Below are 72,089 nucleotides of genomic sequence, written 5' to 3' on the forward strand. Positions count from 1 at the left end.
CCACCAAATCATCTCATAATAAAGTCCAGTTAAAAGATTGTTGTGTCTGGTGCAGCATTAACCAACAGTATGTGAACCAAGGGAAGCTGGGAGCAGCCGGACTGGGAAGCCACACAACGAAAGAGGTGAGGTGGGAGCTTTGCTACACCGTCACTTGTTTGACATTAACTTTTGATTTATATGAATAATGCATCTCTTCTTTTCTTCAGTACAAACTGCTTCTGTATCTGAGCCATCAGAAACAAGTGACCGCTGCCAAGGTCCACCCAGGCTTTATGTTAACGGTGAGCACAAACCCAAAAAATTTTTTTTTGGTGTTTTTTTTTTTTTTTTTTGACACTTTATTAATAAACATTTTAGTTTTACAAAACAAGAACATGAAATTGAGGTCTAGATATGGTGATTATAACATCAAACATGCATACAACATCAAATGCTTTTATTAACTAGTACTGTCACTGTTTGTAAAGTCTGTCCATTTTCTCCAGCGCCTTTTTCAGGGCTCCTCCTGGAGCCGCAGGGTAAAAGTCAGGTGTTCCATCAGTCAAATGTTTTCTGCGATAGAAATAAAAAAGCCTGTTGCGGATGGCTCTTTCTGTTGCCAACATTTTGTTGTGACTCTTTTAGCTGATGTCAACAGAATCTTTAGGAGATAAACATTGTCTGAATCCAGGTTGTCTGGGAAGCAACCAAGATACAGTACAGTAGAGTAACTGATGTGAAACTGATGTTTTGCTGGTTTTGAAATGTACAGACAGATTAGAAACAGCCAGATGAACAAATAGAATAGAATAGAATAGAATAGAATAGAATAGAATAGCCTTTATTGTCATTGTGTGTACAGTGAAATTAGAAAAATTAATATCGTTAGACACTTATGGACTTCCTTTTTTGTTACTAGAAAAAAATGAAAATCAATCTGTTTTTTAAAATTTGGTTTATCTGTTTTGACACTGAAAAAGAAAAACACCTTGAAATTCAATTTTAATTTGTCTATTTTAAAATGAAAATCAATTACCCACTAGTTTTTCTTTTGTTTCTGAAAAGAAAATCCAATTACCAAAAGATACACTGACTTGTTTTTAACAAGCACATCAGAATTTCATTGTGTACAGGGTGGGGAAGCAAAATTTACAATATTTTGAGGCAGGGATTGAAAGACAGTGTATGACCAATGAGTTTATTGAAAGTCATGAGAATTTATTTGCCACAAGAAAATTGACATAATAGAAAATGTTTTTATTCTATGTGTCCTCCTTCTTTCTCAATAACTACCTTCACACGCTTCCTGAAACTTGCGCAAGTGTTCCTCAAATATTCGGGTGACAACTTCTCCCATTCTTCTTTAATAGTATCTTCCAGACTTTCTCATAATAGTTTTGCTCATAGTCATTCTCTTCTTTCCATTATAAACAGTCTTTATGGACACTCCAACTATTTTTGAAATCTCCTTTGGTGTGACGAGCGCATTCAGCAAATCACACACTCTTTGACGTTTACTTTCCTGATTACTCATATGGGCAAAAGTTTCTGAAAAGGTATGGATAATAGTGTTAGGTATGATTATGACATCAATATATGTTTGGTTTCAAAACAATTGATGTAGTGCCTGCTGAGAAAAAACAACTAAATGTTCATTGTAAATTTTGCTTCCCCACCCTGTATGCTCTGTGTATACAGTGACAATAAAAGGAATGTTGAATCTTCTCCCTCCGCTCTGTTCTCTGCATGTGTAACGAACTGCCTTTCTAACCCCCCCTCCTTCGCTTCATGTCTCTGTCTTTGTCGTCCCTTCTTCTTTTACTGTTCTCTCAGTCTGACTGGGGGAATGGGTGAGGAAAATGGAGAGGGGCCATTTTTCCAGACCACAACTCCTGCCAAATCCCCTGCGCCAGCCAGCGAGTACAAAGAGAAGGAGGAATTGGTCAGAAACCATCTTTAGAGTCCAGTGGGAAACACCGCTTCAAACCCCGACCCTTGCCTTGTGTTCCATCTTATGTGTTCAGTCAGACAGCGTTGTACCAGATCTTTCCTCATACATCACTCATATTTGATTTCTTTTTTCTCTCTTGTTTGTGTTCAAAGCTTGAAGGGGCATATTCCACCTGCCCTGCTGGTCAGTGACAACGACGAAGACGATGATCTGGACTGGCTAAACTGACATGACATGCAACCACAATAGTGTCTGTTTTTTTTAATGGTCAATACTGTAGTAAGTAAGTAAGTAAAGCTTTATTTATATAGCTCTTTTTAAAACAACATGTTACAAAGTGCTTCACATAAAGGAGACACAGATAAGAACATATAGGAAAGACAAGAATAAGAAAACAGTTTCAACATGCAGATACAGACTTTCTGGCACAAGCAACATGCACTGAACGAACACCATGGCCACATATGTCACAAACAACCCCTAAGACAGACCCATAACCAACACTTAATACACCAACACAGACACAATATAGATGTAAACAAACCTCCATACGCAAATATATGCACACGCACACACACTACACTGTCCTGATTTAATGAAATGCTTGTTTATAAAAGTGAGTTTTTAAGAGTCCCTCGAAGGTGTATAAAGAAGAATATGGTGCTTTCCCATCTGTCTGCGAGGAGAAGCTCATGCTGATGAACTGAAGGAAAAGTCAAACAGATGAACAACTTCTCTGCGGTTTCACATTGACTGAACTGCTGCCACAGCTTCACGGAGGACAAAACTACAATCCCTGGCTTTTATTCTGGTCAAAATAACAAGCCTGTAATTCACAGAAACTGCTTTTCTTTAATTGTGTCATATCTTTTGGTGATACAATTTAATATCCAACTTTTTACACAGCACTATAGCAGATTATTTAGTTGGATCAGCAGTTACCCTGTTGACGTCTGTGGTTTTAGACTGTATCGTGAAATGGTTTTTAATTATTAGCTCGCTGCTTTAAGAATAACTTTTACACAATTTTGCTAAGTTTTGCTTATATTCATTCCTGAATATAAATGAGATGAAATTGTGGCCTTCATGGCCCATCATAATGTTTTCATTCATTCATTTTCTGAACCTGCTTTATCCTCACTAGGGTCGCTGGAGTCTATCCCAGCTACATAGGAGCGAAGGCGGGGTACACCCTGGACAAGTCTCCAGTTCATTGCAGGGCTGAACATATAGAGACAAACAATCACTCTCACATTCACACCTATGGGCAATTTAGATGAACCAATTAACCTATCGGTGCATGTCTTTGGATGGTGGGAGGAAGCCGGAGTACCCGGAGAGAACCCACACAGACACGAGGAGAACAGGTAAACTCCACACAGAAAGGTCCCACCCCCCCATCGACGGTGTTGGAATCGAACCCAGGACCTTCTTGCTGTGAGGCACGAGTGCTAACCACTGCACCACCCATCACCACCGCCCATCATAATGTTTTGTTCATGTTAAATCTGTTTTTGTCTGCCATATTTTTGTTAAGTCCTCTGAAGATGTTATTTTCTCTCCTCCATTCGCTTGTTAATTTATTTCTCTGAATATCCACTGCACATATATTCATGAAACCTGGATGAAGCGTAGAGCGTCAGCCATGGATGAACCCTGTAGTTTCTAGAGCAGACATGTACAAATTGGATACTGCTTTTTTTTTTTTTTTTTTCTCATTGCAAGATTTTGATTGAATTAAATGACTTTCTGCAGAGGTATGCCCTACTTTTTTGGTTGTTCACATTGTTTACATCTATTCTATATTTATTGTATAGTTAATTACTTTGGAATCAATGAGCCTGGTGCTTGTGGATCAAATATTTGCCACCAGATACCACTGATTTAATTATTGCCTTAAGCCTTGGGAAGTTTTTGTTGAAATAGTAAACTAATTATGTTGGAGTTCAGTCTCATGTTAAACTTCAAAATATGGAAATGAACAATCATACCATTAGATTTAAGAGTCAAAACATGAATGCAAACCCAATCAGATGTTTGTTGTTTTTTTTTTTTTAAAGATGCAATAGTATTTCTAATTTGGACTTAAATCTAATGCTGTTAATTATAATGTACATAAAAGCCTGAATTATTTAGTTCAAGGCTGCTGGAAATTAGTTTTTCCATTATTATTATTTTTTTTATACTGAAAATGTTGAGTTGATGTTGTGACTCCTTTGAGCCAGCAGAGAGAGTTTAAGGCCCTCGTAAACTGTCACTGTAGCCAAACAGAAGCACCGTACCGGTCATGAACTTGGATCAAAGCCCAAACTAATATGAAATATTCGGTTACAGTCATGTAAAAGGTAGGTTTATTCCAGTGGTGTTGGGTTTGGTGTAGGTTTATTAGTTAATTGTTGACCTCAAAATGAAAGACACTTTTGTATGATTTTTTTTTTTTAATTTTTCTCCTTTTTTTCATACTTTACTTACAAAATACCGTATACACATAGACCAGAACATGGCATGGAGGAAAAAAAACAATGCTCGAGGTAAGGCAGGAAGAAATTAAATACAATTACATAAATAGGTAAGTAAATTAAATAAAATAAAAGTAAAGGAATCAACAAGAAGAGAAAAAAAATAAAATGAAAATAAATAAATTACAACTTAAATTCTTCACATAAGGCTTTAGTCTTCACAGCTTTAGGGTTAGTGCAAAAGTTAAGTGTGTCTAGATAGGATTTCAAATTGGATTTAAAGACCACAAAGCTGGGTTTCTGATTGGCAAATTTGCTTGTATGTATATGAAATTTAGCTAATAAGGAAATAAGATTAAGAATAAACAATTTCCAAACAGGCAAATCAGTAATAAAGAAACCAAATAAAATATCTTCAATTTTGAAGTTAAAAGAAATATGCAGCTTTCTATTTAAAAAAAAAAAGATTGATATCACATCAAAAAATTTGACAAAAGGCACATTCCCAAAACAAATGAGTTAATGTTTCATCCGAATGATGACAAAATGAGCAAAAAGGGTCGACACTGATCTTATACTTAATCAGAGCTGAATTAGTTGGATAACACCGATGGAACAGTTTTAAAGATACCTGCGCAATTTGAGGGGTAATGGTTGTTGAAGGACTTATAGTAGAAGATAGCAAAGTTTTTAAACCTTAAGGGATGGCATCAAACACAATTGCATATTCTCTAGGGAGTACTGGAATTTTATATTGTAACAAAAATTCACTCTAAGTAAATAACTGACCTTCCTTGTTAAACAACTGACAGACAAGCAGTGTTCCGTAATCAACCCAATTCTTTAAAAACAATGACTTTCGTTTGAAACATATATTCTGGTTATTCCATATCTAACATTTGTGAGGGGAAAAGTTCTGCTTATATACCAAGGACCACCATAGAAGTAAGTGTTGATGAAAATGAGAAAGTTTCTTTTGTCTAAATCTGGTATTTCCTCCCGTTCTGCAAAGACATGAATTTGCACGTACTGCCTTTCTTGCCTCTGATTGGCTAGAAAGGCTCTTCCGCGATTGGCTACTTCAATCATTATTTTTTTTATTTATTATTATCTTTATTTGACTTGATCTGGGGCATTTACTCATTTCCAAGACAGGCTGTCAATAGTTTTTTTTTGTTTGTTTTTTTTTTTTTTTTTTTTCAGAACGTTCAGTTGGAACTTTGGGGTGGGAGGGGTGGGAGACGTAATTTGACGTAATGACGTAATTTTCATAAGAGTTAAATACAATACCTCGCCCATTCTAAGCGGGGCAGCACGTTGGTTAAGTGGTCTAAGCTCATTGCTCACTGAGCGGATGTCGTGGGTTCGCGCCCAGGGTGAGGAAGTGTGTGAATGTGAATGGGAACCCCTATGGTTCCCCTATGGTCCCATAACCACTACTGGTGGCGTAGTGGTGGGAAAGCCCACTGCGTCACCTGGTCAGCATGGTACCCAGGGTGCGTAATGGAAGTGCATGGGACCAACGGCTCTATCGAGGTTGGTTGGTAGGGTGATAGAGTTGCCCATGTGCGGAAGTACGTATCCATCCCTGGATCCAGTGCTGTGCAGGCCGGGCTGCGTAGCGTGGCCGGTATGTGGGTTGCGTGCCAGTACGTCGGCGCCGGGGGCACATGTCAAAGGGGGTGGGGCCAATGAGCTCATGTTGAGGCTGGTTGGTAGGGAGACAGGGGTTCACCCGCCCCTGGAGGCGTGTCGACTCCAAGTAGGGGTTAGTGCGTGCGTGCGTGGGTGGGTGAGCATGGGTGAGGGTCACTGCGCTGGCGTGCTGTCCTTTTGGGTGTGTCATCCACATTCTATATAGAATCCACATTCTATATAGAATGTGCACGGTGAGAAGGCTTTTTTTTTTTTTTCTGCTGTGCAGACGCCTTAATAGGGGTGAATGGATGAATGCATCCTTTTTTGTATGTTCAAACCAAATAAATAATATTATATTAAATTTATAATTATATTATATTTATAATTATATTATGTTAAATTTATAATGATATTATATTTATAATGATATTATATTAAATTTATAATGATATTATATTTATAATTATATTATGTTAAATTTATAATGATATTATATTTATAATTATATTATATTAAATTTATAATTATATTAAATTCATAATTATATTAAATAATTATGTTCTATCTTTTCCTTTTTTTTAATAGACATGTAACAATATCATAACACATTTATAGCTTGTAGAACTTGACATTTCATGTTATTTGACATTATGACTGACATAAATGCCAAGTTGTCAATAATTTTTAGGATAAATATCAAAGCAGTATTTCTTGTAGGTTTAAGTTTGATTAATTGTGCAGCTCTAGTTTTAGCTCAATCCAAAGCAACATTTGCAAAACGGAGGGATACCTTTATTTCATGGATGCACCACCACAGGGATTCACATATTCAGTCATTTTTACACTGTTTTGTAGAGGGATCCTCTGTTTGTTTTCTTCATGGAGTGGGCCCTGCAGGTGCCAGCTTATTGAACCGTTGGCAGTGTGCCCAAGGCCACGGACAGTATGCCCGGCAGGTGTCCGCACAGCTGTTAGCCGTTGGTCCGCTGTTAGCCCCTGGTCCGCTGTTAGCCATTGGTCCGCTGTTAGCCCCTGGTTCGATGTTAGCCGTTGGTCCGCTGTTAGTCCCTGGTTCGCTGTTCGCCCCTGGTTCGCTGTTAGCCCCTGGTTCGATGTTAGCCGTTGGTCCGCTGTTAGTCCCTGGTTCGCTGTTAGCCCCTGGTGCGCTGTTAGCCCCTGGTTCGCTGCTAGCCGTAGGTCCGCTGTTAGCTGCACTACCTAATTGAGAAGAAACAAAAGAAGTGATAAGAAGACCGAAAATGACCTAGTGTGTGTATGTAGCAAGTAGGGTAAACAACACAGATGTGCCTGACCAAAGATAATTTGAATAAGAAAACAAGAGCTTCTGAAGGTGATAGAAATCATTAGATAATTTCTGCCAGTGGAAAAACACCCCGAAGCTTCTAGAAGGATGGGAAAAAGGGTGTAAAAGCTTGTCGGCTCTTCTCCGGAGAACCGACCCATGTGTTTACTTCATGAAGAAACCCATGGAAAAGGCTGCTGAAGACGGGCTGACTCAACTCTTCTTTTTTGACTCCAAGTGTGAGTTTTTTTTTTAACTTCTATTAGGAATAGGACTTAGTATTAAGTTACAGTGAATTAGTATTAGAATATAGTGATTTGGTCTGATCTTGATGGACGGGTTTTCCACGTCAGTTGAACCTCCAGAAGGAAGGAAACAGAAACAAATGTAAACACACTGAAAAAAGGGGAAAGGGAGGGTTGTTCACTTTTCGAATATGTACTTGGCATATACAGCACAATTGAATTCATAACATATACAACACAATTTAATTCTATTCTTCCTCCTAACATATGTCAGTCATGTTGACTTCTTAGAAACACTCCTGGGCTCCTGCTTTAGGAGGAAAACCTCATCTGCAGTCGGACATTTTTAGGCTGGGACTCTAAGAATAATGCTGCTTTGGACCACTCTTTACAAGGTAAGGATGAATTCAATCTTATGCAACGTTATTCAGAATTACTTTATGCACTGTTTTCACAGAGCCAAGCTGTTATATGCTATTAGCACCGAGCAACATGAGTATGTCAGTGTCAATGCTAAGGTTAGCTTAAGTTACCACTTACGTTAGCTACACGACTGTTGGCGAGTATTATTTTATATGCGGTCATATTTATTGAAATGTACACACAGCGTATGTTTTGTGTCGACTTCAGTCTAAAGTGTGTGCTTTCAAGAGGGCTATTGACAACTGAGCTTAGTTTAGTGGGGCAGAGGCAGTTGTAAGCGGTGCAGTGGCTTGGCCTGGCAGAGGAGAGCTAACATTATGGTTCTCGGTAAACATCATTCTTTACGTTTACATTACGGCTGAAATTTACTTAGGGGGTCAAATGAGTGGCCATTTTGGTCAAAAGAAAGTTGTAAGAAATGCATAGAACTGTGTTGAAATAATGCTAATCCATTTATGCACAGACTACTGATATTATTTGACAGTGGAATCTATATTTTCATAAATATTGGATTGTAATAGCAGGTGTATGTTAAAACTTTTGCTGGTGGACGGACGTGACATTACCCATGATGATCTGGTCAGTACCAGTACTTCATTAGTAATAAACTTACAGACTTACTATAGCTAATTCTCCTCTTATTCATACATGTTAGTATTGTGGATCTAAAACAATAACAGCTGACACAAACACACTAAATGTGTCTAAAAGAATAGAATTTTTTTTTTCAGGTATATTCAGTTAAAATATAACTTGGCCATTTGTGACATGAAAATATAGCATTAATTGTGATTGAACTGGACATTTTTGAGCTGAAAACATAGTTCATATGACCATCAACATGTTGAACAGAACTGAAATCCTGTACATTTGCAGAACTTGCATTTACCAACACAAAGTTCCTTTGGGGATTCACTTATATTGATTTCTTATGCACAAAGACAGAAATAAGACCTCCAAGCAAATTTTAGCCGTTTACTGTTAAGCAGGCGGGTCAGTTCTCCGTTTTTTCTGGAGGTTAGGTTGCTGTGCCATGACCTAGACCAGGGGTCAGCAACCCTGGTCCTAGAGAGCCACTATCCTGCATGTGTGTCCCTCTTCCAACACAGCTGATTCAAATGATAAGCCTATTATCAAGCTCTGCAGAAGCCTGATAATGACCGTCAGGTGTGCTGGAAGAGGGAACCATCTAAAACATGCAGGATAGTGGCTCTGTAGGACCAGGGTTGCTGACCCCTGGCATAGACCGTTTACTGACAGTGAGAGGATGGACCAGCTGACTGTTAGCATGGAGGAGGAACACTGGGCCCTCTGGATTTTTAACCCTTTCATGCATGAATTATGATAATTTTAATCAAGATTTTTTTTTTTCCAGAGTGTTTTTATTCTTCTTTAGGCATAAATTAAAAAAAACAAAACTATATGATTGAATTTTTTTTTTAATGAACCTACTTTTCATGGAGTTACAAAAATGTCCACTCAGCTGGACACCATGCATTTTATTTTTTGCCTTGTGTTCTGCCCCTGCCTTGGCCCTCCCTGATCCAACCAAACCTTTCACTCAGACTGTGGATGAAAAGCGAGGTTTCATGTCTTCTGTTCTGTTGCAGGCTCACGGTGACCGCTTGCGTCTGGTGGCGTATTTCTCCACTAAACTTGACTCCGTGGCTGCTGGTCTTCCTTCTTGTCTCCGTGCCGTCGCTGCATGTGAAAAGGCTGTGGCTGCGTCACGTGACATTGTTGGGTATAACATTTTGACTGTGTTGGTTCCACATTCTGTCTCTGTCATTCTTTTAGAGCAAAAGACCTTGCACCTGTCCACGGCCCGGTGGCGTAGGTACACCACCGTTCTTCTAGACATGCCAAACGTCACCGTGAAGCGCTGTACCACGCTCAACCCCACCACACTTCTTCCCACTGCTGAGGATGGACACCCTCATTGTTGTGAGACCACTTTGGAACAGACATGTTCCCCCCGCCCTGATATCACTGATGTGCCTTTTTCAGACCCTGACTTTGTTTTCTTCACAGATGGTTCCTCTTTTAAGGACACTTCGGGAACAAATAGGGTTGGTTTTGCAGTGTGCACGTCTGTTGACACGGTCTCCTCAGGCCCCCTGCCCTCACATTATTCAGCACAGGCAGCTGAGCTCGTTGCTTTGACTGAGGCCTGTAAGCTGGCTGAGGGCTGTTCTGTCACTATCTATACTGATTCCAGGTATGCCTTTGGCGTGGTTCATGACTTTGGGGCCCTGTGGAAACACCGCAAATTCTTGAAGTCAGACGGTAAGCCGATCCTTAATGCATCTCTTGTGGCAAATTTGTTGGATGCTGTTCTTCTTCCCTCTGCTATTGCAGTTGTGAAATGTCAGGCACATCAGAAGGATGACTCTGAGGTCACACAGGGGAACTCCCGAGCGGATGCAGCTGCCAGGGCTGCTGCTTCTATGGAGCCTGCCTCCTCCTTTTTGTCTCAGCCGTTGTCTGGGGCTCCTCCCGCCTCCCTTCCAGACACGCAGTCATTTGCCACTCCTGACGAAAGGCGCGTCTGGGCTTCTTGTGGCTGTGCAGTGGATTCTTCTGCGTGGCGGGCAGCTGATGGACGACCTTGTCTGCCCAAACATTTCTTCCCCTGGTTTGCTAAGCTGACACATGGCGTACAGGGGTTGGACAAAATAATGGAAACACCTAACATTTTGGCATCATAATCTTTGAACATAATTTAAACAATCAAAACTTGGCATATGTTATTATTTTTTGTATAACAATTTTGTTATTTGATATGTTGATGTAAAGTAAATGTTTTTTTTTCCTTTTTCAGATATTGAAAACATTAATCATACCCCATAATGGCAGACCTCTCAGATTTTAAAAGAGGCCAAATTGTTGGTGCTCGTATGGTAGGCGCTAGTGTAACAAAAACTGCCCAAATGTTCGGTGTTTCAAGAGGTACTGTCTCAAAAGTAATGACTGCCTTTGAAACAGATGGAAAAACGTCCTCAGCAAAGCACAAGTCTGGCCGAAAGTTGAAGTTGTCTGAGAGAGACCGTCGGACTCTAAATCGAATTGTTAGAAAGGATCGTAAGACCACGGCTCTTAAAATCACTACAGAGCTCAATGAACACTTGCAGAACCCAGTTTCCACAAAAACTGTTCGTCGAGAGCTGCACAAGGTTGGATTCCACGGAAGGTGTTTCCATTATTTTGTCCAACCCCTGTAGATCATGTGTCTAAGGGAGGAATGTTAGAGGCTATTGCACAACACTGGTTTACAAAGGGGTTTACAGTGGTTGCAGAGAAATTTTGCAAGAAATGTCTTATCTGTGCCGCTCATAACACGGCAAAGTCTTTCCCTTGTCGCTCAACAGGTGATGACCAACCAAACCTCCCGTTTGACCATCTAATGATGGACTTCGTGGAACTGTCTCCAGCCGAGGGTAAAAAGTATTGTCTGGTGATGGTAGATATGTTGTCAAAATGGGTTGAATGTGTTCCTGCTAAACATGCAGACAGCTCCACAGTGGCTAAGACTTTGGTAACTGAAATCTTGCCTTGTTGGGGGATCCCAAAAAGGATCTTATCAGACAATGGGTCCCACTTTGTGAACACAGCACTAACTGAGTTAGGCAATATGCTAGGTTTTGACCTCAAAACACACTGTGCATACCATCCACAATCAGGGGGGCCTGTTGAAAGAGAAAATAGCACCCTAAAATCAAAACTGGCTAAGTGCGCCGAGGAAACAGGGCTTAACTGGGTCAAGGCCCTACCTCTGGTTCTCATGCAAATGAGAATGAGACGTAGGAGTCGAAGTGGGCTGAGTCCATTTGAGATTATGTTTGGGAGACCCCTATATACAGGTCTCCAGGCCCCTCAACCGAGCACCAACTTGACATCGTTGTTGGAGCATGACATGTTGTCTTATTGCAAAAAACTCTCCTCTGAACTATCTCAAGTGCAGGTATTGGTGAGATCAGCGTTACCGGTTCTTGCAGAGGGGCCGCTTCACCCATTATAGCCGGGGGATTGGATCTTGGTCCGGGACTTCAGACGGAAGCACTTGAAGCAGCGCAGGCGGCGAGGCCCCTTCCAGGTGTTCCTGACGACGCACACAGCAGCCAAGGTTGCCGAACGTGCCACGTGGCTCCACGCGACCCACTGTAAGCGGTTTCTGGGAGAACCGCCGACTGCTGCAGCCGAGGACGGGCCGGACCATCGATCGACAGCATAGACCCCGGAGCTGGAGACCCTGCATCACGCACCCACACTCACAAGACTCACTGGTTGAAACCTAGCGGTGATAACGACCCCAGTGACGTCTCATACACACTATCCTTTGCCTGGTTGCTGGCGAGTGACTGAAGACCCCTGCCCCACACATACACTGATTCGACGACGATGGAGGTGATCAAAGGGTCAGCGGTCATCTTCATGTGTCTGTACATATGGTACCATGGCACATTCTGTCAGGTATCTGATCATTCTTCAACGCATCACACTCCAGTTGCACCCTGGTCTGTCGGAAGACAGCAAGGGACAGAAGAACCTTGGAGATGTCATGGATGTGACCTCCACATCATTGATCACCACGAATATAATGATAATACGTGGTGGCGGGTGACACGTGATTTGACACGGCGTGTCACTAACCAGTTATGCTATGTGTGCAGTTTGATGCCACACAGCTCACACAAAGGTACTCTGTTTGTTCCTTATCCGCTCCCAATCAATCACACTTTATTGACACTGATAAAGTGGACAGTGGGAGACTGGCCAAACATCACATCAATATACCCCTGGCTGGGGTGGAAACCCAACATGATCTTCAGAGACCCAAGAAATTTTTCCAGAGACACTAATACTTCTATGGTACAGAAAAATATTGTTTTTAGGCTCAGAAATCTCTCTAATCCTGTTTTCATTCCACAGCTGTGCTTCCATTCCCCAGTCACAGAACACACACGGTATCATGTGGGACACACATCAGGGTGTAACATTACTCTTAAGGTAGCCTGTGGGTTAGCAAATTGCAAAAATAGGACTGATAAATTTACCTTTTCTACGACAGGGACATTCTCCCCTTCTCCATTTTTGGTCCTCTATAACATCACTGCATTGCTAGGTACACCATCCCCATTGACACTTTGATGCTAAAACTAATGTTACTACCACATATAATGCCACCGTAGCTCTCACCCCTTCTGATTATGAGTATGGCTGTCCCACAGATATGGTGTGGATGTGTGGTCAACACTCATATCTGTACCTCCCGGCACGGTGGGCAGGTACGTGTCATCTCTCTTATCTGATTCCTGCTGTTTCCAAATTGACCATTAGTCCATTAATGTCACCACCTCACACCCGTGTTAAACAGGACTGGATTTCAGGAGGCCATAAGTTTGCGATCAGTATCATTCCCCTGTACGGCCCTGCCCGTTTAGCTTGGTATATAGAAGAACTTTCTGTTGAGTTGGAAAATCTCACTTCTTCAGTTGAACAAGGGTTTGATACTCTTACGAGTGAGATGAAGGCCCTCCGCACAATCTCTTTACAGAATAGGGCAGCCTTAGATCTCCTGTTGGCCGAAAAGGGAGGTGTCTGTCACCTAATTGGAGACCAGTGCTGTACTTATGTACCTAATATTACTGCCAACATGTCGGATGTCCACAACCAACTTGATCATCTTAGACGAGTCCTACATGAGGAAAACACTGCATATAGTACAACAGGCTGGGATTTTTGGGGTTGGTTGCTGTCTGGGGGATGGAGGGCTCTGTTGGTGAAAACTCAAACATCCACATTTTGGACACACCACCCATGTACATATTCCAAATGTCCATGCACATTTAAGACATGGAATGCTTTAATTGTACATCAAAGTAGAATGCATTCCACACAGGTTAGTCACTTTCAAAAAGAATTGACTTCTTTCAGCTGTCACGTATGTGCATGCAAGAATTTAGCTAATGAAAGGGAGTACTTTGTTCATATCAACACACATCTGAGGAGAAATGAAAATATTTCTTGCATGTTTGTTGGCTGTAGTTTTCAAACCAATGTTTATGGAACGTTTAAGTCTCATAAGAGTCGCAGACATACACCTCACACCCTAAGTGATTTTAGTCAAAGTCAAGTCAAAGTCATCTTTATTGTCAGTTCTGCCATGTACATTGTATACAGAGAGAACTGAAATTACTGGACTCTAAGGCCCCACAGTGCTAGTAAACATAAAGTGCAAATAACATAGAAGAGTCTAAAAGGTAAACATAAAAGAGTGCAGTAGAGAGTAACAAAAGAACAACAATACCAAGTATTGTGAAAACAACTAAATTAGCATCACCACCATTGCATGATTCTTTTTCTGATTGCCAGGACGAGGAGTGCGTGGAAGAGGAAGTTTCTGATGCATCACTAGATTCACTCCACTGGCTACCTATTTTATATCGTTTTCATTTCAAAATTCTGGTGCTAACTTTCTGAGCTCTACTTAATCATTTCTTGTTCGAGTTTAATATCGTTTTGTAGATAGTTAAATCAATCAAACTGTCAACTCGGTCGGAGTGAAAGGAGCATCTCTTGTTTACAAAGGCTGAAGTCTTACACCCACAACACACTGGGCCAAGGCAATCTAAGCAGAGAGGACACTGGTCCAGTCCCTGGAAAAGATGCCTACTTGGTACAATAAGGTCACTGAGCATTTTCTTAAAAAGAAACGGAGGGCCGAATGTATGTTTAAATAACTTGACCTTTTTTTTTTTGTTTTGTTTTGTTTTGTTTTGATGTAAGCCGACAATGAGCTTCCCCTGTCTGAAAGACGAGCAGCCGCCACAGATCTTAAATGATGTTTTCCATCAGTACTTGATCGACCTGTACATTTCCACATTGATAAAAATGACACTTTTGGCTTTTTTTTTTTTTTTTCTTTTTAACTGATAAGTCTGCTATCAAAACACTGCACAAAGCATCCAAGACTAACAGATCAGTAAAGCAAAGACAACACTCTACTTCTATTTTAAAACACAAGGACAAGAAATACTCAGATCCTTCACCAGAGTGTAGGAGGCACAGCATCCGAGCTGTTTCAAACATCGCCTCGGCAAAATTAATGTAAAATCAATGTGGGGAGCATTATTTCTAGCCTATTTAGATCACTTCCCCAGATCTAATGTTTCTTGTGAGCCTCCTGGGGATTAATAGCATTTTCAGTGTTGCTTATTTATTATCTGTTAGAGCTTTTTTAAATACACCACAGGACCAAAAATGGTTTTCACCTAGATTAAGTGAACAAATGGGTAAAAGTCTTCTATTGAATAATTACAGCAGTTGTCAATATGTTTAAGCTGCAGCATGTTCTTTAACCTTAACTGATGCAGTGAGTCACTTATAACAACCTTCAGACTGTGTAGCTGTCACAGTGATATGTGTCTTTGTTTAAATATTTGATCTGTATGTATTTTTGTTTGTTTGGTAATTAATGACCCCTGCTGGTAGAGAAAAAGTACATGTCAAGGTAGTCATGTGATGCATTTGGTTAGTCATGTGATGCTTCAGTCAGTCATGTGATGTTATATAGCAGGGACAAAGTTTAGGGTTTTTTTTTTTTTGAAATTATGGGGAAAACACACCTTTTAAGAAGAGCTACTCTTTACTTTTGGTTAGAGGGCGCACACAGTGTGGATTACTTGTAATTATTATTTCTATTGATTTGTATGTGACATTTATGTTAAATTGTGTGTTAAATATGCTTCTTTATGCCAACATTTTGATTTTATATGTTATGGTTTATATCAGGGGTGTCAAACTCATTTTAGTTCAGGGGCCATATTCAGCTAAATTTGATCTGCAGTGGACCGGACCAGAAAAATAATAACATAATAGCCTATAAACTATGACAACTCCAAATTTTTGTCTTTGTTTTAGTGTAAAAAAAGCCCATTAAATTATGAAAATGCTTAATTTTATAAACTATCAAAAAAAAAAGAAAAAAAAACCCCTGAAAACACTGAAATTTAAATTAAAAAATGTAAGAAAATTTAGTGCAATTTTAACAATATTATTCCTCAACTTTTCATTTCTCCATGTGCATTATGGATCAGATCTACAAAGACACTAAACACTGAGGACCAGGCAGAAAATAGTTCAAATTGTGCTGAATTTTCTTTAGACATTTCAGGTTCTTCATATTTGTTCAGGTTATTCACATTTTAATGTTACAGGATAGTTTGTAAATGTAAATATTTTCATAATTTAATGGGTTTTTTTTGCACTAAAACAACGAAAGAAAATGTAAGTTAATTCTAGATTTTTTTTTTTTTTTTTTTTTTTTTTTGCTTAATTCAAGATTTTTTTTACTTAATTGAAGATTCTTTTTTGCCTTAATTCAATATTTTTTTTACTTAATTGAAGATTTAAAAAAAAATTTTTTTTTGCTTAATTCAAGATTTTTACTTAATTGCAGATTTTTTTTTTTTTAGCTTAATTCAAGATTTTTTGCTAAATTTGAGGGTTTTTTTGTGCTTGATTGAAAATTTTTTTTTTTTACTTAATTGAAGATTTTTTATTTTTTTTTTTGCTAAATTTGAGATTTTTTTTTTGGCTTTATTGAAGATTTTTTTTTTTTTTTTTTTTTTTTTTTGGCTTAATTCAACATTTTTTCTTTAATTCAAGCTAATTTTTTTTTTCTTTACTTAATTCAATTCAAGACTATGGAATTTTTGCACTTGGCAAAAACATCCCAGGGGCTGAACTGGACCCTTTGGCCCAGAGCCTCATGTTTGACATGCCTGGTTTTTATTATTTCAGTTTTTCATGGTGGTTTGGTGTCTGAGATGAAAAAATAAACCAACCATTCATCAACCGTCAGTCGGAGCGTGGTTCTCTTCTCTAGCTGGAAGATAAAAAAGTTTAGGAGCAACTACGGACTGTGTTTCAATGGATAAAGGTCATGTGGTCTGATGGGTCCAAATTGACCCTGCTCTAGAGTGATGGGTGCATTAGGGTGAGAAGAGGTGGATGAAGTGATTACCCATCATGCCTAGTGCCTGCAGTACAAGCATGTGGGGGCAGTGTTATGATCTGGGGTTAGTTCAGTTGGTTAGGTCTAGGTTCAGCAACACTATGAGTCTGAATCTAAATATAGAGAATAACCAGATTTATTTTTTCCATTAATGGATTCTTTTTGCTCCCTAATGACACAGGCGTATTCCAAAATGACAATACTAGGATTCATCAGGCTTTAATTGTGAGAGTGATTCAGGGAGTATTGACATCATTTGTACACATGGGTTAGACACTGCAGAGTCCAGAGCAGATCATTTATACAAAATCCTGAATAAAATGAATGCAACTCTGAATGGAAATACATGTTGTAACCTTTATTGTGTCATTGCATAAGCTCTGTGTGGTATAAGCAATGTCACAGAAACTATGTTGTATAATCAAAGCTAAGGGTGGTCCAACCAAATATGGCCAACAGTTTGACCACCATGCATTTGGTGGTTTTATTTTTACTTATTTTATTTGACCAGGAAATGTATTTGTACACCAATATAATAATAATGATTGACAAAGAGGTGACATTTTGTGTTTCTTTTTGAAAAACATGCTGTGCCCACTGCACTGTAAAACACTGCAGGACTCTGTAATTATGTGGAAAAAAATGCACAGTTTTTGGTCAAATAACTTCAGATTCTTGGGAAACCCTCCAAATCCCACCACCGCAGCACTAAAGCCCTCAGAAAGACGGGGAAAACCCTGTTTATTACAGCACAGAAACACGATATTACCAGAAAATGTTTCTTCACTAAAAGTACAGAATTTTTTCTTATTTTAAAAAGTATTTGTCACAAAAAATACATGTAAGAGCATATTAATGGTGTAGTTTGGTTTAGACTTTGTATATTTGCTTATAGTACTGCATCAAAACATATAAGCATGTGATTTTTGCATTCAACTATGCTTAGGTTACATTCTTTATATTATATTGCATTAAGAAAATGGATATCTATGTCATTTTATATATGTTTTTTATGTACCTGTTAATTTTGCCACCCGATAAAAAAGATTCCATGACCCACTTTAGAGTTTCAAGACTACATTTAGAAAGTCAGCCATAAATCAAAGGAAAACTGATTCTTATTGATCCATGTTAACTGTCCACAAAGCCCCTGAGTCAGTAAAACAACTTTCCTCCATTTCTGTTAACTCCAGCAGCTCATAAACCTTTTAAGAACTTTTTATACTTTCAGATAGAAATAAATGGAAATATCTTGTACTATCTTTTTTCTGTTTTTTTTTTTTTTTAGCCTGTTACTTTTTGTACAAATGAATATACATTTTTAATAACTGCACAATGTGTTGAAATGGAAATATTATTTTTATCTAATGAATACACACAATTACACTATTCCTTAAACTTGATGTGATGAGCCAAGCAGTCCTACTAGCAAAATGAACAGGCGATAACAAAAAGAGATGACACATTCTATATTATGCATCAGTCAGGTATTTCACAATAGATAATTAGAAAGGAAATGAGAAAATAATTATGCCCAGATAAAAAAAAAAAGAAGAAAAAGAAGTGGAAACGGATTACACCCAGCATATCTGATAAATTGCATTTACCCATAAAGACCCAGCGCTACCTTGGTGGCAGTTCCAATACATATTTTTCTCTATATTTAACTTTTCTCAAATGATTTATCACCATGCATTGTAATTTTAACCTCTACATTTTGTATTTTGTCAGGAAAAATCAGGTATTTTCCTGTATTTCATTTACTGATCATGTTGATGATCATTAAACCTCAGATTAAAGTTGAGGGTTATTATATCAGAAACAGAGAAAACTGAATAAAAAAAGTGACTTTTTCAGTGAAGATGTCAAGAACTGAACACAAAAACAAGCGTCTCCATCTACTGTCATTTATCAAACTCGACTGGTTTTACTGGTGAAGAAGATGACAGTGTTTCCACATTCACTATGGAACCTCTGAACGTCCAAATCGGTCATATCTAATGATGATGACAAGACAAAAAAACACATTTTACATCAATTATTTCAATGTATTGATGGATTTAGTGGTTCAGAAGTTACTAAACATTTTAGATCAGTAGATGGCTTTGGTTGCCAGTGGCTGTTTGGGTCTTTATGGGTTAATGTTGGATGCAGATTTTAGTTTCAGCAAAAACACTTTCCTCTACCCGCCACTAGAGGGAAATAAAGATGCATTGAACACAGCTCTTAAATGAGAAGAGGTTTGACTAAACATTCTGTGATATATGACAGCTCTGTTTGGTTTGTGACTGCATGCACACACATTATTTGTTTTGCGGGCAAAGACCATGCTGTAATATATCACCTTATGCCAACCCAAACACTGTTTGATTGTTTCTTTTTGCATGACCCAAGACACCTAAAAAGAGATTAATAGTGTCCCGGTGACCGTTCCACTTTCGGGGTTACTGAGAAGTATTTCCAAGCTCTCTTTTTACAGGTCTCATAATGCTTCAGTCCTGATGTCCTTTATGACCAAATAACCTTGAGGGGAGGTCATTCATGTCTGAAGAGGTACAAACATACAGTAAAGTAGGTCTGAAGTATGTCTGAAGCCTTAAAAAAAAAGACAGATTGTGTGTGTGAGCTGTGAGGCCCCTCAAAAGGAAATAATAAAATGATGTTTAGTGGGTATAGTATGTGCAAGTTCTTCATCGCCTTTACAGCTTTAAAGTGTTAAAGCTGCAAACTTGATGAAGCACTGTAGTTTTTGTAATGAAATAGCAGGGCCGGAGTCACTGAGAGTTTCAGGACACGTGTTAGCTATTTTAGCTCCCATAGGACGTTTATAAAGTGGCCAAAGTCAACACTAATTTATCTGTAATACTTTCAGACCCTTCCTAACATTTGACAAACTCTTCTCTTAGAGTGAAACAGATTCATCACGAGTAATGCAGATTTACTGGACTGAAGCTTAAGCCATGTGACTCCTATATGTCTGTGTGTGTGTGTGTGTGTGTGTGTGTGTTTAACCCTTTCATGCATAGGCCATTCCAGTGGACAGCTATTCTCCAGCTGTTCTCTTGTATATTCATGGGTTTTGTTGTTTTAGTTCCATATCAGCCAACACGGTGAACACTTACGCACCATCCCATACACTGACATTCATACCATTACTGTAACTTTGCTGTTCTTGATAAACCTGATCTGCAGTAACATGTTTAAGTGTAAATCAATTGTTATTTGTTAGACAAGAAGTTTTTTTTGCATATTATCTCCTTGAAGTGAGTAATTACTAGCATTAAAATATGTTAAAATGTGAGAAGACATCAGATTAGCAGCATAAAAATGTTTTTCTTTCATTGTTTTCGTATCACTTTCTGATATTGGGTTTTAAACATATGTTTCTTTACTTCAAAAATTAAATGCATGGATATTTTTGTAACTCCATAGGAAAAAAAAAAAACTTGATCGCATTGTTTTTTTCATGCCTAAGGAGTAATAAAAACACTGAAGAAAAAATTCTTGACTAAGGTTCTCACAATTCATGCATGAAAGGGTTAAGGCAACTTTATGGGCCATTATATTTACAGAAGATGGAAAATTATCTTTGGCAAACAGCAAACACAAAAATGCACAAAATAAATGAAATATATAGGCTAGCAGCAGTGCAGAAAATGTAGTTTTTGTTACCTAATTGAATATGATTTTATACCGACCAAGTTTCAGTGCAACCTGTAAGTAAAAAAGTAGTGATGAGCTCTTATGTTTAACCCTTTCATGCACAAATTATGAGAACCTTAATCAAATTTTTTTTTTCCTGAGTGTTTTTATTCCTCTTTAGGCATGAAAAAAACAATGCAATTGAAAAATTTCTTCTGAAAAATAAATTTAAAAAATAAATAAATAAATAAATCAAAATTCAAAAATACATAAAAAAATAACAATGAAAAAAAAATTATGAACCTATTTTTCATGAAGCTGCAAAAATGTCCACTCAGCTGGACACCACGTTTAATTTTTGATACACAGAAACATGTATTTACTGATAAATTGTGTGAAAACTATGGGGAGGGCTTGTGATTCTGGGGCTTTATGCTCAGGAGAGATCTACATAATGTTACCAATTCATGTCAGAAAAGATATGTAGTGTCTTAAAACTGTAATAAAGATATGTGTAAAAAACAAACAAAAAAACACATACAAAAAAAAAAAAAAAACAGAAAAAAAACAGAAAAGAACAACAAAATCCATGAATATACAAGAGAACAGCTATAGAATAGCTGTCCACTGTAGTGACCAGTATGCATTAAAGGGTTAATCATCCTGTCTGATTTGAGGCCCTTTTTAAAAGCAGTTTGCATCAACTAATCACGTGATTGCATAAATTTGAGTTATGGATGTGACAAGAATCCAAATAAATAAGCAAAATACCACATATCTGACTGTATTCTAGATGCATTCTGCACAAACCGAAGCAACGAAAGTCCAGTACGCAAGAGAGTTTATGTGCTAAATGGAAAATGTAAATCACAGTTCGAGCATTATTCTTAAAATGGGTTGTTAAACTGAAAAGACTAACCAGCGACGTGCCTCCTATACTCGAAGCAGTAGCCTTAAAGCAGAGTGTCTCATTCACATTTCAGCGACTCCTTAGTGGAAAAGAGCAGTTGATATGAGGTTACCGAATTTAAAGATGTGTTGCTGGGGCACCTCACCGCAAAAAGTTACCCTGTTCCAAGAAATGTCAGCTTTCATTAAATGAGTTATGTGTTACTGTTAAAGTTGCCCAACTAGGGCCCTTCTTTGTTACAGCAGGCAATTAGATACCATATAAGAGCAATGTCGTGACTTTGAGTGCAGCTCTTGACATTTGTTGTATGACATCCCTTTAGTTTTATTTATTATAGCCTGTTAAATCAAGCAGAGAGGCAGTAAAAATAATCTAAAAAAGCTTCCTCACTAGATAAAACTCACGCCAGATGCAGTGACGCTGGACTACATCCTTCTTTAACATGTGGGTAAACTGGACAGCTCACCGCCAAAACATCCCTTTTAATCTGGAAACTTTCTTTGTTGTCACCCTATAAGTATTTCATAACAAATATCTAATAGCTAAGGCGTGTTCTTTTATTTATTTGCTTATTTATTGCGATTAATTAGTTACTTTTATTAAGAAAAAAAAAACAAAAAACACTGGCTGCAGCTGACTTCTTTCACCCAAGACTGAATCAGGTTGATGCAGCATGCCAAATATTTCCACCAGAGAGAACTATACTTTTGGCCCAGCAACACAGGATGATCAAACTGTATAAGGAATGCATGGAGGATTAAGTGAAATCACGGCTCAAGTGTGATTTATGAGCTATTCGGCATCAATAGCCTGTAACTGGTTTTCACTTGTTTATCTGAAAACAAATTAGCACTCCTTTAACCCTTTTGTGTCTGATTTTGAGTCGGGGGTTTCAACGTTAGAGCTGAAGTTTTACGTCCTAATGGGGTAAGAATGACACAGTTCAAAGCACCGTGAATTGAAATGTAAAGAAATCTGACTCAGACAAGGGAGTACATTCAGCTGCATGTGTTTGTATTAGAAATGGAAAGCTTTATCTGGCTACATTTGTGCAAATATTCTGACTATATTAAAAAAAAAAAAAAACTCAAAAAAGCTGCTTTCACTCAGGTTTTGTGCACGCTTCACAAAATAAGGCGCTAAATCAGATTAGATGAATTTTAATGAGTGCATGTTGGAATCTCATAAAAGACAATAATGTGCTCAGATTTTCTGAATGCATGCATTAGTCTGTACATATAGGAAAAAAGTACAAATCAGAAAAAGTGACAACATAGCTTGGGGGCTAAACTTTATTTGACACAGTGTATATGTGCAGTAAGCCAGTAATGAGATCCTGATGTATGCAGTGTCTGTTTCTCCTGGGACTCTGCAGCCTCGTCCATCAGGCGAACTAACAGTGGGCCCCACCGACACATCTGACTGTCAGGGAAACACTGGGAGGTTTTCTGGAGACACCTGCTTTGCTGCTCTCTGGGGCCCACGCATGAGGCCGGACTCAAGCGCCAAAAAAGCACCGGCCTGAGTGATGTTATTTGATGTAACGCCATCAGCAAGGTGAAGAAGAAGATTAAAATACAGCATGCTTATGCACTTACATGTCCTCTTCTTCAACTTAAACTCCTGCCTCTGTTGACAGATGTCAGAGATGGACTTGAACTGAAAAAGTGACTCAACATGAGGTCACATATGCACAACGTCTGATGTTAGATTGCGCACATGTGTGAGAGCAGCAGTTTGTGGTGTTAATCGAATGCATGTAAATGAGAATAGCCCAATAATTCTGCTTTTTTTTCCTTTTATGGTCGTTGTCTTTGCACAGACTATAGTAGTTTCAGTACTACAAAGGGTAGTGCAGGAGCAGAGAGGATCATCCCAGTGAAAATGATTAATATCCTGCAAAGAGAAAATATTATGTAGAAAATATTCACTGCAGCCAGTCTAAGCAGAAATAATCACGTTGATGACAGCTGAGGGTATGTGATTATTGAGAGGGGGGTGTCTCTATTTTCCAGTACGGAAATTCTTTTTGGTCTGAGCGAGCCTACCTCCAGCATCCGAGGGGGAGAAAGAGTTGTAAAGCATGAGCTTCAGTTTATCCTTTTCTTCAGTTCATGATTCCATCATTTTTGTCACAATGACACATTTAATCAAGTGCAACTTCTAAATACAAAGTTTACATGTGCAGTACTTTATTCATATTTTAAGCCACAGATTTGTTGATTTCAGAGGCAAATATAGTTGTCATTCAACTACATTTATGACAAGTTACAAAGAATAAGGTATTTTAGGATGAATATTTTATTCTGCCCAATATTTATGCTCATTTTTGATTGTTAGAACATTTTATGATGATTATTTCTACATTAACCTCCTAAGACCCACTGTTCACATTTGTGGACAAGAGTTTCACAACTTTATACAAAAAAAAAAAAAAAAACAGAAAGGAAAGGAAAGAAAGCTGTCCACCTCAAAGGACATTCCATAAAAATTTTAAAAACTGCATCTGAAAAAACTGTTGCATCATGATGTTTCCAATATAGGCACTTATTTAATAAAAAACAAAAAAGCTTGTACTTTGCTGACATGTTCTGGGTCTTAGGAGGTTAAAGATTATTCCTGTATTTTACGCTGAACATTTTACACTGTATATTTGACAGCTTCACTGGATTTTTTAGTTGCTTGAAATTTAAGTTAACTTTCAGTGTAAGATGACTCAAGCAATGTCAAAGATTTTTTTAATGTCTCATTTTAATGGTTATTCCTTAATATTTTCATTTGTTGGTCTGGAATTGTAGTATTGTTAATCTTTAAAACCTCATGAAAGGATTTCAAAGTCAAAAATCTTGATCTTGTGAATGCAGACAAAGAAAGCCTGAATTAAATCACAATAACCAAACTACCCAGATGCTGATACATCATATACCATATTCAATACTGTTAACAATCTTTACTGTGGTATGTTTCACTATAGCTTTGCATCATTTGATGATACTGTTTTGTTTTGTTTTCATTTGTTTGTTTGTTACAAATTATCTGCCTCAGAGATTAAATGTATTAAATCTTTCAGATTTGAATAGGATAAATTGGAAAACAAGTGACTAAAGTGTTGGTTAACTGATGTTTTCAATGTATACGATGAAGTGTTTTGACACGTACATTAGTTTATGTACATTTATACAATACATTTATAAATCTTCCACTAGAAAGCACCTGTGAAGTGTATTTATTGTAACATTCCTTTTGATTAATACCCATTCTTTCATTAATTCTCAGAATTTCATGTTTAGACCCAAGACCAGTGGTTCCCAACCCTTTTTTGGCTCGTGACCCCATTTTAACATCACAAATTTCTGGCAACCCCAGACATTCAAAACAGAGACTTTTTTTTTTTGCTAAAATTAATTTGTTTTTGATCATGTAATAGTTTGCTATACTACGCTACAAATAAACGTTAATTTTAGACGACATTTAGTCTATATAATGTATATTATTCTTGACGGAGGCAGTAAAGCCAGGTGTAGATTACTGCACAAAGTGAGAATTTTATTTTCCTTGGTCAGGATATGTACAGTCAGTCCAGCTTGTATTTACAAGGCTGACAATTAATACTGAACAAACAAGAACTCAAACTATGAATTATGAAAGAGCTGCAGCATCTGAAACTGACCACAATGAACATTTGAAAGATAAACATTACCACTGTGCTTCAGTTTCAGCTTCACAGTTTGTCATGTCTTTTATGTATTGTGATTGTCTCTCTCAACTCACCATATTTTTTTTATTACAAAGTTTTTTGTTTTTGTTTTTTTTTAACTAGAAATTTCAAGTGACCCCATTTGAATTCCAGGCGACCCCACGTGGGGTCCCGACCCCAAGGTTGAAAAACGCCGCCCAAGACTGAATCCTTTCAATCACAGACAACAAGTATTTTTGACATTTCTTCATTAGTGACTCAAACTTGGTAAAGTTTCACTGTTTTTATTCTGGAGGTTGTTTACTCATAGACCAGTGTGATTAGTTTATGAGGTGAATCTAAACCTGTATGTAAATATTTAGTACCTATCCCATCACCTCTGTAAGTAAAGTCTGACCAGAGGCACAGAATGAGTCCACAGAGCTCTTTGTCAGCATTTTTACAAATGATTGAAGTTATCAGGGCCATTTTTACTGCCCCAGTAAGAGCTGAAGGTCCTTCATTTTTTCCAAACAGCTCTTGAAGAGTATTTCAGCTGTTTGGTCGTGAAAAGACTGCCTAGAAAGATTTTCATCACACACATTCTGACATTGCTTTGTTTTAGAGAATTCCAGCAGCTGTGCTTCTGGACATGTGTGCAGCCAACAACCCTCTTACAGAAGTCGGAAGACATATAAAACCTGATGGGATTTTACTGCTAGCAGGCAGTCATATATCCAGCTATAACATTCATTCTTGGGTCAGATGAGTAGCAAAGCACAGCCCAAAACGTCATTATGTATTGTTTAAGGAGAATTATTTAGGTTAAAAGTGAGTACAATTTCTCATTTTCTCATTTTGGAGATAAGTCAGCTTCAATCAATCAGCACATAGCAGTATTGGCATCGAAGTGAATAGACTACTGAGTGCATATGGAAAATATTAAAGCAACTCCTTTTAAGTTCTTTTCACTTTTAGGAGAAGGTCATTACATTTCCAGAAGATTTCATAATTTTGGAGATAATCACTCTAACATGAATGCTACTCTTCAGGACATCAGAAATAATTGGCCCCCATTTTATTTTAATGAAATCAAACTGAACCGTCTTTTCTAAATAATTGTTTCATTGAACATTACAAAATATTTCATTTGCATATCTTCAGACATGATTAAATGAACTTCTTTGACACAAAATGTGGAAAACCTTGACACATTTTCCAGCAGTTTTGTAATGGGAAAACAACCAAAAAAAAAAAAAAAACGCAGCAGAATGGCTCATATCTTTAAACAGCTCGCCATGTGTATTTTCATGAGTGGATGTTCCATTACAGCAGAGTGCAACATGGCTGAAAAACCCATCAGAGATGTAAAAGGATACGGTGTGATCACTTGTTTCCACTGGTGAAAAAGGGAGGGCAGCTTGTAGCATTGTAGTGGAGGCGCTGCTTTCGCCTGCTGTCGTGTTGATCCCACAATGAGCGGCATTAACAAAATGCCTGCAGATTTGGGATCCTTCTCCAGCTTAATTTGACACTAATAAACTACACTTAGACCTCCCCTTACTGAGTTTAAGCTGAGACAGACACAAGGAACTGTTTTTAGTTTTCTCAAAGAGCCACACTCAAAGAAATTAAAGAAAGATAATAAAATGAGTCTGTGAAACATGTTTTGCTCTCAGTGCTCCAAGAAGCAAATAAGCACATGTGTAAAAGTCCATTAACATACAGCGGTGGAAAAACGTTTTTGGATACCCTATGTATTTGTGATATACTGCTTTAAGGATCACTCTGAAGTGTTGTGCCATTCTCCAAACCCACATCCCACATGCTCCATTCTGCACATGCTCTGTTCCATCCTGGTGGATCTTTCTAAGATAATGAAATACATCCAGGACATGACATGTTGAAACTGTCAAGAATTTAGTTTTGTTATTACCTCCACCAAGGAGGTTATGTTTTTGTTGGCGTTGGTTTGTTTGTCTGTCTGTTTGTGTGCAGGATACCTCAAAAAGTTATGGACGAATTTGGATGAAAATTTCAGGAGATGTTGATACTGGCACAAGGAACAAATGATTAAATTTTGGTGGTGATCGGGTGGGTGGATGTGGGGGCCATGGGGGCCCACTGATCGGCCTAGGCGGAGGTCTGCGCTCTACGATTGCTGTTCTAGAAAAGACAGCGTAAACCTCCGCCAAGGCCGACCAGTGGGCCCCTGTGGCCCCCCCACCCTCCCCGATCACCACCAAAACTTAATCATTTGTTCCTTGTGCCAGTATCAATATTTCCTGAAATTTTCATCCAAATCCAGGGCACTGATCTGCCTTGGCGGAGGTCTGCGCTCTCCGAGTGCTTCTAGTTTTTCTTGTTAATACAAAAAAACAAAGAACAAATCAAAACAAAAAAACATTTGCATTTGTTAATGTCTCTCTGATGCAGCTACACCTTTTGAAACCCAAAAAAATGAGATTGTGAAAATTTTAGTGCTGTCAAATGATTAAAATGTTTAATCAGATTAATTACAGGGTTGTTGTGGATTAATTTAGATTAATCATGATTAAATATCATTCATTTTTAATCTATATTAATCGCATGTCATTTTGTATGTAGCAAACAGAATCAAGAAAGAAGGGAATATATGTGCACTTAACGTGTTTGTTGCAAGCTGGGTGACGCGTTAGCCAAAGTGCTAGCAGAATCCCAGACTAATGTAGGCTATGCTTTGCGTTAATGTGGTATTTTAAGATGGAAGTGCTTCGGTGAAAACAAAACTCCTTCCTGTAGAATGTGCATAATACTTTATGTCAGTCAACTGTTCCATCTTGTTTTTTTTTGTCCTCATATTTCCATCCAGAGGACCAACGTGCTGTTTAGCATCTTCCATTTTTATGGGTTGGCTCTGCTGCTTATCACCACCAGATCAACTGCCCATTTGTTCATGTGCAACAGTAACTCTACTTGGACAAACTGCCCCAAATACATTAGTAGAAACGGTTAGTCATTCAGCGCTGTAGATGGGTTAATTACTTTAAAATTTTTAAGCAAATCAATCATGATGATGGATTAATCCACATTAACGGGTTAATTTTGACAGCCCTAGAAAATTTTAAGGGTGTCCAAAAACTTTTTTCCACTACGGTATGGTTTTCGCTGCACTGTTATTTCAGGTGTAGGTAGTGGGTAATACGATATCTGGCCTGTGTGAAGGTGTTTCTGTCCAAATGCTCTGAAGCTGGCCTCTGTGGCAATTTATAGGTTAAAAATGCACGACTGTCACATGCTAATGCAGTTCAGACACAGTGCTGCATTAAATATACGCCCATTCAGCAGCAAACTGTGTGCATCTGTTTTTCTAGATGTTATGACATGTTATCAGAGCTTCACAGCGTGAATACAGGATGAAGGTCAGGTTCAGGTCAGCTTCTTTGCTAGCCATAGCAAAAGCAGCTAACTCAGACATGTGTTTTTCAGAATGTGGTTTTCTGACCTGTTGTAATCTTGCCCTGGACCAGATTTAACCCATAAAGACCCAAACATCCACTGTCAACCAAAACTATCTACTGATGAAAATGTTTAATACATGTTGATCCATTAATCCTATATAATTAGTGTAAAATGCAGTTTGTCATCTTTTCATGGTCATCAGATATGACTCATTTGGACGTTCAGAGGCTCTGTAGTGAATGTGGAAACACTGTCATCTTCTACAACATTGATTCACCAGTAAAACCCATGGAGTTTGATAAATGACAGCGGATGGATACACTTGTTTTTATGTTCAGTTAATGATATATTTGCAGTAAAAGTCACTTTTTCTTCAGTTGTTTTTAATAACCTTTGAATTTACTCTGAGCTTTAATGGATATGTGCATGATCAGTGAATTAAATATAGGAACATACATAATTTACACTGAAAAATGCTAAATACAGAGGATAATATCATAACAAATGGTGATAAATTGCTTAAGAAAGTTTAAATAGAGGGAAATATGAATTTGGGGGCTGCCACAAAAGTAGCACTGGGTCTTTATGGGTTAATGTGTCATGGTAGTAACGGATCAGATGGACTGTCAAAGATTTATTGCATTAGTAGTACCGAATGACAGAAAACTGAATTCAGAACTGGATTTAGCTGTTTTTTTGTCTGCAGTCTGTGTTCTCCAAGATCATTCTGTCAGTAAATATCTCTTACATAATTCATCCTGAATGTGTTTTGTCTTCAACATGTGTGTCCAGTTATTTTGCTCACGAGAAAAATCCACGGTAATAGAACGCCAGTGATTTCATACATTTTCTCATTTTAGTTGAAGTCTTGATGTTTTCGGTTTTATTTTGACTTTTGTTTGACCTCGGCGTTTGACTACAGCAGATGGAGTCACTGTCTTGCTCAAGGACACTTCAATAGCACTGTTACAGGCTGACTCATCCCAACAGGTATTCGATCAGGTTTCAAGTTATATTTATAGAAAAGTTGGAAAACATCCAGTCTGAGATGAAAGACTTTCTTGAGGACCTACTTTGTCTCTAAAATGAAAGGTAATTTATCTCAAAGCAGAAAGAAGTAAGAGGTATCTTGATTGTTTTGCAAAAGGTATGAAGGCTGGATTTGATCTGAATTTATTTTTTTGGTCAGATAAATCAGACTCTGTAGAGCCTGCAGATTTCTGCAATGTCTGGCCTTGTTTTGTACAAGGCTTCTGCCAGGCCACGACTTCACAATCTGATTTAATGAGACCTAATGCATCTGTTCCCTGTTTCACACAGGTGCCATCAAGATTTAAGTGGAAACAAGCACTATAGTCACACCCCCATGATTTTTTTTTTGGAGCATACACACTTTCTGTCAAAAGTTTTGGTTGTATTTCATATACATCATAAAAATTAGTGACTTTTGGATCTCAGCAGTTGTGCAAATGTATTATTACCCCGCCCCCGCAGGGGAGGCGAGGGGTATTGTTTTTGGTTCGGTTTGTTTGTTTGTTTGTTAACACTCTAGCAGCAAAACTGTTGATTGATTTCATACCAGATTGAGTTTATAGATTGCCAGTGACCCAGAATAGATCTGATTACATTTTAGGATCAGTAGGTCAAAGTTCAACTTTTTTTAATGAATTTTTTTTTTTTTTTTTTTCCACATTTACCTGTAATGGGCAAAATTTCAAATGTCTTTAGCAGCAAAACTATTGATTTAATCCATACCAAATTGGGGTTACACATTGCCAGTGACACAGAATAGATGTCATTACATTTTGGGAAAAGTAGGTCAAAGTTTAAATTTTTAATGAATTTTTAATTTATTTATTTTTTCCCGGTTTACTTATAATGGGTGAAATTTCACATATCTGTAGCATCAAAACTATTGGTTGAATTCAAACCAAATTGGGTTTGTAGATTGCCAGTGACCCAGAATAGATGTAGTGACATTTTGAGAAAAGTAGGTCAAAGTTAAAGTTTTTTATGAATTTTTTAGTATCTTTTTTTCTCCCTTTTACTTATAATGGGCAAAATTTCAAATGTCTATAAAAGCATCAATTTTGTTTCAATTTACTTCAGATTTGGCACACATATAGAGGCAACTGACATGCTGACATCAGCACACGCATAGACATGATGACATGAGCTGGATTGATTCCAAAATAAGCTACAATACGTGCGAGGGCTCCACTCGCACCACTTGTTACCGTTGAGAAAACTTGAAAAAAAAATAAAGAAAATTCCCTTTACTTTTTCTTAGATTTGCTCCTTTATGTTCTGATGTCTGTCATTTAAAGCATCTAAAGTACATCATCTGAAGTGAAGCATCAAACCCATCAAAGAGCTGGTTCTTGCAGACAGTTTGGAGCCCATGTGCTGCAGGACTTCAGCGTGCAGACCAGCGCTTCTGGCACCTCTGTTTTCTGGGAGTAATGAATGTGCGCCCCCATGGTTGGCAGAAACAGGCACCATGGATATTTTCCCAATGACTAGAGGAACTCATGCCCTGAAATAAATGGTTTACTTTATTCCAAATGACAGACCCACTTCTTTGCTAGCACACTTGCCTTTGGCAGCCCTATAGTCATTTTGTTCAGGAACAACATAGGTTCGCTCATTTAAGGATCCAGTGGGAACACTAAATGCTGATTTCACTTGGATTCTGGGAAGCAGGGGGGAAAAAAAATCATGTTTCCCAGAGGTCAGATCCAGTTTTGCAGTTTCATTTAAAAAAGAAAAAAAAAAGTTTCCAGTGATGCATTGATCTTGGGTGGGCTTATAGGATTGATCTTTCTGATATTTAATCACCCTCTAATATATAATTCATTTCATGTCCTTATTTTAACAGGCAAATAAATCTGTAAAGGAAAAAACAAAATGAAAAAAAAAAAAAAATCAAGAATTGCTGATTTGTGCTGGAAGGCAATATCTCAGACACTGACTTTATGACAATTAAGTTTCTTGGACGCTATGATACTTGTTGATGGATATTTTGGACTGTATGTTAGCTGTGACTTTTGTGAATGGGATCTCACATTTCCTCAAAGCCATCAATTTGTTTCAGACATGTTTATATGCTGGCTTCCTAAAATACCTCAAGCTCTGAGTTTATCTTTCCTTGTTTTGCAAGGGCTTCATATTTAAGACAGCCTTGAAACCAGACAATTACATTTTTATACCGTCACGCAGCAGACGATATGATAAATGTGAAGTGGAGAAAGTCAGTCAGTGGAATATTGTGTTTAGCTACTGTAACCCAGCATCGGACAGCCTGGTATTTCACACCACTTTGAGTGAAGTGGAACATCACAGAGACAGCAGCTCTTCCATCCACCCTTAGCTTTCAGTGTCTCTTTCTCTGTGCTGTTAAAACTGACAATCTGGTGCTGATCTCCACATCTGTATGCTTAAAAATGAACACATTAACACCAAACTATCTGTAAATCACTCAACAAGGATAAGCTCTCAGTGTAGTTTTTACACCAAAACACTATTTTTTTTTTTTTAGGTAATTGCAGCCACCTTATATGCAGATATTCACCCTTCTTGCTAAATACTCGCCTCAGCAGAAAATGCCGGTTTACTGTGTCACACGTTGACATCCTCTGGCAGGGCCGTATGAACCACCCTGGAACGTGCTCTGGGCTTGAAACCAGCAACGAGTGCCAGACCCATATAGCCAGTCTTTGGTGTGTGCCACGTGGACTATTCCAAGAGCCTCAACCCAAATATCTCTGCCACAGAGCTACAAGAGCGAGGTTTTGACTTCCATTTTCCCTAATAGCGCATTTTTTTCCTGGCCTCACCATCCTTTATTTAACCCCTTCTGTCCCTGCTTTCTGTTTTGTGAGGCGCAAAACTACAGACTGCTTTTAATCTCTCAGAATGAATACACTGTGGGAGTTTAAGATGAAAAGTATCAATGAGAACATGTCATTTCTTGGCTTTTTATGAATTAATGAAAAGTCTTTATTTTTTAATGTCTTGAATTGAAAAAAAAAAAAAAAACCTTAAAGAAACAACAAATGTATCTTAAGTTATCATGCTTGCATAGCCACATATACTGAAGGTTATTATTCTGTGTTATAGAGCTATGGTTGCCCACAAACTACTAAAAACACATCAAAAGAGTGGCCAAGTAGAATAGTAGTTAAGGGTGCTGACCAGGAACCACAACGCCCCTGATTTGACTCATATTATGAGTGACCTTAGTTATATGTCATTCTCCGTCTCTGCCCTTGTTTTCTGTCTCTATTCCAGTTTCAGCTATTAAATAAAAGCAAAAATCACATTCTCACAAATCTGTAGCTGAAAATAGACTTTAACAGATTCACTTGTTTGAGCAGAAGTCGCAAAAAACTATGGCAAAAATTGGGTTTGTGGCTGACAGACTGCAGACATCGGAAAAAAGAGACGACCTTATTCTGATCATGTATTTTAGTTGATATTTTATTTTGTATGTGTAATGTTTGTTAAAAAGGTATTATGTTGCTTTACAGTAATTACGGAGATAATAACTCAATTCTCATGTATATAATCAATAAGATGATGTACAAGTGATTTATTTATGAAACAGAACAATCTCACACTAATGCTTGTAGAAAATGTATATCTAACATCACAAGTATACAAAAGAGAGAGAAAAAAAAAAAAAAACATTTACATTTTGTGCATTGCAAAGTCTCATCTCAAAAAATAAACACGCTGGAAACATGGAGGAACATGGAAGCTATACAGAGTAATGACAACAAGGATGCACACTAACAACTCTTCGATCCACACTGCACAGACACACAATCATACTTAAGATTTCAGAGACCTTCATATGGTTCCTTTAAGTCAACACTGTGAAGATTCACAACGTTCCATAACTGATGTTTTTTTACCGTTAATGGCTCCATCACAACTTACGATTAAACCTCAAACTCAGCTCATGCGGTGCGTCACATGTTAAGTAAAGCTCCAGAGAATTAGAACCACACTAGATTTTACTACAAATCGTATTAAAACTGAACTCTGAAGTAATGTTTAAATCACTTCACTATGTTTTTAATGTACTTTATGTTATTACCTGGATCTAATGTGGTATGTTTGCGGACTCTTTGCAAAGTCAAGTTAGAAAAAAGGGCTACAACACGCAGCCAGTTTTGGTGAAGGACCATTTATGAGCTCCTATAGATGCTAAAAAAAAAAAGAAATATCTCTTTGAGGACAATGAAATTCTGTCTGGACAAGAAAATAAACACAGTGGCTTCACCAGAGTGAGCTCTCCTTGGCAGCTACTATCACTATCACACATACAAACATGCGTATGTGATGATTTAAAAGCAGCTGATGTTTACGCTCTCACATTTATTTGCTGAACTAACAAGGAAGGAAGTGCATGACGACACACAGATCTCGCACTACTAGGTGTGATCTTGATGCTTGTGATATTTGTCAGTGTAAACAAATAAATAATTATTTACAATCTCTATCAAAAATGCAAACAAGACAAGCAGAGCATAAATAATTTACAAAAGGAATTATAATACAGACTTAGTATAAACATCTTTGGCACTTACTACAATGGCTTATTTCAAATCTTTCACTCAAGTTTTCCATTAAAATAAAACACATTTGGGATGAAAAGAATGACGAGAGCAAGAAAAGTAATGGACTTGAGACAGCTAAATGATTATTCTTTGGTTACAATTTATGTTTGTCAGACACCGGCAAAAACAGAAGCCATGAAGCTGATGTGGAGGAAGAGGATGGGCCTTCTTCAACCAAACACAAGGCAAAGTAATTAAGTAAGAGAGTGACTTGTCACTGTCACTTACTGTAGGAAACTGTAGGAAAGCAGATACAGCATGTAAGTGGTTGTACAATGGATGCTTTACAAATGTAGACATAAGTACGCTAGTTATAATTAGATATACTGCAAAGGCTTTTTAAAACTTGTCCACTCTCATTAGTTCTTTCCCAGTTTGGGAAACGTATATAATTCACCAGGAAAACTGAAATCAGCCACGGTTTCCTCTGCAGTGGAAGGAACAAGGCAAAACATTTAAATGTATGGAAAGTCTTTTACGTTGAAATGGATCAAGGGATGACGTGATGTTTACTTCTAGAGATTCTTGTCTTTCGCCCTCTGATGTTTTTTTTCTAGCTGCCTTGATTCAGTTATCTGCGGAAAGATTGAGAAAATAGCTTCCATTACTGTCACATTTCTAATACAAATTAGGACGTTCGGTGAAAGCCACACAGTCAGGGTGCCAAAGTGCAGCAACAACATGTGCATTGTGTGCGTCGAAAAGCATATGTGCAGAAACATGGCCGTGATTGTGAAAAGGCTGCAGGCTCATTTTCCACCGTTTAGTGCTGAGCAGAAGATCTGAAGTCCTTGGACCAACACACACAAGGTCTTTCACAATGCATCTGGGGCATTGTAAATGGGAAAGCAGACAAACAGGAACATAGCGTGACTCTTACTCTTGCTTCAGCCAGAACATAACACTTAACCCCGCTCATCTTTACCTTGTGGACACTGTTGGCAAGTCCGGCTTATCTGAATATTGAAAAAGATGTTGACGGTTCAAACATTTGGCCATACTACGGACATACAATAACTATTCCTCCCCAGCTGTGTGATCTTTGTGCTGTTTGTGTGTCCGTTTACTGAACGTCCATGTATATATGTACTGTACATTACATACAAATGTTTCCACACATAAAAATGCATGCATATAACATACTGTCATGAGCCCAGATCAAGGTTATAATAGTTTTGGATTTTTCATTATAGTTTAATTTAATCTTTAATCTAATCTAAGACCTGAACTTCAATCAATATCTACTTCATCATTGTTTAAAAAGCATCTGAAAAGGACTTTAATTCATGAAAAAATGTAAGGCTGTGTATCGCTTGATTTGTATTTGATGATTTGTAATGTGGATTACATTTTTATTGTTTTTACTTTAGTTTATTATTTCAGTTATATTGTATTTTTTTATTCTTTTTTTGTGTGTATTGTTCATTTCGGGGGAGGTATTCATATAAGTCTTCTTTTTGGTTTCTAACCTCTCCTGCACTATTGTGTTACTTGTTTGAATGTTGTTGTTTTTTCTATTGCTGTTTTTATTTTGTGCAATTAAATTAAAAATTAATTTTATTTAGTTTTGACTTTTTTTTCTCCAATTCAGTTAGTTTTAATTAGTTTTTAGAGCAGGTTTGATAGTTCTTAATAGTTTTTTTTATTTTCGAAATGCTTAGTTTTCGTTTAGTTTTAGTGTGTCGTATCTTTTCTCTTCTTCTCCGTCGTATTCAAATAAATCCCGTACAGGACTCTGCTGCTTTCTCCCAACTTTAGTCTCCATGTTTCCAGGTAGAGTGGGGACCAGAAGACGACTCTAAACCACAAGTGATAGGTAGTGATGGACCGTTAAATATCATATGGTGCCGCTAGCTAAAATTGCTTCAGGGGAAATAAATCGCTTTCGTATCAATCTGACATTGACAAAAACGAAAATGAAGCGAATTTTATCCATCATTTTTATACGTTTTAGTTAGTTTTGTAAGCGCACAATACAGTTTCAGTTAGTTATCATTTTTTTCTTTTAATTATAATTTTTATTTATTTCAGTTAACGAAAATGTTTTGACAATTCTAGTTTTCCTCCTTTCATTAGTTTTCATTAACGATAATAACCTTGGGCCAGATCCTACATTATCAGAGCTTCATTGCCTATAGATTCGTTTTTCAGTTACATTTATGCTACCGTTGTTTGTGCTATCCATTTATTCCTAATATGTAGTTTAAAAAATATACATTAGACACATCTAACTTCAAAAAGTAGAAATTGCAAAAAAAAAAAATCCCTTCGATAATATGTGCTTTTTAGCATCAAACCGTCAAAATGAGAGAAGTTGGCTTTGGTGCAGTTGAAAATGTTACGATTAAAGATTATTTGTCAGCTTGAAAAACATGAATGAAAGTATTTTTGAGTTATTGTCAAGTATACATGACACTATAAAGTTTTGCCATGGACATTCTCATGGTTTAAGTAATGTGTTTACATGTGTGTTTCACATTGTAGCTTTCTTACTTTTGTTTTCTGCAGACACACACATATATCTCAATAACAAAACAAAATACTTCAGTGTTAGAAGTTAAAGTGAAATGAAGTGTTTCTACTAACCTCTGCACTCATACTTGAGGTCGGAGAAGAACACCAGCTCTTGAGAGAAGACAAACAGGCCTAACCTTCCTCCTGCAAATGTCTTGTCATAAACTGGTCCCGAATCTGCCATAATCTGTTTACCTTCATAGACCACAACCCTGCACAATAAAACACATGCATTAAGTTCTTAATGTATTCTCTTTATGCTTCTTACTAATGTTTATTACAGATTATTGGCAACTGGAGATATGTACGATGACCCATCGCTGTTAACCTTCTTGTGTTTGCCTGTTTCTGTCTGTATGCACTAAATCATCTTTATTCTATTCTGAAATAAAATAAAGGCTATTACATGTCTTTTAAGTTCCCCATTTTAGGTCTGATGGGACATTTTTTTCTTACCTGATAAACCCAGTCTTTGGTCTGTGGATGAGATGCCACCTGTATGCGGTGTAATCCTTCCAACCAATGTTTTTGGGGTCGTGCCACAGGGTACGCACCTGTGAAAAAAATTATTCTTATTAATATGACCAACATTTCTCTCTAGGATGACACAGTTTTTGAAAGAAACTAAATATGGGTCAGACTGCAGCCCACCTGTCCAGGAGTGTTGCCAGTGTGCCACAACGCATTCCTGAGGTTTTCTCCAGTGCCAGTGGTCGAGTTGACGACTTTGAGTGAAACACCCGAGATGCCAAAGGCCTTGGAGGGTTTGTCCTCCCAGTACGTCTGTGTGATCTGCTTCCACATCACTACGTAAAAGCGTCCGCTGGACTGGTAGCCGAATACAAAACCTGCATAATCGTCGTCTCTGTCTGTGTTAACGTACATTGTGCCGCTGAAGTCCACTGCACTGAACTCATCAAAACCTGCAAATGTGGAATAAAAGGATGATGTTAAAAGTTAAGTGTGTCTCTTTTCAAGCCAAACTTATATGTGAAAAGTTTTCCTTAGTACAAGTGAACAGGACAGAGTAAACATGTTCGATCTACTCACCTACTGCAATGCCTGGGTCGGAGTTGGCGGTCTGAACCAGCTCTTTGCCCTGGTGGCGGACCACCCAGTTGGGATCAATCTGAGTGGTCCCCTTAGGATCCAAGTGGACCATCTGGAACTTCCTGAAGTCTGTGACACTGATGGCATTGTTCTCGGGACACACATCAAGAATATCTGGAATGCTGTCATTGTCAAAGTCATCTTTGCAGGCGTCGCCTCTTCCATCACCTGTGTTTTTGCAATAAAGACATCAAATGAAGAGTTTTGATCTGATTTAAATTGGACGTGCATGATATAAACTACGCTTCCCTTCTTTTTCCATAGGTTGGAAAAAATCTCTATGGCAGCTAAAGTGAGTGTCATAATACTCCCACTGCACTGAGTGTTGAAGAGCTCCTCCAAGTTTATATTAAAAATGACTGGAAAAAATAGCAGTTCTTCCCAGGAAACTGGCTTTAATACTTTTGCCAAGAGCACTAAGCCAAATCAGCCATCTTTTCATGCTGTGACAACTTCCACTGATACTTGTAACTACGTGAAGTCTGAAGTCTATTAGAGGCGCACTGCCGGCCAGCAGCACACAGCGGAAAGGACGCCAGTGGCTAATGAAGGCCACTGCATGGAAGTAGCTAGCTGCTTTCTGTCATCATCTATGTTATTGCACAAGGGTCTAAAATGATTCTATCAAATAAACACTATCTGACGAGCTGTGAAGAGTGCGAAAACACCGGCGTCCAGGGTCTCCTCCTTTGCAGTCTGTTTCCAGTTACAGACAGCTGTACAAACTCCAGGTAACCCTGCTTAAATTGGGCACTGCAGATTAATCAAGAGCAAGGCCTGAAGGAAATAAAAACTTCACAGCCTGGCGTGCACCGTGAACTGCTCACTGAAGTCATACAGGATGACATCATTCATGCCAACTCCTTCCATCGCGACTAGTTTTCACACCTGCTGCAGCAACACTAAAGTCACACTGTTGAAGTATCTGGGACAGGCCGAGCTACAAGAAAGATCTGGAACAGCACAATTCTCCACTTCTATACGTTTACTGATGTTATTTTCTAGTGTTTAGTGCTCTTATTCATTAAAGTGACAGATTTACAACTCACTGCTTCACTGACTATACATTTTATGCTTTTCAGAACATTACATTATAAATACATTTGCTATAAACAGTCAATTGAACTATTCAGCCCTTAAGCATCAAGAGTTAAAGCCTATATAATAAGAACATACTGTATAACACCATATGAAACATTTGGATATAAAGCTGGAGCTAAGAGCCAAGCCAACCTCTAAACATAAACTTTTTACTTTTATATATTGGTTGGCCTGATCTTTTATGATATGTGCAAATGTTACTATTCATATCCTCCTGAGACCCAGGAAAGTAAAATTTTTGGCTTTTTTTAAACATAATTATAAATAATTGTCTTGATTGGAAACAGCATAATTCAACAGTTTTTCCAGATACATTTTTTTTAATGGAATGTCTTTGCAGTGAAAAGCCTTTTCTTTTGGGTTTTTTAAGTACAGGGTTCCTACAGGTTTCTACAAGTTATATTTAAGTCTTTTTAAGACCTTTTTAAGATTACTAAGTATAAAATTTAATGTTCATTTCTTATTCCACAGCCATACTGCCAAAAATTTGTGACACCTAGAACTTAGGAAAACTTATGTCAGTGAGGTCGAGAATGATCTTTTCTCCAACCAGGCGTTATTAAATTTGCACTTCCTCATGCTTACTTTTCACTTGTGTGATAATTTCTTACTGAGGGCTGCAAAGTTAGCAATAATTGGTTCCTAATTTCAATGTAAATTGTCGGGTGAGAACAGGTGGAAGTGAGAAGAATAACATTACTTTCTTTGCCGCTCAGACATTTAACAGACACATTTAAACACAATACAGCCAACAAGTTTATGTTTAACTGTTTTATATTCGTATACCTGCCTTTTGCACCTGCTTTTAATCTATTTTTAATGTCTGTTTTTTGTTTTTATCTGCTACATGTAAAGTGTCTTTGAGTTCTATGAAAAACGCTATACAAATAAAAAGTATTATTATTATTTAAGTTTATGGCAACATAAGTTAAGACCTACCATATCAAATGTAATTGATTTAATAGAACAGATTTGTAAATTCAAGACTTTTAAGACTTTTTAAGACCCCGCTGGAACCCTGTAAGTAAAGCTGTGAAACTCTTGTCCCCTTCAGAGGACAAAAATGAATGGCTGAGTCTCAAGAAAATATGGTAACATTGCATCTAGTCATAGAATTTGTTTGTTTTGCTCTCGTTCTGACATCTCCTCCATGCTAGATTTAAAAAAAGGTGTGTGTATACTAGGGCTGAAAGATATATTGTTATCGTATCTACATCTAGATATGAACATTCAAGATATTAATATCGAAAAAGCAACGATATAAACAATATAGATTTTTGCAGTAAAAAAACATTTTCTGCAGTAAAATGTTTGATTTGTAATTTATTTATTCGTACTTTATGTTAATGTTGATGACTGGCAGTGAGTTCTTATAAATAAAACTGCACTTTCCACATTCTTTTGTATTATACTGTTTGTATTTTTCTGAAAAATGCTTGGTTTTCACCGAACCCGTAGTCATATCGTATTGTATCGATATCGAGATATCTGGCATGAATATCGAGATATGAAATTTTGTGCATATCGTTCAGCCCTAGTGTGTACACAAAAAAATATCAGAATCTGGATTCTTGCATGCATTGCCCCAGTTTCTTCATCCTCACCATCAGAGTCCAGCTGGTCTGCGTTGGGCGTCAGTCTGCAGTTGTCCTTGTCATCGGGTATACCATCATCATCATCGTCGTAGTCACAGGCGTCTCCTTTGCCGTCCTGGTCGTGGTCAGCCTGGTTAGCATTGGCCACATACGGACAGTTGTCCAGGTTGTTCTGATGTCCGTCTTCATCAATGTCCTGATTATTGTCACACTGATCTCCCACTAAGTCATTGTCTGCATCCGTCTGTCAGGGGGGAAAAAAGGTTAACATGAACACTTCCTGGATCTAGTGCTACGGATCATCATGTTATGTAATGTGTGTTAGTACCTGGTCGGGGTTGTGAAGCAGCGGACAGTTGTCACACTGGTCACCGACTCCATCCATGTCTGTGTCTTTTTGGTCAGTGTTGTACACATAAGGGCAGTTGTCACTTTCATTAAGAATTTCTGAGGACAAAAAAAGAGAAGGAATATATCTATTATTTCCTCTTTTGGTATGTTTTTGTTATATCAGCTGCTACTGTTGGTTTATTTATTAAAATGTATTGCATACATATATATGTGTGTGCTAAAAATGTAGTAAAATGAAAGTTTCTTTAATCTCAGCTGTGAAATTATGTGAAACTGACAACACAATGCAATGAATAAATATATAATCCTTGCTCCTTTTTTCATCTTCATTTACAAAGACATCATAATATACCCAGGATAAGTGTGTTGTGATATCTTCATTGTGATAACATTAACGCAGGCAATGTATAGTGATTGTATCTTCAGTTATTGTGTGATTTCCGTCTCTTGTAGTTAATGATATCTCCAGGATAGATAGATAATTAGGTGTATAAACTGTTTTTACCATCTCCATCAATATCCACTGCACAGGCGTCTCCTTCTCCATTGTGGTCGGTGTCTATCTGAGCAGGGTTGTGCTCATAGGGGCAGTTATCGCACCGGTCGCCCACTTCATCCTTGTCAAAGTCAAACTGACGGGGATTGTAAAGGAGCGGGCAGTTGTCCTGTGGTAGAAAGTGTGCATTTGTTAGGAAATTATACTGATCACGTTGAATTTTTAGATGGAGTAATTAATAGGGCTGGATGATAAAATGCTAACAATATATATCGCGATATAACTTTTCCTTGATAGAAATATGAGACATGCTCGAAACAGTTTGGATAGAATTCATTCATCCATGTTTTGACAGACATAAGAACAGCCAATCGTATTTAAGCAGCGCCGCATTGAACCAATCACGCTAGAGTCATGTAATAATGAAAAAGAGTGAATGGTTGGATGTGAATGAATATTTTATATAGATGGAGTTATAAAAATGCATTTTTTACTGTTTTTTTAATGTTTTACTTCTTATTAATGTCTGTTTTTTTTTTATAACATCAACCTACCCAAGGACTGCAGGTGGAAATTAGCACTAGTACTACAACTTGGCAAACTACATCTCTCCTTTTTAAGGTTAATGTATATTGTGCATTGTCCCTGTCTAAATAAATAAATAAAATGAAATGAAAAAAATGTCAAGTTAGGTTGACGCACATAGTACAGGCGTAAGAGCAGCCGCAGCACAAATGCTAATGTTTGGGCTGCAGCGGGAGGTAAAAGTGAGTGTTCCCTCGGGAGAGAATTTGACCGAGAAGTAAGATGCAGTATACAAGTGAGAAGAAATGTTAAGTTTCATTTTCGGTTTATGCCTGTTATGGCAGTTACGAAATACCCCGGCATTGTTTGGTCAAGATGGTCTGTTTTGTTTGTGTTCTCCTGCTGGTCAAACTTTTTGTTTAGTTTTAAACATATGTACCTGTTTTATTTATCTGAAACAGTTGTATTATGTTCTTCAGCACATCTGTTATGTTCAACCTCTGATAGTAAATGAATCATATTTAAATGAAAAATAACCTTCTGATGTCTTCACAACTAACTTATAAGTAACGTAAAATTTAAGCTTGACAAAAATAGTGATTTGATTTATATCGTGATACATATCGATATGAAAAAAATTATCATGATATGATTTTTTTCCATATATAAGTACGCTCGTTGTTAAAAACCTTCGTACCCTTTCATCTAAAATTCCATCGTTATCATCATCTTTGTCACAAGCGTCTCCTTGACCGTCTTTGTCAAAGTCTTCTTGTCCAGAGTTGGGTAGACTGGGGCAGTTGTCCTAAAATGATAAAAACATCATTCAGCCATCTACATCAGGCTTCAGGCTACAATAGAATGACATCTATATTTAAATACATACCTTCTTGCAGTGATATGTGGCATTGGCACCACACACCAGGTTCTGATTGGGCCATCCATCCAAGTCTGAGTCCTCCCCACAGATAAATCCATCTCCAGCATAACCAGTCCTACACTCACACTTGTACATTGGGTCACTGAAGTGGCTGATGTAGATGCACTCTGCATATTTGTGACAGTTGTGGGTTTTGTCTTTGCATGGATTCTCCGGCTCGCACACCTGAAAAAAAGAAACCCAAGTGTAACTGTGAATTTATGTTAAATAACACTGTGACTTTACATCAGAATTTTTAACATATAGTCCATTCTTCAGGAGTCAGGAATGGATATCTACTAGTATTTGTAGTCTGGAAGGTCATTTTATTTTATTTTTTTATAATATTTATTTTATTCAAGGAAAGAAAAACAATATATCGATGGCCAGAATACAAAACCTCCTATCTGAAAAAATCACTTTATTCAGGAAACAAAAAAAAAACATTTAGTTTTATTATAGTATGGTCTTTGTTAAAGATATCTAAGCATATTCTACTGTTCTCAGACTCTCTTTCTATGTTATGTGTTAACAATACATACTATATACTCACCATTTAATGTGAAAACTCAAAATCTAAAAATTTGCAGATAAGAGGTTTTGTTTTTTGGCCATCAATATAATGCATTTTAGATACAGTGTCTTGAATTGTTTTTCTTAGTTTAACCAACTGAATCCCCTCCCTCCCACCCTTCCCACATACATACAAACTATCATTAAACATGAAACAAAAAAAAAGCAAAACAAAACCAAACCAAACCCAAAAAAAAGGGGGGGGGGGGCAATAATATAAATCATGATATGGCTAAATTAAGTAAGGGACACTTTCACATGTTCTCTGTTGCTTACAGGGTTTATGATGCTATGGGAGGGTGTTGAGCCTATCAAAATACAAAATGAAGGGGTCCCATAACTTATGGAACTTATCCAAGTGATCCTCTGGTGAAATAATTAATTTTTTCTAATTTTAGGAAAAACATCAAATCGCTAAGCTAAACAGATGCTTTTGGCAGGTCATTTTAAAAATGGGGGCACTTGATAGCAAGATTTAGAGGAATGGTTCTGGATGTGGCCTAAATATGAGGCATGTTTGGGCACAGCTGATTTGATGAAATCCCACTTAATGCATCATACAACCCACTATGACCCACCAGTGCCCTTTCACTACAGTAAAAGGTATTCACAGCTGCCACTCATTACCAGGGGAGGAACTTAACTCCAGTTTGGATGCCACTCCATGAGCTCATACAGCAGGAAAGTGACAGCAAGAACAGGGCTTTGATCACATCTTTGAAATGGAGCCCTTTAATGCCCGTGATGAGAAAATTCCCCTTTTCCCAAATCAATTAGTAAAATTGGGCCATCAAATCAAAGACAAGCAGCTGCAGAGGCCAAAAGAGCGATAAAAGAGTTCGCAGGAGATGTTATATCGCTCACAGTGGCACGACAAGTGTTGAACTTTTCCAAAACTTCTTGGAGTTAACAAGAGCTGTAAACTGTGTGTTTCCAGACATATCATACTACCTCTGATAGGGCTAACAACCAGTCGCTGACAGGAGCGGGAAATGGGAATATTGAGATGTGGTAAAGATCTCTAAAGTTAAGAGAAGCTTCACATCTTTGCAAAAATAAAAGCACTCATCCATTCAACGCTGCCAGTAAAAATAAAAAAGAACTGTCTTGTTCTGCCTCTGATCTTACAATAAAACCACAGAGATGTGTAACATATGTTTACTGTTAAGAGTTGCCCGACTCTTCTGGTCTCCCACTGCTCGCTGATATTGGGTCAAGGTATGTCACATTCACATATGGTGGCTCGGGGCCTCCCGTCCAACACTGTACAAACACTCACAGTGCAAGAATGAGGCCTGTAAATCACACTAACGGCTGCTTCTATCATTCATAAATTTGGATCTGACACGCAAAAATCCACACAATTTTATAACTCTGCCCGGAGCTAAAGGTGTATATCATTTCCTTTACAGCTTTCTCCATGTACACACTTCTTCTCAGTGCGAATATCAATCCAGGTACTGGACCTGGAACTCACCTGTTTGTTCTTCTTGGCAGCTTCCACACCCATACCGAACGGCTGGGTGCCCTTGTAACGCTTCGGACAGGGCAGGCAGTGGAAACCTGGATCGGTGTTGACACAGCGCTGTGTTCCACCCACTTTGTAGCAGACATCAGACACCATGGCACACTGGAGAAAAGAACACACAAATTACACAAATGAACTCTTCTATATACATGTGGGTTTGTGTGCGCAAGAAGAAAGGGGAATCTTTACCTCATTAATATCTTCACAGTGGGTACCATTTCCACGGAAACCAGCAGGGCATGGGCCACACTCCCAGGATCCATCTGGAGAGCTGTTGCAATCCACTCCACCAAAGCATGGGTTAGATAGACAGCCATCTGCAAGAGATTTAGACAACAGGAATGGATACAAACAAAGGAAATTGAATTAAACATTGCTGGATATATTTGTAGTCATTACTCACATCATTCAAATTTCATTAGTCATGTTTTTTTTTCTTTTTTTCATCTTAAAATGACAATAAAGCCCTACCACATGCAACACTGTCTTCACATACAACATTTTGATAACTTTAAAGGGTTGGTTCACCCAGATTACAAAAGAATATTATGCAATTTTCTCACGTATATACATACAATTTATATGAGTGGCATTTTATTATTTGTGGTGCACCTTCAAAAAATTCAAAGTTATATACCATAAAAACATATTACACAGCGGTTTGTGCTCACCAATAGGGCAATCTTGGTTGTTACAGCCGTCACTGTCACTGGCCTCTCCGATACATTTGTTGCCGCCAAACTGAGGTTGAGGGCTGTTGCACTCACGCGTCCGACTTTTGATCCCGCCCCCACATGTTGCAGAACAGGTTGCCCACGGAGACCAAGGACCCCAGCCACCATCAACTGTAGGGGTACATTACATTTGACTTAAAACTGTTTATTTAATCTTAAAAAATGAATCACAGCGATCGTAAGAAACTTCAGTGCAGTGTGTAATTTCGGCCCGAGGAGACCTGCTTTAATGATGCAGCGTAGAATCATGGGAGATGTTTTCACAACCATGAAAATGCATCTGATGTGACGAAGGAAGATGTTTATAGATGAGCTGAGGGTGTTTATGTTTAGTGAGTTATATTAGCATAATTCATGTAAAAGCTGCAAATATTCTAACTTCTACTGTTTAATTGAGGTGTTAGAAAATATCGGTTCTGCAATATATTGCTATATTTCATTTCACAATACTGTATCAATATTAAAAAGTACCGTATCGATATTTTTAGGAGTTTATTCAAATGCAGATATGGCGGAGGTTCATTTTTGTTTATTTGTTTTTTCTTTATTGTTTATATCTTATTTATTATTATTTAACACTGTTTTATTAAATAATGGTTATTTGAAGCATCCTAAAAGCACTTTTTACTGCCTGAGAGAAGCTAGAAAACTAGGAGAATTAGAAAGATTTTGTGATATAGCCTTAGATCCTGTTCTGATCAAATAAAATTTTGTGTAGGATTTGTACATATTTCTAGTGTACTTCAATTCTTCCAGGAAATAATCTTTAAAAAAAAAAAAAAAGAAACAAACAAAAAAATTGCCTCTTTAACAGTATCATGATATGCTGTATCATGATCCTACTATTGTGATTTGTATCATATCACCAGATTCTTGCCAATACACACCCCTACTGTTTAATAAGTGAATAAATCAGCTCTGTTCAGGATTACTATGTTGCAAAATGGCATGTGAATCATTAAGGTTCTTTAAAAGGACTAGATGTTGCAATCCCTGGTGTTTGCACTACTTCTAATTCGGAGGTCTTGATGGCTGCTAAGAGGCTTAATTACAACACATGCAATGTGGCTGAAATCCTGCTGTATTACTATTATTACGTCTCTTGTGCAACTATGTCTCTGATGTTTTCTTTACTGCACTTCCCTATAAAAGGGATATGACACTGGTAACAGGAACCAAAATAATGAAATTACAGATGTCCCTAAAACTGAACATTGCTAGAAACACATCATTTACCATTAGTTAATAAGTCAAGGCAATATATAACATAGGACTAGTCATTTTTAGATATTTTAATATGGGAATATTATATATTATACCTTTAAATCTTTAAATAGAGTCTTAAATCTGAAAAAATAGTCAGGGAGACAGATGCCTGGAACTTAATACAGCCTAAGAAAACACACTGAGCTGATGTGGGTCAACATTTCCTCAAAGACAGAGAGAAAGCCAGTTCAAAACACATGGGTATGTTGCCTCAGGGGAGTCATAAAGCACGAGGATGTCTGCTTATTCGACATGGATGCGGGGGATTTTCACTTTTCCCTTCATGGACTGGAGTACTCACTGGGACAGGGTTGCGCAGTGCATCGTTGAGTCTCTCTCCCACTTCCCTCACAGTCGTTGCCCCCCAGCTGTGGCACTGGGGCATTGCAGTGTCGTATCCTGGTGATCTGACCCTCGCCACAGGTCACTGAGCAGGACGACCACGGAGACCACAAACTCCAGCCTCCATCCTGGCGAACTGGGGTTTGAAAATTAAACATTTCATGCAGAGATCTTCTAAACACACATGTCATTTGTTATCCTCTGGATTTCCACTCAGTTAAACAGTTACAGTCATGTATAATTTGCAAAAAGTAAAAAAAAAAAAATCTGGCCACCGTGGTCTCTACAAGTAAACAGTGTGCGATGTTGGTGACAATGGCTCAATTTCAAAGATGTTCTGAGATGCTCGGGCCAGTATTTATGTCATTGTGGGTAAACTATCCTCCAGTGGTTAGACTGATACAGTCACTCATACAGATGCAGTGTAATGTTAGCTGTAAGCAATAACACATGCTAGTCCCACAGTTTTCAAACACCCAGTTCATCAGTTTTGGCACTCAGCAAATTTAGCAAAATCTCATGACACCCTACCTCATATATATCGTGCATCTAATGATCAATTATGTTCATATTTTATATTTTTGCATGGCAGGCAGTGGTGAGTCATTGCACTGTGGAACACCCTCTTAGTCAGTGATTTATATGGAATTAACTTTGACTGGACACACCCTGCAACCCAGCCATGTGATCCAACTCTGCACTCGGATTCAGTCTCACTCAGATGGATCGGTTTTTCACAGATTTATGGAGGCGTGAACTCAGTCTTTTGCACTTGGGAAGATCTCATTTCATATTTATGCCAGTGCTAAATTTTGTCACATTTTGATGCTGTACCTCCCTTCTATCTGTCATATTGTTTTATTAGATGAATGTGTAACTCTGGCAATTTCAGACACATATTTTGATTATGTTAATTACTACTGGATGTTGTTTTTCTAAAGCGAGTAGCATGAGAGAAACTTGAATAAATTTGAGATAAACCAGAAAATCTCCTCACCACGACTGTCACATTTGCCCAGGCTGCACTTGCGGGTCTGGATTGAAGCTCCAGTGCAGGGATTACTGGTCGCGTCACATGACCGACCCCTCTGCTGAGTTCCTATCCCACAGGTGACTGTACACTCTGTCCACTCAGACCATGGCGACCAACCATCATCACTGTCTTGAGCTGAAAAAAATAATAAAGTAAAGCATAAAGAAAAACTGTATTACCTTATGTGCAAAAACACTCCATATTCCCTCATTTTTAACCCATAAAGACCAAAACAGCCACTGGTCACCAAAACCATCTACTGATCTAAAATATTTAATAACTGTTGTTCAATCGTATCAATATATGTAAATAATTGGTGTAAAATGCAGTTTGTCATCTTTTCATGGTCATCAGATCAGACTCATTTGGACATTTAGAGGCTCTGTAGCGAACATGGAAACACCGTCATCTTCTACAACATTGATTCACCAGTAAAAAACCATGGAGTTGGATCATTGACAGTGGATGGAGACACTTGGTTTATGTTCAGTTATTGATTTCTTTGCTGAAAAAGTCACTTTTTATTTTGTTTTCTCTGTTTTTGAAATGCTAACCTTCAACTTCAGTCTGAGTTTTTATGAACATCTACATGAACAGTTACTTAAGCATAGAAAAAATATGATTTTCATTGGAAAAAAATGCAAAATACAGAGGATAATGTTATTATAAATAGTGATAAATCACTTAAGAAAGGTTAAATAGAGAGAAAAATTAATTTGGGAAGTGCCATAAAAGTAGCACTGGGTCTTTATGGGTTAAAACCAATAAAAAAAAAAAAAGTGAGTAAAGATAACTGCCTTGTTTTTATTCTTTACGTCAGCCACTTTATCGCATGACCTCATCCAAGAAACCCACAGTAGCCATTCTGAGTGTCTAATATTTTGACTAATAAATATGTGGTTCAGTGACAAAGACAAACTGGCTGCAACGGTGCTGTGGTTTTACAATTTAATATGCGTGAATATTGTTTTTCTGGCACACAGCACCGTTAATTTAAAATGATCATGCATGCATAAAATTGTGTGTGTGTTTATTATTGTGTTTATATGTTGAGTAATAGGAGGTGGCGACAACTTACGAATACACACGGGGCAGCATTCGCCGTCGATAAATGAGGGGCTTGCGCAGGCCACAGGAGGGCAAGTAATTTGGTGGCAAACTATCTTGGATTCCTGCCATAAATTAATGCAAATGAATTGTCAGGGTTACTGATAACCACATGAAAACTGTCCCGTCGAGTATTTCCACAGAATGCCGTATTACCTGGCAGGTACATTTGGTGCAGCTGTCTACAACCCAGTCTTCCTTATCATCAAAAAGTCGGCCATCCTGCCAGCACATGTTTTTCTCTTTAGAGTTCTTCATCCTCCCAAGGGCCTCCTTCATGACAGTGTTCTCCTCTGTCTGAACATACAACAAGAGTCAGACAGAAGATCAGTCAGAAATGATTAGGGCACACACAAGATAAAGTACTCTGCATCCAATTTAAAGAGGTGAAGTTACACCTGCTGACAAGAACACATGTGAAGGTAGTCTTCACCAGAAAAGGAAGAAGAGTGTATCTAGTTTGAAGTGGAGTACTGAGTTTTTATATGAATAAAGCGTATTAATGTGGAACTTTTTTTTGTTGTTGTTATATAGTTACATCACAACTATGAAGCACACCATTTGGCACCTGTCCACTCTGTAATGAACACATACTAACAACCTATCGTTTTCCAGTTCCCTGGCCCAAAAACAATAACATAATTTTATCTAAATGTGTCTCTTAGATGTCCTTGTGTGGAAAAGATGCTCAAAGCAAAACTTAAATAGACCGGAAAAAATAATGACTCAATTTAAGTGGATTTTAAAAAAGCACACCTTCTCCATTGTATTAACAAGAATAGCTGTAAAAGTTTTAATGTGCTTCTCATTACTGCAAATTGCAAACACTAGAGTTCTTTATATCTCTTACTTTTCTAGGAAAGTTGAAGTGCTGCACAGTTATGCGAACTGAAACCTCCAACCCAATTGGAGAGCGGGGGATCTCTGGCAGGACTGTTGAATGCTGTCAGTCGATTAACTACTGCCAAAGGCTTGTGTGTGTTAAGTGTGTGTGTTTGTGTGTGTGTGTTTGTGGTGTATCTATTGGAAAAAGCAAGCAGCAGAGCGCAGCACTAGAATCTAAGACACCACTCGGTCTGGAAGAGCCTCAGGGACCCTTCTCATCCCAGCCGTTTTTTTCCCAAGGTTCATGCCCAGACTCTCTTATTGCTGGGAGGTTCCCAGAGGAAACACATGGGCTGTTTAAATACAGCCAGACATTAGACTGGACCCCATAGCTGCCAGGGGAACACTTCCTATATCCACATGTAACATGTCATAAAATCTGTCTGACTCACGCTGCCACAGATAGCAGGAGTCAAATGGGTTCAGCCATCAAAGGTGACTCTATAAACAGTCCTGCGGCTGCTTACTGTTTGCTTTCATACCAATATAGGTTACCTAGTAACCTAATTCAAACCTCTTAACTCCTGGCTACTGCTCTGAGGACTGTATCATTTATTTTCCTAAAATGTCAATTATCTTTAAGATGTTAATTTTCTTTCCTCACTCAGAGACAGATTTTGGCGATTTCACATTCATCACTGAAGTTGGCCACTGAAGTTGGCCTGTTAAATACAGTGAAACAGGCAGTGGCTCCTCTAACACAAACACAAGTCAGGATTATGATGATCTACACGATGTAAGAGAGACTTAGTCAGGTTAACACATCTGTCACTTCTACTACATACCACTTTCTGCAAGCCGTCAATGAGGTTACTGACGACAACACGGAGGCCTTTGAGCTCCTGGAACATGGTGCTAAGTTCCTCGCATGAGCGTTCGCACATTTCTGCACCCGCATCGTCTGTCTTCTGACCTATAATGTTGGTCGTGATGGAAGGACTCACATCCACGATCTCTGTGCTCTCACTCACAATATTAGCATCATCTGGAGGGGAAACAAAGGAGACATCAGAGTGAATGAGCAACACAGACTGATGGAAAACATATTTGAGAGATATGATGATTGAAACACAAGGACTCTGATCAGTGAACTGAGTTATTTCCTGTTTTTCCGTAGCCATCCAAAAAGATCACAACAATGTAGTGATTACAATGTTTATTGTGTTCCCTAAAACAGATGTTGGTTCAGCAGTGTTTGATTTGAAGAATCTATCTGTTTGAAACAATGATGGTAAATCTTTGTCCTGGATCTGACAGAAAGGTTCCCGGTGGGAGGACAGGGATGGCATTGGGGAACTCAAAGCACAAATCTGGGTGTTCCTTCTGTGATGAGAATAACATACTCCTGTCATAAATCTCTGTGACCTTTTAGATAAGTGGACATTTCCAATATAAACTTAACAGACTGAGGTGACCACACAGACGGATTTACAAGGAACCTGTGAAGCTCACTGTCTTATCCGTACAGTTGATCAGTAGCAAAGCCACAAGTGATACCTTCGTCTGCTTGTAAACAGCAGAATCCAAATAATATGCACTGCAGCATTTCTGACATTTACTTATCTTTTGGTTTTCCCCTAACGTGACAAGAAATATTATCTTCAACTACAGATTTCTGAAGGTTGCCAATGGACCAAATATCTGCTTTGCAAACTTTGGAAATGTTTATCAGTAAGTCATAGCAATGTGTCTCTCAGATGTGATTTTGTGCAACATGGACAGGAAATTATCACACTCAGAAGGCAACACAGGTCTTGTTTCAATTTAGCCATCAAACCAGTGTGTATCAATTACTTTATACTGTCTTAGTTTAACCATGAATTCATATTTTAAAATCTGCATCTAGTGAATTACCAGTTATAGAAAGACAAAATTTTTTAATGTGTGATACAAAATACAAACTCATAAGACATACATCATAGAATCTCTGTCATTCAGCCAAATCACAGCACATATTTGCAAGCGCTTTGGATTTTGCTATGTAAATTGGTGAAGATTAATGGCAGACGAGGGACTCTAAATCAAAAAGTCATCCAAATTGCCCAATGGTGTCCCACTGTAGCCCCTGTTATGTTTTCTTTTCTTTTCAGTCTGCTGGATTCATTCAACTCTCAGGGGGGCGTCACGCTGTGTGTGCATGTGAGCGCGTGCTCACTTGTCTGTGAAAGCATTTACACATTCTTTTCTTCCTGATAGGCTTTTTTTTTTTCAAAGCCAAGTGAGAGGAAAGACTTAAAAAGAGCAAAAGCTTGGGTTGTTCTAATGCAGCTCATTAATGTCCAACATGACAGATTTTATAAGTGTGGTTTGTGTGGATTTATGGGTGACTTTTGGCATTAAAATTGCTACCAGTGCAGAACCTTGACTAGTACCAGCCAGTATGTAGAAAACTTCCAGACCTTGGTGACTTTTGTTAAACAAATAAACTCATTCAGCGGGAATTCAACACTGCTTGTGGCAAAAGAAACGCAAAAAAACTCTGTCACATACAAAAACTGTACATGGATTTGCTTTGTCATAGTTAAACACAGTTTCCAAATGCGGTAACCCTTTAGCTTTGTCGATGATTATATATATATATATATACACATTTTCTCAGATATCTGTATCTTTTTAGTCTTAGCTGCTCTTCGTGTGAACCCCGCTGAGGATCATGGGGTATTATTCTTCATGCGAGCAAAGCTTCAGCTGAGAAAAGCAACCCAATCAGCCAATTCATGACTTCACTGTGTGTGTGTGTTTGTGTGTGCAGCTGGAAGTGGAAGCTCCCCGCTCTGCTGTATAGCATTGACTTTCTCTTTTCTATTTTCTTTCCCAGGGCATTATCCCGATTCCACTGCCAATGGAAATAAATGTAAGCATCTGTATCTCCTTTTGTTCACCACGCATGCTGCTCAACCTCAAGCCACTGCATCGACACTGCTGTTTCCGTAAACATGAAGTAATGCTGTGAAATCGTGCTACATATCAAATCTGTAAGCTTCTTGACCCACTTATAAAAGACCAAAGAGCTAAATTCATACAATGGAAGTCAACTGGGAATACTAAACTGTTTGGTCTGGAAAGTTGCTGTGGCTGATACTTAACAAATCACAGATACCGTGATTAAAAGACTTACATGTGAAAGCATTTCCTAATCCCATCTGCAGTCTGTATCTGGGTTGAAAGAGTTTGTGAAAGTAATTCTTTTCACTCCTATTAGGTAACCTATAAAAAAGCCTTTACCTTGCTTTGTGACCTCGCAGTCTCTGGTCAGGAGGACGTCCTCCACTGGGGTGTCAAAGATGAAATGCACATTCTGCAGAAGGCCCTGTTTGGTAATAAGAGGTTTGTCTGTGTCACTATGGTTACACTCCATTCACATCCCCTACTCTTATTCAAGCGTGCATTGGCAACTTGGCATCAGTCTGACAAACACATTTACACTCTCGCATGAGAAGTTCATTCTTGACCTTGTCACACATATTCACACTCATTTTAACACACAAGGGAGTAATTTAGGATCCCAATTTAGTTTCCTCTCCGCACAGAAACACCATGGTAACACTGAGCCAGTCTAAAGAAAGAGGACGCCAGCCTCTATTCCTGGTTTAAATGAGTAGATATTCTGAGTTTAGGTGAAACCACATGTTGCTTGAACTTATGAGAGGTGACAATGTACTGTGGGGCCTCTAGAAAAGTCCCACTAATCACAGCTGTAAAGCCACGCACACAGGAACACAAGTACAAAACAACTGAAATGTATGGATTCTGTGAAATGCACCACAAAGTAAAGGCTCTCTTACCCTGAAGTGGTTTTCTCGGATGGATCCCTTTGCAACATACATGCGGCTCCCTTCAGCCCTAAGGTGCTCATAGAATGGCTCATCCAGGATGAAGCTGTCTATCAGGCTGCAGCCAACAAACAGGTTTGCATTTTCTCCATGTACATGAAGTGTGATATTCTTCCACTGTGAGTCAGACAAGTCCACATCCTCAAAAGAAACCACATTCTGTGAACCGTCCACCCAGTAAACCAGGTCCAGTGTGTTGGCCCGTCCGTTGGACACAATCTCAAACTGCCTTCGGCCATCAGGGCCCTCCAAACCAATCAGGGTGCCCCTTGAGGCACGGTCCTGGCGTATGCTGGCCACAAACACAAAGCCTTCATTGTTTTGGATTTGTCTCAGTATTTGTTTTAGTATAGGTGGGCTGACTGGAGGCAGGTGGTCAAAGCGGATGAAGCGGTATGCAGGGGCATCTGAGTTTTGGCCCCGAAACTGTTTGGCTCCCAATGTCTTGCGGGTAATGTGACTGATCTCAAACAAGTCAAACAATGTCTCATCCTCCTGCTCTCCATCTTTAGAACAGACAAAAGCAAATGTTCATGGACATTTAGTTTAGGAGAAAAGAAAAACCTCCAAACACATTTTTTTTAAAGAACAAATAAACATGCAAAACATATGTTTTATGGTGTAAACCATTTAGATAGTTTTAATAATACTAATCCTAATAATAACAGAAATAAATATAATAATAGTGACTTACCTTCAGTTAATGCGTGGAGGAAATTAAATGATAAGAGCAGCAAGTAGAGACTTCTCCTGAGTATCATATCTCCTTCAGACACAACAGAGATGGTTTTAAGTTTCTTTTTTTTTTTATCTATCTATCTATCTATCTATCTATCTATCTATCTATCTATCTATCTATCTATCTATCTATCTATCTATCTATCTATCTATCTATCTATCTATCTATCTATCTCAGATGTTGGGTTCATACATATATGGAAATAATAACAGAGTAGACACAAGACACAGTTAAAAACAAAACCCAGAGGCTATGGTTCAGTGACTCCTGTACAAACTGCAGTATATATAGACTAAATGTGGACACTTTGGCTTGTTTGTTGACTCACTTCTGCTAAAAATAGATGTGCAGAGTTATGAACATCTTTCACTCAGTCCACAGTGACCGACAGACATCCGTGGAACTTACCTGACGACAATGCCAAATCTGGGATGAAATGGAGTTAAATATCCGATAATAATAATAATAATAAAAAAAAGACAATTAAAAAAAAAAAAACTAGAAGAATGAAATTTAAGCAGCCGATGGATAACAAATGATTAAATGAATGAGAGCGTGTATCTCCTGTAACCCCGTGCGTAAAAACGTTAAGTCCACTTTTGGTTCACCAAATCCACAGACTGGAGCACTGGAGGCACAACAGTGACTGCAGCACCTCCGTCCCTCCTCTTATATAGAGGCTCGTACACAGCCTGTCAATCAAAAACTCTGGAGTATGAGCAGTTTGTGGTGGGTTGTTAGGAGACAGCGTTACATAATTACCCTTCCGATGGCGTAATTTTCGTGTCCACGCTCACACACAGGGCGCACTACGGGGGATGTGTGACCCCCTCCCCTGCCTCCCTGACCGTGATGCCCACTATCCCTCCTCTCCCCTCCTCTCCCCTCCTCCCCATCAAACCCACCTTCCCACTGTGTCTGGAGCTAATTCACTTTCATTGGGGGAGAAGGATGCAGGAAGTGGCTATTCTTTTTTTTTTTTTTTTTTTTTTTTTTTTTGACAGCACAGGGACAAAGTTATAGTCGTGAAGAAATAAAACCAAAGAAACTAGACTTTAACCCTTTCATGCATGAATTATGAGAACCTTAATCCAGATTTTTTTCCTGCACTGTAAAAAATGACTGTAGAATTAACACCAAAAAGTTGTACAATTGCAACATAAAAAAACTGTAAGTGACAATAATAATAATAATAATAATAATAATAATAATAATAATAATGGATTAGATTTTATATAGCACTTTTCTAGACACCCAAAGGGCTTTACATTATTGATCCATTATTCATTCACTCTCACATCCTCCCTCTGGTGGTGGTAAACTACATATGTATCCACAGTTACCCTGGGGCAGACTGACAGAAGTGTGGCTGCCAATTCACACCTACGGCCCCTCTGACCACCACCAAACATTCATACACATTCATACACCAGTGTAAGTGGCACCGGAGGCAAGGAGGGTGAAGTGTCTTGCCCAAGGACACAACGGACTGACTAGGATAGAGTGGGATTCGAACCGCCAACCCTTCGGCTATTGGATGACCCGCTCTACCACCAGAGCCATGGCTGCCCCCACTACAATGCAAAGTTGTTTATTTGAAAAGATTTTTGTGTTAACGATTAAATCAAATATAGCTGTATTTTTTACAGAAAGAGTATGTGAACAAAACCAGATATATATGTAGAAATGATGTATTTCTATTGTTTTTAGAAAATAAAACTGTAAATTGAAACATAATGTCGTGCCTTTTAAACTGCAAAGACCACAATGTTGAAATAATGGCATATTTGCTTTTATTTATAGATAGATAGATAGATAGATAGATAGATAGATAGATAGATAGATAGATAGATAGATAGATAGATAGATAGATAGATAGATAGATAGATACAGTCTACTCTCGTTATACCGCCAACTTCCGTTCACGGCCAAATTGGCGGTATAGCGAAAATGGCGTTACAACGGGTTGCGTCCATAATGTGCATGTCTTTACTATATGATGTCTATGCTGCCTCCGTTAACCCGTTCTAATTGCGTTTCTAAATAAATCTTGATTCTGTTATGTTGTAAGGGATCATTTAAAGTGGGGAAACATTTTAAGCATTATTATACCGTGTCGGGAAATGACACCCCATCATCTTGAGGCTTTGGCTTAATCCCATGTCCTCTTCCCGACATCCTGACCTACTGAGTGTTCTGCGATAAATGAACGGTGGCCGTTCCGTAGACCTACTCGTAGCTTGTCGCGATCAGCGTCTGGCGCGTTTGTTTCAGTGCATTGTTAAAATTTATGTGTACTTGATGGCAATCACGCTGGCGGTATAACGGTCGGGAAATCAATGGTATAAGTGTTGTTTGTGCATGGAACTGGGCTGGCGGATGGCGATAGGCAGAAATGGCGGTAGCTAATGGAATAATGCATTGGGGATTTTTGTGCAATGGTTTTGGTCGGCGGTGAGCGAAAATGGCGGTATAACAGCGGGCGGTTTAACGAGAGTAGACTATAGATAAGTAGATAGATAGATAGATAGATAGATAGATAGATAGATAGATAGATAGATAGATAGATAGATAGATAGATAGATAGATAGATAGATAGATAGATAGATAGATAGAGATACATAAAAGTTATATAAAAGTAAACATTTAACAATGTAACATTTTAAATTTGTAAATGAATGGGTTGGTAGAGTTGGTAGAGTGGCTCGTCCAACAACCAAAGGGTTGGTGGTTCAAATCCTGGCTTTGAATGTCCATATGTCCAAGTGTCCATGGAAGACACTGAAGCCTAAATCGCTCCCCGTTGGAACTGATGGTTTTGGAAAGTGCTTTGGACACCATGAAGGTGGAGAAAATGAGCTAAATAAGTGCAGTCCATTTACCATTTAAATCCAGTGTTAAATCTGCATGTTTAAAATGTTAAATCTACATGTTACTCTGTAAATATGTTTACAGTTGGATGTGTTTTTTACAGTATTGTTCTGGAAATCACAGCTGCCAGTTTTTTTCCATAAAAACAACAGGATTTTTTTTTTTACAGTGTGAGTGTTTTTATTCCTCTTTAGGCATGGAAAAAACATGCCTAAAGAAAATTTTCTTATGAACCTATTTTTCATGGAGTTGCAAAAATGTCCACTAAGCTGGACACCATGCCTTTAATTTTTGAAGCAAAGAAACATGTATTTACTGATATATTGTGTGAAAACTATTAAATAACTTTTTTTTCTGATGTTTTCTCACATTTTAACATACTCTAATACCAGTCATTACTCACTTCATGGCCATTATAAACCATAAAAAAACAACTTTTGTTTAAAAAAAAATCCTGTTAATTACATTGTAATAACAATAACAGGCAATTGATTTACACTCAGTCATATTACTGTAGATCAGGTTTCTCAAGAACAATTACAGTAATGGTATGAATTGCAGTGTATGGGATGATGCATAAGCATCCACTGTGTTGGCTGATATGGAACTAAAATAACAAAATCCATGAATATACAAGAGAACAGCGTTGAATAGCTGTCCACTGTAGTGACCACGATGCATGAAAGGGTTAAAATGTTTAGCTTTGTAAATACAAGCAGAGAATCTGATAAATTAATAGATTTGTGTTTTTGTTTGGTTGTTTTTTTTTGTTTTGTTTTGTTACTGATTACTTGTCAATATTGGATTTACATTAAGGATTGTCTTCTTTTGGGTAGGGTGGGACTGTGGTAGGGATAAAAAGACAAATGAAAGAATGGAAGTCCTTTTTATCACACTGTATTGTCATGCCTGTGAAATTACTTCCAATAAAGAAAGTTAATAATAAAAAAAAAAAAAGATTTGTGAGGTGTGATACAGGAATAGTTCAGTACAATTTGTTTGGTGAAAGTACATTCTGCTTTAAAACTGACAATGTTTCATAAGGAAGAGAATCCTAGTTATGTCTGCAATGTGAGCAAAAAAAAAAAAAGAACACGAAAATGACCTCTTGTACAATAGATACTTTAGATGCTTCCACTTTACTGGCAAGCAGTGTCTTGTGTCTGGAGATTGTCAAGGTTTTGCCAAGGTTTCCCTCTGCAGTGTCAGAGAAAGAATAGCTGATACAATGTCTCATTCTTGGAGCCCTTTTGAGGGATTGTAGAGCTGGATGTGGGTAGGTGGGTAGTCTCAGGGATGGTTTGCGTCAAATGGAAACGTGCATTCCATTTACAGGAAAAAAAAAAAAGGGGGGCGGGGGGGGGGGGGGTGTTAAGAACAGACAGTTTCTTACCAAATGGGGCGATTGTCTTTCAACAGCGTGGATTCACTAACCTGACAGAAATTAGTAACAGTAGTGAATGGTTAGTCTGACATACAAGAGTGTAACGATGCTCTCTGATGATAAAAGCATTTTGCAGAGACCAGAGAACATCAGATTTAAACTGTCAAGGGTGGAAAAACTTGAAATAATCCACAGACTCGCAGTCATTAAACGTGGTAGTGCAACTGTCATCTCTGGTTTCCCTGGATGAGTTTAAATCGATGTGAAAGTGTTGCTTTGGAATCAATTTTCATCAAAGTTTTTTTTTTTTTTTCAAAAAACAAAGCTTCACGTGACTTCTCTTGTTGGAATTTACAGACTTTAATATTGCCTCACAATTAATCTGAAAATGTCATTACTGTCAAGCCTCATGCATTATTGCCTTCCATTTCCAAAACCTATGTTTACCCAGTTCTACCAATATGACATACAGTGGTACCAATTAATGAGCCTTGACCAGAAGACTGGAAAATAGTTTAAAGAAAAAGTCAACTTTGGCAGCCTCAGCACCACATTACTGGGGATAAAACTGTAGTTCGCTATTTAGTTTTGAAAAATACAGCTACAGCAAAACAACCAGTAGTGAAGCTGAATTTTTTTTTTTATTATTCGTTTAAAGTCTTTCATACTTTTCAACTAAGAACTGGCAGGAACATGTTTATAGCAAAGACAAGAACACAGTGCTCTGAAATCCCTGTCAAAATGTTCACACTTGAGATTTCCATCTTTTTTCAGATAAAACTTTCCGGGTCATTTAGTCTGAACTGTCAGCCAACACATACCTAGTGTGCGGGAGCAATGCACAACTACACTCCTCTATTTAATGCTACAAACACCAGAGATCTGGAGGAGCCATGAAATGAAGGTGATGGATGTCAGTTAGGTTGATAAACAACTTAGTTTCCAGTTCTCTTCTCCAAGCTGTGACTTCATCATGGAGGTTTATGTGTTTTTAGCAAAAAATTGGTTCAGTGTGACTCAAGAGCACCAATCCAAAAAGGAAATCTGGCACCTGGAATGTTTAAACTGAGAACTGGAGAGAGTGACACATGTTAACATGCAAATCTCACATCTTCTGTAAAATACAATAGTTTTGGGAATGATGAAAATAAAGAGGCTAGGTAAAAATGGTCTTTAAAATTACTTAAGATTTACATCAAATAGCTCCTTTATATTGATCATGCCAAAAGCTGAGTCATGCCAATGAAACAAATTTGGCCAGGATGGTTGGCATTGTAAAATATTCTTGCATAATCTCCCAGATGGAATGTTTGACGGCCCTGTTTGCATGACAATTGTGCTAATGTACAGCTAATGTTTAATATCTGGAGCCTTTTCTGCAGATGTCACCATTTTCAATAATAGCTTGTGGCACTTACCACTTAATACAGTGTTTTTCAACCTTGGGGTCGGGACCCCATGTAGGGTCGCCTGGAATTCAAATGGGGTCGCCTGAAATTTCTAGTAATTGATAAAAAAATGAACACGTACTAATAAAAATTTACATTTTATTGCCTAAATGTTGCCTAAAATTAATGTTTATTTGCAACATATTATAGCGAACTATTACATGATTAAAAAACAAATTAATTTTAGCAAAAAAAATTATCTGTTTTGAATGTCTGGGGTTGCCTAAAATCTCTAATAATTTATAAAAAAAAACAAAACAAAAAAATTTTTAAATTAAAACTTACTAATAAAAATTTACATTATATAGCCTAAATGTTGCCTAAAATTGATGTTTATTTGCAACATATTATAGCAAACTATTATACAATCAAAAACAAATTAATTTTAGCAAAAAAAAAAAAAAAAAAAGTCTCTGTTTTGAATGTCTGGGGTTACCAGAAATTTGTGATGTTAAAATGGGGTCATGAGCCAAAAAAGGTTGGGAACCACTGAGTTAATACAATGACTGTTAGTTACTTTTTATTATGGTAAGAGCAGCTTAGTAATAGCAAATGCATATATTTTGGTATCAATTGACTGTGAACACAGCGAAACCCTGCAGATAGTAATTCAATAATAACACTGTGCAGTAGTCGCTATTTTGGAGTAATTTAATATGGGCAAGATGACATGGCATCACGAGGATGGTTGTTTGTCAGGCTACTGCAGACAAACCTCCAATGTGCAAACAGCTCTGGAAAAAATTAAAAAAGAGACCATTTGAAATTTCAGACCTGAACGTCATCAAAAACCACCGGAATGTGATCAGAATGAACATAGATGGTCACAAGTCATCAAACAAAGCTGAGCTGCTTGGATTTTTGGACCAGAAGTAACAAAAAGTACCAGACAGGATTGTGAAAGACTGTCTGAGAGCATACCAAAATCAAGAGTAAAGGTTGAAACTATTACATCTAATAGACTTTAGATTTCTGTACTCTGTCTTAGTTAAAAACATCATTAATGTGCTATTTGAAATGAGCTCATTTTCTTAACAGTTTTGAAGATATACGAATTAAACTTGTTATTTTCTGCAAATATGAGACAGTATTTTATTATGATATTTGGGAGAAATGATGTTAGTAGTTTAAGCTAAAAACATATGTTCGTTTTCAAATGTATTTCAGAAAAAATCACCTCTCTGTATTTCTTCCAGTGCTCTTTGTTGTTTTCCCAAAGTCATGTCTACACATACAGTCGCACTGGGGGGAATAACACACTTGTCAATACTGTTCCAAGCAATAAAATGAATTAGTTTGTATTTAAATGTGTCAAAATTTGGTTACATTGAAGAACTCCAAGATACTTCACAATGCCAATTTTAACTGTCAAAATATTACACTGCCTCTTCCACCGAACACGCCACTTCACTGCCAATGACTTCATCTGTTTTTCTGTCTTCCCTCAGTTTAAACATTTGTGTGCTCTGGCTTATTTTCTTTCTGCAAACTGTAATTATCATATAATGTGTCTTCCTATCATGCTTGTTTGTTTGAGCGGATCATAGTTTATTGTTTATAGCAGTATACTGTGATGAATCAAAGCAAATTTAGACAGAGGTAGACAAATTTTATAACCGAGCACTAAATGTCCTCTTATGTAGTCTTGTCTTATACTTGAAACACAGTTTTAATTCTTATGAAACCACTTTAACTCATAAAGACCCAAACAGTCCCTGGCAGCCAAAAAAATCTACTGATCTAAAATGTTTAATACATGTTGATCCACTAATCCTATCAATACATGTAAATAATTGGTGTAGAATGCAGTTTCTCATCTTTTCATGGTGCTCAGATATGACCCATTTGGACGTTCAGAGGCTCCGTAGTTACTGTGGAAACACTGTCATCTTCTACAACATTGATTCACCAATAAAACCCATGGAGTTTGACAAATGACAGTGGATGGACACAACTGATTCTATATTCAAGTATTGATATCTTTGCTAAAAAAAAATGCACTTTTTCTCTAGTTTTTCCTCTGTTGTTGATATAATAACCCCCAGCTTCACTCTGAGCTTTTATGAACATCTACATGATCAGTATATTAACCCTTTATAGGTCACTCATAGAAATACTATGAAATTCAAAATGCCAGCTTTAGTGTTTTATTGCAGGCCATAACAAGACCTAATTACTTTTGTGAAAATTTTCATAAATTTTTATTTTCATGTAGAAAATCAAGGTTAGTGAAGTTACCATATTTGGTTCCTTGTCCATGGGTGGCAAAAAAAAAAAAATCCAAGATGTATGAATAAAAAGTACAACAAAAACACATATTAAGGACCATTTCAGATTTCAAAGTCAGATTTCAGATTCAAGTTTATTGTCATTCCAGCATATAAAAAATACACAGAAATGAAATATTGTACTCAGGTCCCCGACTGTCAGCAGCATTTAGTAAAATAGTATAAATTACCGATAAAATAATAAAAATATAAAATACTGATATAAAAATAGCAACACCAATAATACCCCCGCTAAAAATTACCTATAAATAATTTAAAAGTTTTATTTATAAAGTGCACAGCAGTAAAGTGCATATTTAAAGTGCATTTCGGGCTCAAGTTCAGCAAGACTTCATCATTGTAACTGCCTCTAACATGTATTTTAGAACATTAGAACATAATTTTTAGTACATTACAGCAACATAAGTGCTGATCCAGACACCTGTCAACATCCACATTATCCCTTTGAACATCATTACTTACATTAGTACCATTACTTGGTGGTACTTAACAAAGCAGGTACACTCACTGTTCATGCAAAGGTGGAAAAAAACATAGTCACTTGCCTGATAAAGGGTTAATATGGGAAAATACCTGATTTTCACAGAAAAAAATGAAAAAGAAAAAAAACGCAGAGGATAATATTGTAATAAATGGTGATAAATCACTTAAGAAAGGTAAACTAGAGAAGAAAATTAATTTGCTGACTGACCCAAAAGTAGGTCTGGGCAATGTTATTATCGTTAACGAAAACTAACAAAATGATGAAAACTAGAATTGCAAAAACATTTTCGTTAACTGAAATAAATAAAAACTAGAATTAAAAAAAAAAAACGATAACTAACTGAAACTGTATTGTGTGCTTACAAAACTAACTAAAGCGTATAAAAATTGTGGATAAAATTCCCTTTGTTTTCGTCTTTGTAAATGTCGGATTGATATGAAAGTGATTTATTTCGCTCTAGCAATTTTAGCTAGCGCCACCATACGACACTTCACGGTCCGTCACTTCTCGTCACTTGTGGTTTACAGTCGTCTTCTTGTCCCCACTCTACCTGGAAACATGCAGACTAAAGTTGGGAGAATTCAGAGTCCTGTCTGGGATTTATTTGAATACGACGGCGAAGAAGAGAAAAGATACGACAAAACTAAAATTAAACTAAAAATAAGTAAAACGAAGCATTTAGGAAAAAAAATTAAACCTAATAAAAACTAGCAAACCTGCTCTAAAAACAAATTAAAACTAACTGAATTAGAGAAAAAAACGTCAAAACTAAATAAAAGTAAACTAGAATGACAAATCCAAAACTACTATAACCTAGGCTCTGGGTCTTCATGGGTTAAAATATATATTTATATCCCCAGTGTAGTTGAATGTAACAAATCTGTTCAGCTCACAAAACTCCTACTGTCATATTTCTAACAACAGATTCAGAATCCTTCCTCTCTTGTCACAGGTAGTAATCTACAACAACACTTGAGTCACTAAAAAATCCTCCTTTTGTAGAATTATGCTCCATAAGTCGTTCTCATAGGTTTTGCGAGGCCATTGATAAGTCAACGGGGGAGCTGAAAAACGGTGGAACGTTGAAGCTCATCTTTACACACTATAAATACAACGCGGCAGGTGGTTGTCTTTTCTGGGTTGGAAGGAAAATCTAACTATGTTCTGACCGACGAGTGGGTGATATCCACAAGTTTCCGAGGTGGAATTTATAGGACCAGAAAGTGACTTCCACTGTCATTGTTTGAGAGTAGTAAAGCCACAAAACAAGTGTGCAGCTTAACCCTTAGCAGTCTGAGCCTATTTTGGCTGTTTTTGAGTACTTTTGATTTTGCCTTTATAAAGAAATGTCTACTATACCCATGTTTGGTATCTTTTTTTTTCAGCACAACTTCATCTATCTCATCTGTCTATTATTTTTTTCACTTTAACCAACTATAGCAACACCAAAGGACAAAAAAACACCCAAAAATATAAAATCCGATTTGAAAAATTTATATAATTTATTGCATAAATAACACAAAGATCCTTAACGAACCTTTTCAAAGACTTTAAAAATGAATATTGGTTCCAAATACTAGGTATATAAAATCAAAATTGTAATAAACTAGCGACATTGTACCCGTGGTGCCATTGTACAATAGCATGAGAGGCTAAAATCGCCCAGCATACCCCACAACATTTGAATACGGACATAAAATTGTGCCTAGTAGATAGTCAGGTAATGTTTCTATACATTTGGCGAGTTTGGCAGCGATTGGGTCTGTGAAGGCTGAGGAAAATCCATACAAATGCCCTCCTGTGCTGCAACATCGATTGGACGGACGGACACAGAACGTGCATCATATATTCATTCATTCATTCATTTACTGAACCCGCTTTATCCTCACTAGGGTCACGGGGGTCGCTTGGAGCCTATCCCAGCTACACAGGGGCAAAGGCGGGGTACACCCTGGACAAGTCACCAGTTCATCACAGGACTGTGCATTATACAGTCGGATTAAAACTATACTCAAATATTTGACATAAAAGTATATCTTTACATAAGCATTTTCTCTGGTTTTCTCACCCCTCCTCTCACTCGCCCAAAAAAGGACAAAAAATGACGAAGATATGGTAAGAATTCTAATTCCCGTCCCACCTCATTTTCGTACTTTTATTCATGTTTGTTTGCTCCGAGTTCAAACCGTCATATTTTCGGTTGTATTGTCCCCAGTGGTCTACGTGACTGACTTTCGACGCTATGACGTGTTGAAAATGTCATGTGATTGAGTCACGGGCCGTGACCGTGGACCCCTAAGGGTTAACAAACTGTACGTCTGTTCTGTATAGTGCACTGTTCATTCATTACCTCCGCCAAGGAGGTTATGTTTTTGCCAGGGTTTGTTTGTCTGTCTGTTTGTTTGTCTGTCCGTTAGTGTGCAACATAACTCAAAAAGTTATGGACAGATGATGACATTTTCAGGGTTTGTTGGAAATGGGATAAGGAAGAAATGATTAACTTTTGGGTGTGATCCGGAAGAAATCCTGGATTCTGGATCACTTTGAAATTTTCGTTAACATTGTGGTAAATGGGGCCAAAATTTTCGTTTCCCAATATCTCGCTTAATTATTGACCAAAACTCATGAAATTTAACTCAGGAATTGACAATGGGGTCCTCTATCACATTTCAAAGGCTGATCCGGATCTGATCAAGAAGGCGGATTTTATTTTTAAAAATAAATGTAGGATTTGTATCACCAATTATGTGGGGAATTTTTGCGCTTGGCGGAGGTCTGCGCTCTCCGAGTGCTTTTCTAGTTCATTCATTCATTCATTCATTCATTTTCTGAACCCGCTTTATCCTCACTAGGGTCACGGGGGTCGCTTGGAGCCTATCCCAGCTACATAGGGGTGAAGGCGGGGTACACCCTGGACAAGTCACCAGTTCATCGCAGGGCTGACATGTAGAGACAAACAATCACTCTCACATTCACACCTATGAGCAATTTAGATTAACCGATTAACCTATCGATGCATGTGTTTGGATGGTGGGAGGAAGCCGGAGTACCCGAAAAGAACCCACGCAGACACAGGGAGAACATGCAAACTCCACACAGAAAGGTCCCACCCCCGTCGACTGGTGTTGGAATCGAACCCAGGACCTTCTTGCTGTGAGGCACAAGTGCTAACCACTGCACCACCGTGTCGCCCTAGTGCACAGTTATTATAAAAATATGTTGTTCTGTTGCTCTTGCATGTTCGGTTTCATTGAAAAATGAAACCGAACATGCAAACATTTCCAGGCTACCATATGTTTGCTTTCACAGCATTCAGTTTTCATATAAAAGTGGCTCAAATACCTTGGCTATGAGAGGACATTACATCAAAGTGAGATAACCAATGTTTGACAATGTTTCTTCTCTCAAGGTTTATATGTGACCTATTTGGGTGGGATTTGTTGATATGTGATTTGTAATACAACAGAATATTTTCTGGGTGATATTATGCTTGGGAACATAACAATACAGGGTGACGACATCAGGGCAACACTGTCGCACTGAGTACATAATCAGATGATGCAGCTCAAAATGTAGAGCTGCCAAACCTTTGTTAGTGTTTAGCCAATATCCAAAGCGGAAGGATGAACAAAGGGAATCTTGTTTACTTCCCTGGTTGCCTGCAGGGTTGTTGGTGGATGGCAGGCTGTGAGGAACCCATTAATTGCCTGCTGGTTGCTTATGTTTATTGAAAGACAAAACATTGCCAACTTTATGCAACGCTGCCTGTCATAATGAAGTAATCAAGCCTCAGACAATTCAGTGGGCTTAAGACTGCTGGATTTAAAGTCCCCATAAAGTCATTTAAAGTACAACCAAGACATGAAGAGAATGAGCTCTGAATATATACATATAAAAAAAAAAAGTTATATATAAAATGACAATGATAATGGGAGCAGTGTTTCCATTTAACTAACACTTATCTACATTTAGGTTAATAGAAAGGGGAAGTATAATCAAAATGATGCCTCCACCCTCTTTTCTCACAATTACATTTTCATTTCTGAGATGCAATCACCTAGTAATGACTTCCAGATCTCCATTTTTCCCTCATTGTACCGAAGGGATGTGCGAAGTTATGGCAGACATGAAAGATATATTGTGCAAATTTATAAGAGCTTAAGAACTGGAGATTTTTTGGCCTCATTTTAGAGAATTTTTTGCGCAAGTATGACTAAGAAATCTACAGGGATCAGAAAAAGATTGATGTATAAGGACACTGAATTCAAGTACGGTGAATACTGTTATGTGGGAGAGAGAACAAAGTGAGAGGGAGATCTCCTCAGTGAAGCAGGGAGGAGGAGGAGGAGCTCTGGCCTTGGGTCCCTGGGCACAGAAGGTGCTGCTGTGTAGCTAAAGCTCCACTGCCTATACAAACTCATTGTAATGGCTCATAAAGGTGAACCAAACACTTTTAAGTTTGAGTGATAAATCTGGCTACAGTTGAACATCTTTTCACTCCAAATCTCTCTTCATAATGACGCAAAGACTTTTTTTTTTTTTTACTGAACTTTACTTTATCTTTTCAATTTCACTCTACTTAATAACTAAAGTCATTCTAATATAATGAAAAACAGGTCACTAAAGTTAGCTACTAATTTGCTTGCACATTACAATAACAAAATAACATATTTTCATGTACTATTTTTACCCAAATGTAGAAATAACTGCTGCTATACATTACTGCACAAGCAACAACAGTTCAATGATGTAATACGAGTACGATAAGGGAAAATTCCTCTTACATGAGTCTCTTTATCTCTTGCTGATAATTTACCATAAAACCGCTATAATCAATATTTGTTTTATATAACCTCTGCTGAAATAACTTCTAGGTCTCTTAAAATGACAAAACCATAGATAATATCACTTGACAGTTTCCAGAAGTGGATTTTAGCTTCTTTCACCCCACATGGTTTTGGTGCTGCAGCAAACAATTAAAAACACTATGCAAGCAAACTAATAACTAACTAGTAAACTTTGCATTTCACTAGTTTCTGGCCTGTAATAACTAAAAGATAAGAGGCCAAAAAAAGTAAAGAATAGAGTATAAATATTGGGCATGCATTTGTCTTTTGCCTCATGTCTGCTTTATAGGGCACTCACTGAAATACTCTGAAATTCTAAATTTCAACCTTAGTGTGTTATTGGACATTGTCATCTACCCCCTCTTGCCATAAAACATCTGAGCAGCACTTGCTAAAAAGTAAATACACGTAATAAAACAACTGTTATAAGGACATAAACTGACAAAAATCACTCATATTCACTATTTACAGTTTCAACATATCTATAAAATCTGCCTGAATCACTGTTTAGTGTTGGTAAAAACCAACATGCTTCTGGACCTCACTGAGGAACAGGATTGGCCCCATATTTAATGTTTGAAGAAATTACCAAAAATAGTCACTTGCCTGATAAAGGGTTAATAACTGTTTAGAATCTGTGGTAGCAGAAGTCCAGATATAAATCAGATTTTAAAAAAAAATAAAATACAACATCTCTCTGTGACAGTTGAATATTTCTGTGCTGAAGGAAGTCGCAGCAAATTTTGGAGTTACTAAAAAGCTGATAAAAGTAAATAGCATGAAGGAGTCTGCAAGTGATTTCCACCTTTTCTTAAAACAGCAATTATTATCTTAAACTGTTATTGTCTAACACATAATGACCAATCTGCACATTTTCATCCTTAACCACCATTATCTTCAGATTTGGGATTGCCGATAATAGATGCTACAGTCAAAGTTTGTTGTTTTGGCCAATAGGGAACATTTCTACAGCGAGATAGTATTTATCTACTCATTAATGGGTACTCCCATCACTGCCAGGCAGTCTTATCTTAACCCAAAAACACTTAAAATCCCCTCCCTAAAACCACCGTCACACAGTCTTACTTAGAGTGCATCAAAACCTCATATCTGATTATTTTGGATGCTCCATCAGTGCTTTAATTACTCATACTTACATAAAACCACTGTTTACTATGAAGAATAGGGACACGTGCAGTAGTATTTTTCTGTTTCCATGTACCTTTTATCACATGAAGAATGTACCGCTTGCTGGGCTCACCAAATCACAATCATTGAAAACACACTGAGTCTAGGTGCCGTTAGCAGGAACGATATGTTGAAGAATACCAAATGTTCCACAGGAGAATTTCCTGCTCATTATTGACTCCAGGTTTTACAGCTGGCATCCTGCTTCTGTCTGTACACTGAGAGGTTTAAACATTCAGGCTAAATTAGAGTGATGCAGCTGTGGTGAGGGAAACATTTGTCTACGTCCCCTGCAATAGTCGGTGCATCTTGTGCAGAAGCAAATTAGATTCTGAGACATTTTCCTCGCCGCTGAATCGAAGTTCATTCGAGGGTATGAAAACCTGGCACCATTTGAAATAAAGTAATGCCACGACCTGCAGTTTTTCACTGACTTTAAGTTAGCCAGGCAGGTGATAGCCATGGTTAGTTGGCCACAGCACAACCTGAAAACTAAGTTCAAGTACAGGATGACAGATGAAGTATTTTGGCCTGCTATTGCTTACTTTGATGTAGTTTCAAACGCTGCCATTAGACCTGAGCAGGAACACTGATCACATCATTCCCTTCAAAGCTTTTTGCTCATTAATTTTATAGCAAAGTAAAATCTTTACGAACAAAACCTTTTACATAACGGCATTAATATCGCAAACCAATTGCAGTAAGATTAATAAGCCCCTTGCAGAGATATGCATGGAAGTCATATTCACGTGCTAAAGTGAAACCTCGCCATATGTCCTGCTAATTCCCCACCACGGTTAAACATGATTAGAGAGGAAAACATAAAATTGCCTCTTTGAGGGAATAAATACAGTCATAAAACAAAGGAATTTGCTAATGGTAGAGGTTGATGGTGAAATGCTCTCTGTGTCAGTGTAAGGTTGGACTTGAAGCTGATGGGGTGACCTAATGAAGTGGAGACATGCACAGAGACACGATGGTTTATACTCAGATGCCAAACTCTCGTCTCATCTCACCCTTGCACCTTGGCTTAATGGAGCCTATAACCTCATGAAGCCCCTGCACAAGGAAGGACTTCAAAATGAATTTTCTTGTGAGGTAAAGTGAAAACTACTACCTTTATTAACCCATAAAGACCCAAACAGCAACCGGCGACCAAAAATCATCTACTGATCTAAAATATTTAATAACCTTTGAACCATTAATCCTATCAATACATGTAAATAATTGGTGTAAAATGCAGTTTGTCATCTTTTTATGGTCATCAGATATGACCCATTTGGACGTTCAGAGGTTCTGTAGTTACCGTGAAAATACCATCATCTTTTACAACACTGATTCACCGGTAAAACCAATGGAGTTGGATCAATGACAGTGGATGGAGACACTGGATTTATGAGTTTCAGTTTTCTCTGTTTCTGATATAATAACCCTCAATTTTAATGATCTTTAAGGAACATCTGCATAATCAGTAGATTACATTTAGGAAAATACCCGATTTTCACCGAAAAAACACAAACTACGAGGGCGACTGTGGCTCAGTTGGTAGAGCAGGTCGTCCATTGACCAAAGGGTTGGCAGTTCAAATCCTGGCTCCAACGTCCATGTGTCGAAGTGACCGTGGGCAAGACACTGAACCCTAAAATTGCTCCCAGTATAGCTTGGCAGTGCCTTGCATGTCAGCAGCCACCTACTGGTGTATGAGTGTGTGTATGAATGGGTGAATGTGAGGAATTGTATAGTACTTTGGGCACCATTAAGGTGTAGCTATATAAGTTCAGTCCATTTACCAAAATACAGAAGATAATATTATAATAAATGATGATAAATAATTGAAGAAAGGTTAAATTTAGGTAGACATTCAATTAGCAACTGCCACAAATTTAGCACTGGGTCTTTATGGGTTAAAGCAGCAGTAATATTAGTTGCTTTGAGAAGCATTTTGATGAGCTAAAAAAAAAAAAAAGACTTCATAGCAATTTTAATCGTTCTGCTTTACAAAGGATATGAAAAGACTGTTATTCAGAGTTAGTGATTCAAGTGTTTACAAAAACTCGATCGGGCTCCTACTATGTGGTCCCGATCTTGGTCAGTGATCTGGCACCTTATCTTACATGCTCCTGTTTTCCACATTTTCTCGCAAACTCCACAAGGGTCTTGTGTTGATTTATCTGAGTGTTAAGCACTTGAATGTTTATGCCTTGTACCCTGGATGACACCATCTGCTACTAATCTGTGTTTCCGCCATTGTCTGAACACAGCAGCCCAGAACAACTCAGGACAAATCACTGCTTTCTCCGTCTGGTTCTTCCTTTGTAACTTAATTTGGATATTACATGGCTCGTATGCAAGTGATTGACTCTACAGCCCTGCATGTTCATCCTTTACAATTACCCAAGATATTCCTTAGTCAGAGTTACTGTAAAAGTTACTGTACATTGGAACATGTGCTTTATCATTTAAGCCAAAAAATATAGCAACAGAAGTGCATGGATAAGTACTCTTGCTCCTGTGGGTTAGCATAACACATTAGTCTTTTGGTTTTTGACATTGTGAGGCTTCTGTTGTTGCCGTTGCGTTCTCTGTTATGCACATACTATAAAATGGTATTTAGTCTT

The 72,089-nt window shown here is 37.8% G+C and overlaps 1 protein-coding gene across 2 annotated transcripts; it reads right to left on the bottom strand.

Annotated features, from left to right (window-relative positions):
* Positions 1–33,147: 33,147 nt before the first annotated feature.
* thbs2a (thrombospondin 2a) lies at positions 33,148–55,666 on the bottom strand. Of its 2 annotated transcripts, XM_030156750.1 has the most exons (23): positions 55,370–55,666; positions 54,917–54,988; positions 54,175–54,728; positions 53,615–53,699; positions 51,175–51,374; positions 49,661–49,801; positions 49,476–49,569; positions 48,362–48,532; positions 47,324–47,500; positions 45,694–45,867; positions 45,212–45,339; positions 44,972–45,124; positions 42,889–43,107; positions 42,700–42,807; positions 41,487–41,646; positions 40,959–41,077; positions 40,640–40,874; positions 37,875–38,102; positions 37,476–37,747; positions 37,281–37,378; positions 36,897–37,036; positions 35,236–35,266; positions 33,148–34,885 (listed from the first exon to the last, which is right to left on the bottom strand). In XM_030156750.1, the coding sequence occupies exons 2-23, from the start codon at positions 54,981–54,983 to the stop codon at positions 34,882–34,884; spliced, it is 3,558 nt and encodes a 1,185-aa protein (XP_030012610.1). In that variant the 5' UTR covers positions 54,984–54,988; positions 55,370–55,666; the 3' UTR covers positions 33,148–34,881. The 2 variants fall into 2 exon arrangements, with proteins under 2 accessions (XP_030012610.1, XP_030012611.1); XM_030156751.1 differs by lacking the exon at positions 35,236–35,266 and having other exon boundaries at positions 55,370–55,665.
* Between the last annotated feature and the right edge of the window lie 16,423 nt (positions 55,667–72,089).

The sequence above is a fragment of the Sphaeramia orbicularis genome, chromosome 15 (assembly GCF_902148855.1).
Source record: "Sphaeramia orbicularis chromosome 15, fSphaOr1.1, whole genome shotgun sequence".
Classification (NCBI taxonomy): domain Eukaryota; kingdom Metazoa; phylum Chordata; class Actinopteri; order Kurtiformes; family Apogonidae; genus Sphaeramia; species Sphaeramia orbicularis.

What these genes read in the sequence shown, in the direction of transcription:
- thbs2a (XM_030156750.1), bottom strand. Translation starts at nt 54,983, where the DNA reads ATGATACTCAGGAGAAGTCTCTACTTGCTGCTCTTATCATTTAATTTC. An exon ending in GGGCAAATGTGACAGTCGTG is followed by an intron (nt 47,501 to 48,361) that starts GTGAGGAGATTT and finishes TTCAAACCCCAG; the next exon opens with TTCGCCAGGATGGAGGCTGG. An exon ending in CTGGCAACACTCCTGGACAG is followed by an intron (nt 37,379 to 37,475) that starts GTGGGCTGCAGT and finishes TTTTTTTCACAG; the next exon opens with GTGCGTACCCTGTGGCACGA.